At 45.6% G+C, this 56,491-nt stretch overlaps 1 protein-coding gene across 2 annotated transcripts; it reads right to left on the bottom strand.

Annotated features, from left to right (window-relative positions):
• Positions 1–6,848: 6,848 nt before the first annotated feature.
• Positions 6,849–51,550, bottom strand: gus (splA/ryanodine receptor domain and SOCS box containing gustavus). 2 transcript variants are annotated; one of them, XM_065427529.1, is made up of 6 exons: positions 51,359–51,550; positions 28,249–28,462; positions 26,022–26,291; positions 23,526–23,749; positions 12,095–12,297; positions 6,849–10,267 (listed from the first exon to the last, which is right to left on the bottom strand). In XM_065427529.1, exons 2-6 carry the CDS (start codon positions 28,276–28,278, stop codon positions 10,128–10,130), a joined length of 867 nt encoding a protein of 288 aa, XP_065283601.1. In that variant the 5' UTR covers positions 28,279–28,462; positions 51,359–51,550; the 3' UTR covers positions 6,849–10,127. The 2 variants fall into 2 exon arrangements, with proteins under 2 accessions (XP_065283601.1, XP_065283598.1); XM_065427526.2 differs by lacking the exon at positions 51,359–51,550 and adding an exon at positions 35,988–36,215.
• Positions 51,551–56,491: the final 4,941 nt, after the last annotated feature.

Raw genomic sequence — 56,491 nt, 5'->3', positions numbered from 1 at the left:
TGGCGAGTGCGCGGAGACGCGGAAAAGAAAAAAAAAAGTAGAGAAAATGGCGAGGTAAATACTACGTGACGGCGCTCAACCAATTTGGAGACGAAATGAAAACAATTAAATGAAAACAGTGAACAGACGTTGCCAATTCAGGGCCAGGAAATACCTCGGGTAAAAGAATATAAATACTTTGGTATATGGATAAACGAAGGCGATAGACGCGCTTTCCGAAGTGCCAGAATGAAGCTTTCCCGTACCATAAAAGAGCTGTGACCGTGAGACGCCTGTCGTCTTCGCATGCGAGCTCTACGGCGAGGTGAAAATATTTTGCCGCGGCTTAAGTTACTTTGGAAATACAATTAAAGTGCTTGTTAACGAACATTCCTTATTAATGCGCAAGCATTACACCCCATTACGCGAAGATCCGGCGTCATCGGTGGCGTGACCGAGCGTTGTTACCAAAAATTCCCTACGGCGCAGAGTGAAAACGAGTAAAAAATGCTCGAATTGACGTCAAATTTCTCAGGGAGGTACCTGTAAACTATCTAAATTGATGGCTTTGAAAAGAAAATATGGCAGAGTTCTGTCTGGGTGGGAATCGAATCCGGGCCTCAGGGGTGGGAGACGAGCACGCTTCCCGACGCCACGGTTTTTTTTTTCCTTTCATCGTATTTATTACCAATATTAAATGCGCTTGGGTAAGGTATTTGCATAGCGGCCAAAACAGTCATAGCTGCGTCTACAGGCACAAAACAAACACTGCATAGTACAACCGAAAGACGTTTATGATCAGGCTTCCAACCAGAATGCATGGTATCCATTGTTGGTGCACTGTATCCTTTCGCCTCCATTTTAGAGAACTGTTTACTGCAATAAGTGTACCGACGCCACGGTGGCTCCACGGTTTGGTCGACTAAAGGTGAGTCATTGCACACGTCCGGTCGCGGCCACTAAAGATGCGTCCTAGTGCGTGCGTCATTAGGCACGTGACGGCGCACTAGGTGACTTATTGCAGTAAACAGTTCTCTAAAACGGAGAGGGAGGAGGTGGCGCCACGTCATGCGTATAAAATGGTAAAAAATTAGTGGACAAAAATGGACCAAAGACCAAATGGACAAAAGTGGACCAAAGGAACTACAGTGCTTCCGCATTTCCACACTTAAGCAGTGTTGAGTGTCTCTTCCGAATTTTTAACTTGAAGGCAGCCACAATTTGCGGTATACCCATTTTTTTAAAATACAGAAATCGCACGTACATTGAGATATTAATAATTGAAATTTAAGGCCAAATCCGGGAAATATCGAGACCAAGCGCGCCAAACACCAAGGTTCCGTAAAGAAGTGTGGGGCATGCCGCTTGACAGGCAAAGCGTGCCGTATCAGTAACTGCCGCGACTGGCCGAGATGTTCGGTTTCAAACTTCCTCGCGCTTGGCGTCAGGGGTATGTCGGTCTGCTACGATAGCGGGACCGCATTTCCTGCGTTCCCGCGGCGCTCGGTTTCGATTAGAGATTTATTGCGTGTCCGCTATTCCGGCAAGCAGGGGTGGTTTGGGCGGATTACCGGATGGTTGGGGGCGTAAACGTGAGCGGCCAGATTGTTGGCGCCAGCTGGTGGGGCAAAGCTCAACCACATAAACACGGAGCCAATTACTATATTCTTCTTAGCGACAGCGGCGAAATTATGAACAGAATTACGCCACTGCCGAAAATTTCCACCAGCAGCGAAGCAGGATAAAGTAGGTTACTGCAATTTTAGCTCCGTGCTTGTCTGATTGAGCTCTACAAGACCAGGCGGCTGCACCGCTCCGGCCGCTCACATTTACGCCCCCGACCATCCGGTAATCCGCCCAAACGCCCCGGTTTGCCGGAACAGCGGACACGCTTAGTCTATTCCCGTTGAAATTCGATGACAAATATCTCGAAGTAGGTGCGATTTTAAATATCGTTAGAAAATGAGGGTGCATTCAAATATGACTGCCTTAAATTTACCATTAAACAACTGCCGTCAAGCTAATTATAGAAAGATTAACAAATTATTGTAAATTAATCTTTTCAGAATAACCTAAGCAGCAGTAAAGTATTACAGCCTCGCCGTAGAGCTCGTATGCGGAGACGATAGATGTGTCACGGTCATAGCTTTTTAATAAAATATGTATTGTCCAAAAAGACAACCTGTACTTGAGGGCGTTTGGAAAAGCTCGCGGAACTCTTGCCCCCGCTGGGAAAATGAAAAATGTAAACTCTACGCCTACGGTCGCACTAGTAACAAAATGCAAATTTTAATTGAGCCGAATGCTATCCCAAACACATGCATAGTTGGCAAGCCTGAGCGCCGCGTCCCCGCGCCCACAAATATGGCAAGCGACCCAGCGGCATAGCCATTTTTTTTTTGGGGGGGGGGGGGGGGGGGGGAGGGTGCACGACTTGATACGGGGCGGATGAGGGAAGGGGGCCTGGGCTGGCAGCATACTAATACCGAAATTTCCGGGGGGAACGGGCCCAGTCTGGCACTTCTAGCTATATGCCACTGAAACCGGGCGACGCCAGCAGAAAAGCGTAGCAGGCCTTCTGTGCTGCGCGAGTCCAGCGCAGCGCACTCGCGCGGCACCTTCATCGCAGCAGCGGAGCAAACACTCAAATCTCGGACGCCACGAGCCGCGTCGATGCATTCCTCTCGATGCGATGTTCACCGCACGCGCTGGCGCTCATGACCTCGCAATTACGACCCGACCTTGAGATTTGTTTATAAATGCTTACCGTAAAGATATTATCCACCCGGAGTGCTCGGGGAACCTGTGAAGTTTTTAATGCTGCAACTTTAAAACCTTGATTTAACGAAATTCGCGATGTAAAGAAATTTTCCGCTGCATGTACAACTTTGTCAAATCAAGGTTCGACTTATTCGCGGGGCTCCTGTGCCGAAGAGTTCAAACATCACTGCCACGAAACAATGCAGTCAGTATGAAAACTTCCATTGTCTGAAGTATAATCAAGGCTTGTAATTACATGTCGTCAGCAGCAGATGACCATCTAGCAATTGCCAGCTCAGACATGTTCAAACCACGGTGAAGCAAAACATCTTACCTGCTGGTCGGTTCCTTTGGCAAGCAGTCCGGAGTAGTTTGGTTCAGAGCTGGCATGGGGGCTTGTATTCGGCGGAGCCAATAGTTGCACATCGCGAAATTATATAGATGACTGACCGTGTACCAACCAGCGGCTCCGAGTGTTTTTGCAGCCATGGGAAAACACTATGCGGTGCAGGAGGCCGAGTCGGTGCTTTTGTGGAGAGAGACAGAGGGAAGACATTACGGCTGGCAATGATGAGTTCTGTTACCACAACTAGGGCACCCCTCACTGCACGCTCAATTCTTCCAGCGCAACAGTGCCCCCATTTCCGCCTGGATCCGCCAGTGCGCACAATGCTCTGCATCACACAGGCATCTGTGCCATGCACAGCTAATGCAGCGACGGCAGTTGCCACGGTGGTGCCGCTGGTGCCTCAGATCCTTCTAATTCCTTTGCGAATGAGCTACAGAAAAAAGTAGTGTTCGAGTCCTTACAACGGTAGGAAGAAATGTTTTCTGGCTTTTAGAAACAAAACCTTTGGTACTATGGCAATTCGCTTGATCACACCGCTGACACTGCCGTCACCGTACCGTCAAGCATTGTCTCTCCTACGGTATCAGACACGGTATCAGTCTATGGTATCAAGACACGAGGGCTCCATGTCACGATGGGAGAAGCCTCGGCATTCACCCAGTATCGTAACGCCCGTCTTACAAGCAGCTTCGCCTAAAGCCAATGGTCCTCAGCAAACGACCTAGATGCACAGCTGAGCGCGCTGCTGCCGCCCTCTAGACAAAACATGAACAATTCTGTACCAAACGGCTGCCACGATGACCATTTCCTAGGTGTGCCAAGCCATACTTCTCAAGTGGCACTCCAGGCAACGACAGTTAAGCGTCACGCAACGCCGCAATAATCCAGTCGCGCACATACAAACCTCGGCGTTTTATTCGCTAATACACGAAATCGCGAGGCATCTACACCACAACACTGACACAGACATCCAGCATTGAAGGTGACAGCTGTCCATGGCAGCCCACATGGGCAGGCGGCCTTCCATTCAGATGATCAATGCAGCATGGTCGAAAAGCGAAACTGCACTTTTTTTGCGAACACAGTACGAAGTGTTGGGCAAGACCCATGCTAGGCCTGGAAAGTCGTCAGATGGTGAAGAAACCTTTCCAGTGGTACGATATGCAACTTGGGGAGTGCTAACAGATGTTCTTGAAAGCCTCAGCTTAACAGTGACAGTCCTGCTGGTGGGCACAGTGACTAATCAGTGGTTAACTACCATGCCAGTAGACTTGCGAACAGCTCACGTTACACTAGCCTTTTACATCAAACACAAAACTTCGATTCAGACTTTAATTTGACACTTGTGAATGAACTATGAATTTGTCCTACCCGGACACCCGGACAAGAGCGAATGTAACAGCGGCTTGCACCTAATTTCATTTAGCCCATCACGTGCTACCAACCAGAAAATGGACCGACTTTTCAACTGTCTTTTTTACTGAACTCATGCAAAACAAAAAGACACTTGTGCTTTGGTACCACGGTAACTGCAGTAATGAAGAAATGAGATATTTAGGTGCCCTGTAAGGCTAGTTTATGTATGTCTGGAAGTCCTTGTAGCAAAGCACCAACTGAATAACCATATGGCATCATAAATTCGCAACAAATGTAATTTTGTTACATTTACTGGCTGCAAGCAGGGTGAAAGCGACACTAGTTGCACAACTGTTTTCTTGACATGAAGATTGTCACACTGAACAATAGAAGCTTTCACACTTGGTAATGAAAGAACTTCAAGGAGTACCGGCAAGAAAATTTTGTGTCAAGCTTTTCTTGCCCCTTTTAGGTAGCTGTCAACTCCACAATTATGGTACGAAGACTCAATTCCTTAAGAGCAACACAAATGAATAATTACAGCACCTTTCGTACAACCCATCCAAATCACACAAGTGCAGTTTCGGACGTTTAAATTGTGGCTCGTCCCACCACCGAAAGGGGCGGTGACAAGGTCTAGTGGTTGGAAGTCATGCAATGATCCCGTCACCAAAAGGTACCACACTGGCCCTTCCAATTGTGTGCTTCTCTTGGAAATGGCACTCTCTACTTTTGTCCCATCAAGTACTGAATGGACTCTAGCTTTTGGCAGCAGAGTGTGTGTGCATACATGTCAATGGTATATCGTACCATGAGGCCACCACAACAGGCTTCAGTGACGTGAAGAACCTCCTTTTCAACATTCGAAGCCATGTTGCTCTGCGTGGGCATGTAGAAATGGTCGTATTCAAAGACAACGTAAATCATTTGTTGTGCTCATGGGAAATTGAGGCTCCATACGGTAATTACAGGGTCGACAGCTATTCAATGAAGTAATAAAAACAAGACAAGAATTTGTTGTCAATACACCTTTCAAAAAAAGATTATGCGATGCATGTCCAGTGAATAGTTTCTGCGCCAGTGCACCTGAATAGTTTCCCTGTAGCCAATGAGCACAAACAGATGCTTTGCCACAGCTTTCTTTGGCCACACATCAATATCTATGCACAAAACTACCGTATACTGCTGGTTATAAGTCTATGTTCCTTTCATGAAAGGACCTTCGAAAGTTCAAGGGTTGACCTATAATCGGAGTTGCCCTATACGTGGAATCATAAAGTCGACTTATCTATGGAGTAGAACGTAGTTTCGATTGAGCTGCAGGTAATATTGCACGCCATGCACGCATAATTCCGCAATAGCTATCAGACACAGTATGAAAGTGGGCTACTTAAAAAAAAAGAGGAATTTATCTTGTGATACACCTTAAAGTTTTGTTTTCGTGTGGTAGGTAGAAATGCTTTGTTGACAAACCGTGGGTGCTGCATGGAAAAGCTGGCAGTGCCATGTGGGCTGACAACACTTCGCGAGGAACTAAACCACGTGACTGGTCACATGCACCCACAAGCATCTTTGCACGGTTTTGCACTCTTTGCATGCCTGTTCGCCATTTCTGCATATCGCTTTGCTTGCAAACAGTGGTGTGCGCAATTTGCGTCGCTGTTGTTTTTTTTTCCCCTAGAAGGGGTTGCAAGTTGGGGGTTGACTTATAATAGGAGTTGATTTATTATCGGCAATATACATTAACTCGGCACAAATTCCGTAGCGTCCACAGCCACTGAACATTCAGCTGATTCCCCCCGATTAAAAGATGCAGCCTTTGAAGCATCTTTTGCAATGTGGTGGTAGCAAAGATCTGAAACCCTACAGCAAACACTGCTCCTGCAGCAAAATGCAGGAGGCTTGCAATGGCTCTCTTCGTCTCACAGCCTCCATGAATAGTCAGCGAATTTGTAATGCTCTGATGCATGCCACTGCCTCCTTCTGGTGAGCTTTTGCCAACAAATGCAATAAGTTAAATTTATCACGCTATGCCGAAGGTTCTTCTGAAAAGCCTGTTGACAAATTTCCATGAAGTAACCTAAAGCTGCATGTACATAGTTTGTTCAGAATAAACATAGCCACAAATTCATGATTCAGCCAAAAGTAGCATGGCTTGTGCATCTGTGGCTTCTTTCGTGAAACATTCTAAATACCACTGGCATGGAAGTTATCTGGTTTGCCACGAGGCTCAGATATCGCAGCTGAAAACTTCCACATGCACAGGCCTATCACCGCCAGCTGACGCCAACATTCCAGCTCTTCTTTTTTTGTTCACTTCCCAAATAGCTGGTTCAAAAATGTAGCAGAAGATTGTAGCATCAAAGAGTGCATAGACATTCTGAAATAAATAAAAAGTCTTACGCCATATCAATGCAGAGAGATGGCCCTGAAATTTATATTACAAGAATATTTCAGCAAACACAGCAAAGTGTTTTCAATTTACAAAGCTAAATATACATTGGCAAGATGTTCCTTAGAACTATTCTTTGCTGAAGTGAGAAACGAAAAGAAAGGCCCCACAAACTCATTAGTTGCTCATCGGAACATAATATTCGTGTTAAATTCAAATTACTGCGAATGCTGTGGCATGACAACCCTAAACACTCTCTATTAACACAGGGACGACAATAAATACAAGCACCAATCAGGCGCCAATGAACAGAAGGAATTGCAATCTCTTCTGCTTTCTGGCTGCAAACGTAAGGTACTCTGTTCAGATGTGCAATATTTGTCGAATTCATTAACCTAAACAGTTGCAACCTAAACAAGGAGCAATGCCGAGCAAGTGAACAGAACTGCAGGATTTACACAATGACTGCATTAACCACTCAACCACTCCTAAACGTCCTCACCACACCGGAGTGCAGACACACATACTGCTAGCCCTGCGAGTTTCCACGGCAATAACATGAAGAGATAAAATGTCCTGCACCACACTACCACATTCAGATCATCTGATCACCTAACGGCATTCACCTGAACAAAAATGTGCTCACCATTGCGAAACGCTCATTCTGGCCAGAAAATACTGATATGAACAAAAAAAATAAAAGCTAATCTTGGTTGTTGCTTCTGATACAGAAAATGGATGCATCTGCCTAACCTTCAGTGGAATTCGCAACGGACTTTTACTGAAACGGCACTATATTGCTGGGAGGCACTATGCAGCACACTTATTGCATCCAGCTCAATGCGAACTGATGCTTGAGAGAGAAAAGCAGCAAGTGGATAAGCAAAAGCACACGTCAGCTGCTGCTTGCACTGGCAACACTGATTAAAGCAACAGCCACTGCACAGGCAAGTCTTAACTGGTTTCTCTGCATCACACTGTTCCATTGAAAAATTCCATATTGCAAGTTACCAGTAACAAAAGCCATTTCTACATGTCGCACTGCACACGTGGTAACATATTAGATCAGCAGTAATTGGACAGCTAACTTCTGCAGTCTCTCGAGAAAGCAACCTGCCCAAGCGAAAAGTTTCGCTATGGTTCACAGCAGCCTTCCCTATTCACTGCAGGACAAGTCTTAGCAGCAGCTCACTCCGCACGTGACTCCAGCCGAAGACGTTGCTGCGCGATGCCTGTAAACGTAGTGTCCAAGCACTCCTTTTGCAAACTTCGGCCAGCCCATTACAGCCAAATACTCAGCATCTATGTACACTGAACAAACCATGGTCCAGTCTGTGGTCAGAAATGTCCAGCCACACATGAAGTGTCGCAAACACAAAAATAACCCACTTGTTTTTCTCACGAAGAAAGTGGTCGCCGAAACAGATGCACTCTTCACTGGTGCGGTTGGTCTACAGGGCCTACAATTGGTGTCACTCAGAGTGTTCACAGCAGAACGGCTCAGAGCAAAGCCCATGAAAGAGGCGACGAAACTGTTCGCAAAACATTGCACCGGCAGGTGTGACTAAGCTATGCCCACGCACACGGCAAAAAGAAAAGAAAAGCAGCAATGTGACAGGTGCCAAGATTATTTGCAATGTCACAGCATGCTGCACAAATGCCTTTAAGTGCCACAGAGCCAAGTCCCAAACAATTCACGCATTCCTCAGCAACAAAAGATGCCAAAACTCTGCAATGTCCCATCCGCCAATTCCCACAATTACAGAATGTGCTCTCTACCATGACAGTTCAATACTTCACGTAATAAACTACTTTGACATACTGAACTTGTACCACAGGGTGGATTCGTAACAGGTGCAACAGCAGCAATGCATCAAACAGAATATGGCAGATAATTTGCCTATCACCTCGTTTGAAATGCTGACTTGCACCTCACTACAATGCACAATAATACTACTTGTCACTAAGTGTCGCCAGCCACTCACATGACTGCACTGAAGCACAATTATACTTTGGTGAACACACAGTGCAATATTTTATATAGAATCGTATATCATCTAATGTAACGATCAATACCATAATGATGCTTAGCGAGATCGCAATTCTAAGCAACTGCAAATAAAATACTACATGATGCACATTGCAGTGCTCTGCGAGTCTGCCAAGATGCCTCAAATGAACATCATAATCATGCAGCATTTGTGAACATTAACTGAAACAACATGCGCCAACCATCTGCAAGGTGCATTTTACATGTGCCAGTTACCATATTTATCCAAATATAAGGCAGGAATAGTCACTAAACAAGTAATTGAAGGACATTAAACAGCGGAATTTAAAAATCAAGGTAGAACAACTTGGATAAAAAAAAAGACAGTCTACATTACACTGCAGCAAATTGGCGTCTCAAAAAAATAAATATGAAAACAGTACACTAAATAAATAATGGCATACATAGATATATTTTAATTTATTTACAATTCAGCACCCCACAAGCTCTCTTTGAGATGCCTCAAATGTCATGCTTGGCACGAATTAAATCACTGCTTGCTCTTTATGAAGCACCAAGCAACTGCCTGTCCCAACTCAAACCGTTCCAAGTGATCCTCAAACTTTAAGGAATGGAATGCAAAAACAACAAGAGGAGGAATTTGTTACTAAGGGGCATGAACAGATCTACAAAGTGGAAGCACATAGGAATATTCGTGAAACTGCAAAATCGCTTAAAATGGTATGTTATCAAAATTCCTCTTTCCGTGTGTTGAAAAGAGCACTTAATTTCAGCAATTCCCACGAGGCCTAGCTACAGCTTGAACCCTCTTTAAGGAGACCAGAATGATGCTAATTCTTTGGACACTTTCTGGAATCTTCTCTAGAATGCTGATCAGAAAATCCGAGTGGCAGCTACCAGAATTTTGTCGGGCTACTAGAATGATGATTAGAGTAAACTTAAAATATACAAATAACTAAAAAGCTCTCTTTGCAGACATGCAGACACACTATTTTGAAAGCAATGAGGTCAGCCAGTAAGCACAGCAAGAGTAATGCATGATTCTTATCTCACCACTTATTGTAACGTCAGAAATGCAGACTGTCAGTTTTTTTCAAGGAAGCAACGTACTAAAAGGGGCAATGCACCTGCCTTACATCAGAGTAAATATGGCACAAATCCACCCTGTGCATTGCTCATAAGGAGGGCTCCTGAGGCAGACACGTGATGTGAGACAGGCGTGAGGCTTGGGCTCGGCAGTTGGACTCTAGGCAGCCCGTGTGGCACAGGGCTGGCGGTCATTAACTGGTCCGGTCCTGGTACAGCAAGTATGCCTTGAGGGCTGTTGGAAGGTTCAGTTCATGCACCCGCGATAAACGGGTCTTGCCGACACGCTGCCGTATCACTCGCCGGCAGATGTCCTTGAGGGGAAGCGGCTCCGCTGCAAGGACACAAATGCCTGAGTCAAGCCACCAGGGAATCCCACTGAGCCAAGGCTCAATGCATCATCTTACAAGCGCACAACATGCTTTCACCTTTATTCTATTCATAACGTGAGCCTGAGAAGACTGCACTATGTTACACAACGTATGTTCCGAATGACACCCGTACTCGACAAAAATATTAAGATGCTGAAATTTAAAGGGATGTTCAAGCTAATAACTAGGGAAGGCTTAGTAGTGAGTATCAATGGCAAATATCTCAGCAACCTTCACTCTGCAGATGACATTGTCTGTTCAGCAACACTGGAGACGAATTACAACAAGTGATTAAGGGCCTTAACAGAGAAAGTGTAAGTGCGAGACAAATATGCAGAAGACAAAGATGATGTTTAATAGCCTGGCAAGGCAGCAAGTGAACATTGTTTAACTGCACAAACAAACGAACCACAAAGACAGCATGGGACATGGACGGGCGCAGCCATGTCCATGTCCGTCCATGTCCCATGCTGTCTTTGTGGTCCGTTATTTCGCACAGTTAAACAATGTTCGCTAATATCTACCAACTCGCCCAACAACAAGTTCTTCTAAACTGCATAAAAGGCAACAAGTGTTGAGGATCGCCAGTCAGCCTCTAGAATCTGTGAAGGAGTACCTTTACGTAGGTCAATTAATTACAGGGAACCCTGATCATGAGGAGAAAATTCACAGAAGAATAAAAATGGTTTGGAGTGCGCACGGCAGGCACTGCCAGGTCCTGACTGGGAGCTTACCACTATCATTCAAAAGAAAGGTGTACGATCACTGCACTCTATTGGTGCTAGCGTATGGGGTAGAAACTATGGTTGCTATAGTCTATAGTCACTTTTATTTTCGTTTCGTGGGAAATTTAACCAGCGTAATGATCGCGCCCCTGAATTTGGGTCAATTTTTTTTACACAAGAGTGCGATCATTATGCAAGTAAATACGGCAATTCGCTCAAAACCACCACCTTGTTTTGCACAGACCACGCCCACTGCAAGCAACAGCCTAACACGTGGTGCCATATGTACTGTCCTCAGCAAAAGTATACAGACCAAGTATTCTGTGATAAAGCAGATCTTCTTCGCTTATGAAACAGAGGACTGCAGTCCAAACTGGACATAGCAAATTTTCCAGTGTGCTCGGCAGTTTCAACTTGAATTATGAAGACATTCAGTTTTTTTCTTAGCAAGCCTCCGGTTCGTACACTTTTGCTAATTGATGTACATGTGCATTGTCTTCCTCTTGTGCCCTAACCCTAGGCTGCTCGTAATCGCCGTAATGTTTTTTTCTGGAATTTCTTTGCAATAACAAACACACTGCATGATGGCATCCAGATGATGCATTCTCTTAATCAATGCTAAGCTGCTAATAAGCTCACTTCCAGGTGGCATTTTCCTATTCTGACGGGCCACTGTGGGATGTTTGATAAACTTATGCAAGGTTGTGAGCATGAGTGAGGTGCATCCAGTGCAGTTCCCATAGGATCATGAATTAGAGAAAAAACGCATTTCAGCCTCTGCTCAATGGTTCGTTTTTGCCGCCACTTTCCAGCGCATTTGCAATCTCACAGGGCACCCGAAAATTATTAATTCACGGTTGGACAATACTTTTTCTCATAGTTCGCTTGCCACAAAGGTTCCAGATGCATGAATGCTATGCACACAGACTTCGTATCAAAACTGCGGAACAATATTAATGCACCAAATTGCAGGAATACGTACTGTTCAATGGACCAAAGGTAAAAGAAGTAACAAGGTTTGCTATCATGGCTACCCATAAACCAGACATGAAAATGAGCACTCACGATCGAGTCCACCGATGTACTTCATGGTGATCTCACAGTGGCCCCAGACGGCACTGACTACAGGGTAGAGCTTTTTCCCTCGCAGGCCTCGAAATGCCACACCCAGGTATCGGCCTTCAACCACAAAGGCCAATGTGCCTTCGTCCATGTCCAGAACAACCAAGAATGCATCCGGTACCAAGAATATCTCGTCAGCTGGACGGCTGTATTCATAAAAAACATGAGCAGAAGCATCAGCTCTAGCATCAGCTCAGGCAAAGAGAATCAGATTAATTGATTTTTTACGTCTCAAAGCTACACCTTTGATTTGAGGGATGCTGTGGTGGAAGGCTCGGGATTATTCTCATACTGCACTGACTCTTTACCATGCACAACCCTTTTAGAAGATGGGCACTGTTCAATGGCCCTCACATTTTTTTTAGTCAAAGTGAAGAGTATAACGACAAAAGCTTAACTGGCAAGCCCTACACTTTAACATATGGATGCAGCAGATTGGGTCCTTTGGGGACTGTCTATTCTATTCCATTCTTTTATTTCAGCATTCACCTTTAAATTTACAAATGCTAGGACAGGAGCAAAAAGGCGCTATATTAAGCAGCTTGACAAAGGCCCCTGCCCTGACAGTATTTGGCAGCAGACAGTTTGTGAACACTTTTCACGCAACAATACACCAATACATGAAATGTATTTTGAAAAACATTTCTAAGGGCATGATAACATGTGTTTTTGAAAACATACACTATAACCAACATTTTTTTACCAGTAATACACGTCTTCTCTAAACAGAAAATTACAGATTTATGTAACATGGTGAAACAATACATTTTTCCAGGCACATAACAATATAGAAGCACTTTCACATACAAGACAAATACAAAATAATTCCATACTTAAGTTACAAGCAAGAAAACGAAATGCAAATACAACATACACTAATCACATGCAGTCGCACGGCTAATGAAATATTCCTTCAGAATTCGACGTGAAACAGTCTTAAGATCCATGTTTTCTTTTTCAAGACTGTTCAGTAATACCGATGTGCGGCACAGTAGTCTGTCCCTTCCATGATTAGTTCGTGAAAAATGCACAGCCCAAGCGTCTCGCTCCCGTATGTCGTATTTGAGGTGATGAGGTTTGCTTAGATTGCAAAGATCAGTAAATCCCATTGGCCTTGTTTTACGCTTTCTTTATATTTCATAGCAAGATTAAACTGATAATTGCATGAGAGAACATGAAACTTAGAAACGAATGTACTTGTATGACTGCCATAAGAAATACAAGCAACATGGCACAACGCTTTTTTTTCTTGTAAAAGAGATAATGTCTGAATATTTTTTTGTGACGTTGTCTCCTATACAAGATTACAATAATTTGCATGAGAAATAAATATGGTGGTATACAGCAATGGACATAGTTTTAATGGAAGAACATGTCGAAGCCTACAAAGCACACCGCATGCTTTTGCCATAGTTGTTGCCACGCGTTCTACGTGTTTGTCCCACCTTAAATGCTGATCAAAAATCGCTCCCAGTGTTTTCATGTCCGCGGTGACGTCAATTCGTTCTGATCGATAGAATATGTTTAGATTACGATTTACATGTTTTTGGGCGGGTGCAAAGGGACAGCTTTGGTTTTCTTACAGTTAATCTGTAAAGAATTTGCTTTGCTCCACAAATATAGTTTATCAATGACGGTGTCTGCTAGTTGTGATAAGCTATCAGTATTACATGATTGGAAGAAAAGACTGGTGTCATCTGCGTATAATATTACCATATTTACTCGCATAATGATCAACTCTTTTGTCAGAAAAATTGACGCAAAATCAGGAGTGCGATCATTACACCGATTAAATTTCTCGCGAAAAGAAAAAAAAAGTTTTCGTCCCGCGTTTGCTGCGGGACACCAAAACAAAAATGGCGGCCGGCAGAGCAAGCCGAACGCGCCGAACACGATTTTTTTTTCTTCTCGTGAGTATATTACGTGCATTGAAACAGTTTCTTCCGTATCAGTAATGAATAATATCGTTAAAATCGGCAAGTGTGCGGCAATAACGTAGCCATGTCCACTTTGAGGAGACAGAAACAGATGGGCGCGCTTAGCTGCCAGTGACATAGAAACACATGGCCTGCATGCTGTGCAAAGTGCGGCATCTGTCTTCACTACTATCCTAATACGGCACGTTTCCACTAAGGGTGGGTGAAGAATATCTTAGCTGTGTTACAAGTGTTGGCGTATGAATATGGTACACTTTTAACGTATCAGTGTAAATGTAGCTACTATCATTGCCGCTCGCGATTCGTTGCGTGCCCATGAGTGCAGATGAGAAGAATCGAAAATATATAGAAGGCGAAAATATACGTATCACCCGAAATTTTGTATCAGCAAAAAACAAGTGAAATCCGCCCCGAAACCATGAGACACGCACAAAAAAATATTTATTTACGTGGAAAGAAGTCCCGTACGTCCTTCTGAGTCTTCTTCTCCGCGAAGTCGGCCAGTAGAGAATTTTCGAGGCTGGAAATCTGGGCTGTAGTGTTCTCATGCACAGTCTTGGATGTCAAAGCACGCCGCAGAATATTGAGAGCGTGCAAAGTTTCGGCTGCCGACAGTGGTTGGTCATCACCATTTTGGCACTCTTCTTCTTCTTCTTCGTCACTGGTTGAAATTCCAAGTTGTGACGATACATCCTCCACGATGTCTTCCACTGTACGCAGACCACAGGTGAGATCGTTGGCATTGCAGTCAACGCCAAGCTTGTTCCAGACATCAACCGGAATTAGATAAGGCATTGCGAGGTGGTGGCCACTGTGGATTTAAAAATCCCACACTTTGCGAAACAATTCGCAATGGTTGCAGGGGAGACGCGCTCCCAGGCCACTGCAATAAATGCATATTTGCGTCCTTACAGTCAATCTTCACAAGGAGGCGGCGCACCAACAAACCTTTGAAGTGGCACTCTACGTTTCTGATAATGCCAGCATCCAGTGGCTGCAAATGACTAGTAGCGTTTGGGGGCAGGGATACAGGGAGGATGCTCTGTAGCGTCATGTGCTTTGGATGCACCGCACACTGGTCCAGCAGCAAAACAATCTTTCTGTTCTTGCATGACATCCTATGGTCCAACTATGCGACGAACTCCACGTCACCCAAACCTTTTTATTGGCTCTACATGTGCAGGGCAAACGACCGGCTGCCTTGAAGCATCGGGGCTTTTCGTATTTCCCAATGACGGTCAGTTTCATTTTTTCTGACCCGTCAGCATTGCAGCAAAACAAAACCATCACACATTGCTTACATTTTTGTCCTCCCTGGCAAGCTTCGCCATTGAAACAGAGACTCTTTTCGGGCTGAAGATTGTAAAACAGCCCTGCCTCGTCAATGTTAAAAACATCGTGAGCGTCATATCCTACGATGAAAGACTGCAGCGTGGTTGCCATCCAATCTTCAACGGAGGCGTCAACCTTTTTCCTTTCGCCGCAAACAGTTTTGTAGGAGAGGTCATGCCGTGACTTAAATCGGTGAATCCAGCCACCAGAGGCCTGAAAATTTTCAATTCCAAGCGTGACTGCGATGTCCGCAGCCTTCTCACACAGAACTTTTCCGTCAATGTTGACGATGGCCGCGGCGACCTCTCTAATCCATGTTAGAACTTCTTCTAACTTTACATGGTGAGCAGTCTTCGCTTCTTTGGAGTTAACACCAAAGTACTGCACATTCTGCATAATTTGGTCGCGCTGACCAAATTATGCTCGATGGCGCAGTACTGAAGTTCGTATCACCCGGCGCAACGCGGAAAAGTGTTCGGAACATCCGAATTTTGGCCCATTGTACACAATGCATTTTGGCGGGAGAATTTTACGAATTCGTATCACAAAGAAATTCGTATCACCGAGATTATACTGTATATAGACGTTGAACAGCAAAGGTCCTAATATGCTCCGTTGAGGAACACCAGCTTCTAAATTCAGGGGGCCTGAGTATTTTCCCAAGATGTAAACGCATTGTTTCCTATGGGCAGTATGAGTATGACTTTAGAATATCCAGGGGTAATCCACGTAAGCCTCAATGTTCGAGTATTTTAATAGAGTAATATGATTGATCCTGTCAAAGGCTTAGGAAAAATCGATAAATATGCCTAATGTTAATTTTTTTCTTCGTAGCCGATCAAGATTAAATCCTTCTGTGTTAACAGAGCTCATTCAGTCGATCGGCCCTTACGAGACCCAAATTGATACAGAAATAATAATTGATATGTTTCACAAAACGACATAACCCTTTTACAGATAACCTTCTCTAAGCTCTTTGATATGACACGGAGCACTGACACCAGCTGATAATTTGACATTTCATTTCTGTCCCCTGATTTGAACAGAGCAGTAACCTTTGCCTGTTGCATTTTTGTAGGGGAAATTCCAGTAGACAAGCAAACATTGAATACCTGGGTGAAAGCGAGCACTAACAAGTCTATTTAACTGGTTTAATCTGGAGACCATCGATGTCACATGCCTTACTGTTCTTTATGGATATAAAAGCAAAGTAAACCTCGTCAGGTGGCGTAGGCTCAAAAAATGCTGTATTTACACTAGGCGCACCCAAAAAATTGAGAGCATCTATATTGTGAGCACTAATCACTAAATTTGCAAAGTGTTCATTGAGACGATTTGCTAATTCTATACCCTTTAGCTGCATCCCATTCTCTGTAATCTCGAGCGCTTCATAATGACTTTTGTCATGATTTAGGAGCTTACTAAGTACACGCCAAACTAGGTCGCCTCTGGTATCCGCATCCCTAAATAGCTTTTCCAGATAGTACTCTTTTTTTGTATCTCGAAAAAACTTAGTAACAAAGTTTCTGTATTTCTTAAATGCAAAAAGATCATCCGGGCTTCTAGACTGCACGAATTAGCTTTAAACACTCATTTGTTAACCAAGGTTTTCATATCTTTCTAGAAGTCATTACCTTTTTTACCTTTGGTCCTGCGACCAAAGCTGAAAAATTTTCGTTGAACCTATCTATTGACGAGTGTCTCTGCGAGAGCGTTTTGATTTGCTTCGGTGATTCTGTTGACCCGCTGCCCATGTACACAGCAGTGCCTTGAAAAGCAAATGCTTCACTCAATGAAATCATCACCAGCTCATCAACCGCACATGTGCGTGTTGCTTGTGTAACAAGTGAGCTAGAGGAATGCACTCTCACTCCCCATCAAGCTGTTCTGCTTCACCTTCACCTTCCGTAATAAATGTAAGGACAATGGCAAGCCATGTCAGCCACCGTCGCATCATTCTTTAGCTGTCAGATACTAATAAGTGAAACATGTATTTTGAAGGTGACAGCATCTTCAAAAGTGATCGTCCTAGAATACGGCTCAAGTTAACAGGGAGTAAGTGGAGGGTAGGCTGGCACACGTCTCCTTTATTTAGTGTGGCCAAGGCTGTGCATAGCTATCAGCATGGCTTAGCTCATTTGCAGCCCACACGCCCTGTGTTATAGAGTTAATCCGCTGCGTGTGCAAAGACTGGGTGAGCCTAGATTGCGTGGCATTGAGCACTGTCTTCCTGCATGATCGCACAGGAAGTTGTGTAATTTCGAGTTCTGCCTTCGCACCACCGATGTGAGGATATAGACTCGGCATAAAACCATATATTTCATCGCGCACTCTTAAATTCAACAAAATTATTTTCTTTTTTTCTCATTCAAATTTGCCTTTTTCAACTGCCCAATAATTCGGAAAGTATTGCAGCCCTTTCCGTTGAAGAAAAATTTACTAGCGACTGTACTTATTTGAAGAAAAGAATTGAATTTCAATAACAAAATTTAGATATAATGAAGCAAATCGCAAATTTTACCAGCTTCATTATATTTAGGTTTAATTGTATTAACAAATACTGGACGTGGGGAACTCACAGGACAAATTGGAAATGCAGTCTTTACAACTTAGCAACTTGGCCTGTCGTATGCTTTGGCCATGGACAGTATACTGGATTGACTAGGCTTCGCTAGTTTAGGTTTCAAGAAGGCACCTGCAACATTTGATGAACATGCTGGCAACGTATGAAAACCAAAATAATGTGATTTCTGCACGACTTGGTGGCCAAATTTGCACGTGGTTGTGCAGTCAAAGCTCGAATCATCGCATGGTGCGATGTAGGGTGTTCAACATTACAGTCACTCTTACGTCTGCAGGGCCAGTGGCAGTGCAGCGAAGCTGTTAGAATATTTGAGCGTGCCTGAATTATTGGTTGGCGACTGTATTGGGCCGTTGCACCATATACAGGGATTCATCATGTACAATGGCTTTTCAATTCTGCGAAAAGCAAAATTACCCTTTCTCTAATATTAAAGCTAGTTTTCCCGCAAGACATCTTGCCAAGTTGATGATGGAACAGTCAATCTTTTACCCTTTCACTGCCGGGTTTTCTTCCTCACCGCCGCACACTCCCTGCCAGGTTTTTTTTACATGTTAGTTTCTTGAAAATCTCATGCTAGTAACACACGACAATGCTCTGAAGGTCATGTAAACATTTTTATTCAGGATTATCTTACAGATATTAGTTTTTCTGAATACAAGAAATTGGCACCTAACTAATTAGCAATAATCTGCTAATTAGGATGTCCAGGTGTTTAGAAAACTTTTTTTGGTGTGGTATTCTTCAAAACAAGGCACCACACAAAGCTGCGCCTGGCAGCTAGAACACAGATAGCGAGACTCTTTTCGTTGCTTTGGTCGATGCTGTGTGTTAGCGCAGATGCGGCAGACTCGTGTTGGGTTTTGCTTCGCGGTAGTCGGTGGTATTAGAGACAGGAAGTGGCGCGCTGTCAGCCGTGTTGGATCTTCACCCTTCGACGGGCGTCCTCCCTTTGGCTTCGAAGTTCCTTCATGGTATTTCTCGATTAGCTGGCGGACAAGTTCGAGTCGAAAGTCTGCCATGCTTCTTCTTTTACCAGAAGCTGTGAATTGCAGTAAATTGCTGTTGAGGATGGTAATGTCCAAGAGGTGAAAGAAGTACTTCTTGTACCACTTCATGCACTTCCTTGTGACTGTGCTGGTCACAGTCACAACCATGTCTACCTTATCTATAGCACCCAAGTATAAGTTGTACTTGGAGACGCACAGGGGAATTTTTGTTCTCGCCCATCTTCCTGTCCACCTTCCCGGACTCTACCATTCCACTCTTATGCTTCGTCGTGAGCATGAGCACTTCACGTTCGTCTTTCCAGCGGACGAAGAGAAGCTGGTCATTGCACATCTCGCTGGTTTCCCCTTCTTCCAGTCTTTTCTCGTCGCCTGAGATCACCCTTCCTATTTTTCCAGACTGTACCGCAAGCATTGGTCTTCTTTTCGAAAAGGTAGGTGAAGAGGGCGGGACTGGTGTACCAATTGTCAACCCAGAGGACGTGCCCTTTGCCCAGGTACTTGTCCAGTAAAGTGATAACAACTGAGGCTCCATATCCCATCTCATAATTGTTGATCTAAGTTGAGGATCCGGTGTACAACACCATGTCCAGCACAATGCCTGTCTTCACAACACAGAGTACGAATGATTTCAGGCTGAATCTGCTTCGTTTGGATGGGATATATTGCTTGAATGCCAATCGCCCTTTGAAAAGAAGCAGGCTTTCGTCAATACAAACATCCTGGTATGGAGATAGCGCACCTTTAAAGTTTTTCCGAAGCATCAAGAAAACCGAGCGCACCTTGTGCAGCCTGCCACCATGAATCTGATCATTATTGGAGAAATGAAGAAACCTCAAAATGAGGAGGAAGCGGTTGCGACTCATCAGCTTCGAGAATGCAGGTGTACTCAAGAGGGGATTCGTGGACCAATACTGCGCAATACTGCCTTTTCTTGCATGAGCCATGAGCATTACGACAGCAAGAAATAGATAAAACATGTGGAGTCACATTTTTCCACTGGTGTATACGGGATCCGGGCGTCGGTGTCAGCGCGGCACATACTTGGCACTGGAAAAAGTTTGTTTGATCCACAATTGCTTCCACAATGTCCGGCATAAACAAGCTTTCAAAAATCTCAAGCTCACTGGACGCCGCTGTGATGTCATTGCAGATTCCCGAGTGAGCTGGATCGAAAGCATGCTCCTGGGGCTTGAACTCTTTCTTCTTTCAGCAGAAATCCCGCTCGCCAGGTTTCCTCTTCTTACGCGGATTTCTCGGTGGTAGGGGCTCTTCATCGCTCTCATCACTCGACAAGGCACTGAGATGGGCTGCTTCCTCGCTGTCACTGTCGTCGGAGTCCGAATTCATAAGCAGTTCCTGAATTTCTTCATCCGTCAAAGAGCGGACGCACGTGGAACGCTGCCTCACCATGGCTGCTCTGCTGAGACGAAGACAAAGTGACGTGAACAAAGAAACATGCGCGCCACCTGTTGAAAAATCATCCTACTAGTCTTACGTTATTTATGTGGGATCTCCGTAGATGGTGCTACATGCTTGCATCATTTTGTGTTACACGAGTATTATCGGGAGCAGCAGGGAGTGAGTTAAAAAGCCAAAACGAGAATACTCGGGAGAGGCAGGGGGTGTGCATGTGTGGTCGCCTGAGTTATCTCGGGAGTGGCAGTGAAAGGGTTAATCAGCCTATACTGACCTAGTCTGTCCATTTTATGAAATGGAAAAAAAATGTTGATGAGGCTCCAATGAGGAAACCATGCGCAACAGGCAAATGTCAGCATGAACAGTTCCCACGTAATCCTAATCTGAACAATCAACAGTGTAGCTCTTAGCTGTACAAATGTGCAATGTGGCAAAGTGCACTTGCATACTAGAAAAAGTTTATTAAAATGACTAAAGGAGCAGCACCTCACCGATAGAATTGTCTGACACAATGTGCAAGTGTAAAGTCACAAGTACACATCAATGCCACATTTTATGACCAAACTGGGCACAATACATGGCCAGGTTAAAGACTAGGCTCAATGTCATTAGATTTCTTTATTGTACAGCTGGGCATTGTAAATATTAGGCAACACCATTTCCAGGCCATTTAATGCATGTCACATCTTCTACCTGGTAGAGAGCTATATTTTTTTGTTTGCAATAGGTACCCTTTGATAGATTCCCGGTACATTTACAAGATCATGCATACATTTACATGGTCCTAGCCCAAAGCCTGGGGCTGAAAAGCTTTCTTGCTCTCCTCTCCACAGTAGCTCAGTGGTAAAGCATCATGCACGTATATATGCAGATGATTTGGCTCCCACCTGCAGCTAGTTCGTCTTTCCATGCACTTCCATTTCCTTTTTCTTATTTATTTCTACAATAGAATAAAAAACAAGAATTAATTCTCCCTGTAATTTCTTTGACTTCTTTGTGTGTTTGCTTAATGTAGCTGTGGTAAACAAATAATTGAACCCCTTGGCTCCCCTTAGTGCTCTTGCACCTTGCCCTAACGTGATTCCACAGACCAATGACAAATGCATCAACTGTGTTATACTGCATTTGAGCAGATTTGCGATGTTTAGAGCTGTGCTTGAGGGAGCAGCAAAACAAGCAGTTCTGTCTGGTGAGTGAACCCTGCAAGGCTGGCGGTGGTGACGTTTAGTGGTGAAGTCGATGCTCCCATGACACCGAAGACCTCCGAGCTCTATTACGAATATATTGTGTATTGTTCTCTACCACTGACATCTGACCCTCATGCTGTCCATGAAGAATTCATGAAGAGAGTAGCTGTCATTTTTGTTGGATCACCCTTCACATTGCTAAGTAGTCATGATGCCCTGCAACTGCAGTGGAAATGAAGGCCTATACCAAGTGATAGTTCCTAAAGGCTTTGCTGCAGCATGCAGCAATGTATTATAGGACATGCCCCAAGAGTGCATGGACTTTTCACTTGTTCTATTGCATTCACTATGAGCTACAACACGTAAGCCATGACTGGAGCACTTACCTGGTCAAGCTGGTGGTGCTAACATGTGACACTTCGGATAAAAAAGTGGAAAGAGTGTTTCCAGTCAAGCAATGCATGCTTACCACAATGCTTTCCATCATCTGCTTCCCTAACTAAGCAATACACTGGCCTGCAGAGCAGTGTGGTGTCACTAATTAGCCTTCAGCACAATGTGCTTCATCATGGCGCACTGTTACCTTAGCTTCATAAATATTCTAAATGTTTTGCACTGAATTGACAGCTTTGTTTAGAAAGCTAACAGGTAGTGATCACAATGGCCAGATGTGATAGAATGTGCTTCTGGCAGTTTATTACCCCTCTGCGACGAAAGCAGAAAGCAGAAAGCACAGGGGTATGTGCATTGCAGGAATGCCGAAACCTTCTTCACTTTTTTTTATCAAGAGCATTGACTGCTAGTGCCACCAGTCTGGCTGGAGTGCACTCCAACCACAGCTTGCACGTGGCATCTCACAGTAAATACAATAGTACATGACTTGTCATAAAGTTCACACAGCCAGCAGAAGTCTGATGACTCTGAGACAGCCTTTAGTGCTGCAGAATCCAAAGGCAATCTTGTACGAGTTGCTTGTTGCCAAAGCGTCTCTGAGATTTCAACAGTGTGCTTGCACTGCTTCTTTGTGGCATGAAGTCCTCAAATGACTGACACAGCTGTCCTGGTGACAAAAACGCTTCAAACAGGTCAACTTTTTGGTTATCGGTTAGCCTTGTGGTTTGCGAATGGCTGCCTAGAGCTGTAGCTAAACCTCCTGCCTTGAGCAGCAATTCTATCAAGCTTCACAAGTTCCAGTCACAACAGCCGGATATCACTGTAGGTCACCATGCATTTACTGATTGGTCGTATTGTAGAAGGAGAGCAGAATTCCTGTGGCATGCAGGTAGTAAGTGTAAAATGGTATTCTGGACAGTTGCTGCACAGAATTAAATTTTGCTAATATACCTGTTGGCCCCTACAATATAGTACTATTAACAAATATTTGAAAACTGCACTATGCAAAATTAATACACGCAGCTGTGTATCACTACAAAAACTGCAAACCTGCTCAAACATCTGCTGTGCTACAGAGTGCTTCTATGGTGCTTCTGTCTAGAATGTATCCTGCTTTGAAGCTAAAAGCACTCCCAAAAGAACAATGACTAGTGAACCCATTTTCATTATTCCCTCCAGAACTACACTTGCAATTGCATCAGTAATGAACAATAATGAATCCTTAAGCTTGTGTTAAATGCTAAATCCATTTACTCACATTCACTAGTCAAAACATGTGCAAGGAGTTAGACCTGCACAAGTTGGCTCAAGGCTTCAAAAATGTTTGACAGCATGAAGAGCAGAACAGGATTGAAGCAAAGAGAAAACAAACACTGCCACACCAGAGGCACTGTGGCAGCCTCAGTGCCTGTGCTACATTTCTTTTCCATTGTAATCTGCCCTCTGTGCCATTATATTCTAATCGATTTGCCCGTTTGAATTCCAGTGACATCAATGAAGCAAACAAGGTACACTCACCAATCACCAGGGTAGGTGACAGCAGGGTTGTTCTTAACATCATGGTAGAGCTTGTTACGACCCAGGTCCCATCCCCAGGACTCACGGTTGCTACCCACCAAGGACTGGTAACCAACCGAGTGAAGTGGGGCGTCCCGTGTGGCTACGCCCACCACAGCATGTGTTCCCCGCTGCCGCGTGCTCCAACGAACTTCCCACACATGCAGCCCTCGTGTGTAGCCCACCTGCACAACAAAGCACAACAATCCTCAAGGCAATGAGCAAGTACTGAGGCACCAGGTTTCAATTCTTCCTCGCACAATAAGCTGAAAGCACTGCTGTGTAAAAAAAAGGCAGCTAAACAAGTGCTGGAAGGAAGACAGCAGAACTAATTATAGAAAATCCACCACCAGTTTTGCTTCTACATCATTATGGAATTCCTCACTCACAGACCTTAAGGAATATTCTACCACTAGTTCATTAAAATTTGAGTTGCATGCCTTCTTACAATATGGAAAAGTTTGACTCAGAATTCTTAAGTAGCTTTCGTGCTTGCATAATTGTGTTCTAATATGTATGTTAGCTATCTTCACTCTTTTATGTGTATCTAACAGTTTGTTTGCTGTTGAATAATTTATTATATTCCTCTTAGTATTAAGAGGGGGTTTCACCCTAGCAGTCCTTGACATTGAGACTTCATTCTGTATACACTGCACACCAAATCTTCTTTTAGTGTTTTTAAGAACTTGCGTGCTAAAGCATACATGTCAAACCAAAAGCACTACTACAGTGAACACTGGAACAAAGTAACAATGTTCATGATGTTCAAAATGGCATTAAAAAGGAAGCATGCTGTTAAGAATTGCCTGCTGAGGTGCAAGTTTTGCCAGTCAGTTGCGACAGCAGCGTCAACTTTTCTTGGCAAGTCACCGTTACGCTCCAGCCAAACGGTGTCACTAAATCTACTGTGTGCGGAGAGAACAATGCCGCGTCCTCGCCTCTCCATCGCAGGAGCCGAGATGAGTTCGACGAACCAGGCTTTATGACTGAACACGCCATCGCCGACCTGATCTGCCGCGAGCGGGGGAGTGCCCGAGGGAACGTAGTTGGAGCCCCCTTCCCACGCGCCGTTCAAGACGCAAGACAATGGACAACCGGTGGCCGCGCTGCGAGGGTCAGCTTGGGGAATAAAAGGCGCTTTTCCTGAGGTAAGCCCCGAGTTCTGTGAAGACCGTCTGACATCGGTGGGGGCCGTGAACCTGTGCGGAAGTGTGTGTGTGTGTGAGTGTGTGTGTGTTCCGCCCGCAGAGAGGCGACTCGTTTACGATGACTGGTCGAACGTTTCCCTCACCTTGGGATCGAGGGAGGACCGAGTGTTTGTAAACCACTGTTGTGCGGCTGCTCAGTGTACTCTCTCTCGCAGTCATGCTAGACTGATGAACTGCAACGTCCTTATGTAGATACTGTAAGTAAACCCATATTCCTCGTTCTCTATGAGAAGCAGTCCTTCCCTTCAACAACATCCTCAGCTTGGATAAGTTGGACGACGGCATGGGCCAGCTACCATCTAATTCATGCCTGACTCCAATCTTGACAACTGATATTGAGCGATGGGATTGACCCCCCAATCCTCACAATGCTCATTCACAGGACAGCCTATTACAGCACATGAACAGTTTATCTGGAAGAAGGTTGTTCGCCAAATGAATCGCCAATGAGAAAGGAATAGTGGCTGCAGATATAGCTCGGGCTTGTTACAGAAGACCAGAAAACCCATGTAGCACCACACTAGGCAGCTGTGCAAAGAACTGTTCCATTTTTCTTCCCATTCCTGTTACTTTACTGCCATACATCCTGTGCAGTTATGGCATGGCCTAAATACACCATCACAGTGATGGAACAAGAAGCCACAGTTTGTTAACATAATTGAAACTTTTTTGATATCAGGTGGAAAAAAAAAAAGACAGAATATGGCTCCTTTGCAGCTCTGCCCAAAGGTATACCTAATAAGCAGGCAGGTTTGAATAATTATTAGCCAGAAGCTCAGCTGTTGAGCGTAGGCAAAGTAAAAAAAAAGAAATTAGGGCAACCAATGGAATTCATGCAACAGTAAGTCGTTAGCATTGTTTTTACCCCGTAGATGACACAACCGTCTGTTGTTACTTTTAACTATAGAGCACACGGAACAGAAACAGAGCCACTGATGGGACCATCGGATCGCACAACACGTGTCCGAACTTGCCCGAGAGCGAGGTGCACCTGCTGAAAGCCAAGCACCAACTGTGCTGGACTGCACTGCAGTGCATTGCGCTTGCCCACTCTATCAGGTGCCTCCTCCACTTCCACCTGCATTCGCATCCTCTCAACTCCTCTCCCCTTTTTTCCTGTACACAAGACGACAGACAGGTTTTTGTTCGCATGACCATTCTAATGCTGACGCATCAAGAGAAGCGTGTCACACAACACCACGCACATGTGTTGGCATGCCCTGTGCAATGAACAAAGGCATGTGCACACCTTGCCACGAATGCAGTCTGTGCTCTGGGCAACAGGATGCCGATGGAAGGTGAGTCGATCATCTTCCTTGACGAAAATGTTTAGTGACCGATCCTCAGGGTTCCAGGCGTGCCGGCACTGTAGCTCTGGACTAGCTGGTGGCATGTCCAGTAGCAGTTCGAGTCGCAATGGCCTTTGAGGCTCCCGCACCTCATGGATCCAGCCAGGCCGGCTTGGGTGGGCAACTGATGGCTGACCCACCAGGCTCTCTTCCTCCATTGGCTGAACCACCTGCATGACACAGAACTCGGTTGGAGAACCCCATCTGTGCATACTTTAAAATCATGTCCAAACCAAAAAAAACAGAAGAATCAAACCAAAATAAAAAATTCAAGCACGCTGTTCAACATTGTATGGGTATGCTGCAGCTTTGCACTTCACATAAACATTATTTTCAGAGTTGAAGGCTAATTTAGAGACAAGAATGAATTTCTTACGTAGACTTCAGCAACAGCTGCACATACATGTGCACTGCAATGTTACTTACCTAGATTTTACAACACTGTGTTCATGAACTGACTTTCACATAAGCAGATGTTCAAGATAAATGAAGCTACAAAGCTAAAAAGTCACCTTTCATTAAAAATAGGTGGCAGAGACAGTATTACCAAGTTATCTAAACAGAGACGTCTGCTTGGTGGAAGACTTATAGTATTTAGACAAGAACCCTACTTCATGTTTCGTACATTAGCACAGTAATCATCTGTTTTTGCACTGTCACCTAGACTAATTTATTGGTAGGCCTATTTGTTTTCCTTGCAGTCTACTGATCTAGCAATATTGAGGAGGGCCCATCAATCTTTGTACTAACTACCATAATATAATTTTGGCAGAACAATGTCCTATCTGAACAATGTACAGGGACAATGGGGGGTGAACAATGTACTAGGGGTGTGTGAATAGTGATTTTAGAGACCGAATTGAATATGAATCGAATAGTGCCATAAGCAAATCAAATTGAATATTTTCAAATGGTTTTCAAATAATCAACAAGCGTTATCAAAATTAACATAAAAGAATGTTCACATCCTAGTATTGTTAAAGTTAGTAAGTCCATGTCATTATAAAATGTTATGAAGATGCTTATCAAAAGCACCAATGGAGCATTAGAAAAACAAGTAGCTTCTTTGCATGCACATGGCTCTTCAGAGAATGCGAATAATCACTGTACAGCCTGTAAAGTATGTCTATCTAAGTGACATAGCCTTGGCCACTGCACAAGTTATGTTTCACGTCTATACTATGCCTGTAGGGTGAAAAATTACTGTACTTTTGTTCCAAATCTACGTTTATTTCACCACAGTTGACATTTCCAAATATTCTAGAAGTATTAAAAAAATGTTCCCATTTACAAATAGTGACTATTCGATTCAGTCTTCAAATTGAATAGGATAATATTCCGTTCGTCATTCGAAAGTTTCGAATATTCATTGATTTGACACATGAAAAAGATGCCCTGTGGGGGTTGAGCTTCACAGTCTGGATTACCCACCTCCTTAACATGATCTGCACTTTGAATTCATCGCCTTCTTTGTACCTACATGGCTCGGCATATTTCTGTATGAAAGCAGAACTGCTCATAACTCAATATACAATAAAGCTTTACTAAAGTTTTCACTTGAACAATCTAAGCTCGCCCCAGGAATGTTACACTGAGCTCTATGCACAACAGCTTCAGTTTAACTCCTTCAGTAAAAGGCAACTTTCAGTTCTATGAACTTTCTTGCAAAACAGTATTGCCTGAATTCATCATGCAGCCCATCTTCACGAAGCTTCCTGGTGCCAATACAGTTCAATGACATCAACTCTCACAGTGGCACTCTGCTTCAAAATGGTTATGGCATTTCTTAACCTAGAAACACCAAGCTGAACAATTATGCTGCCTCATTTTTCCGTTTTGAGATGCAACCTAATTGAGCCTGTAGTGGTAGCTGTTTGGTAAGATGTGCAAAGTATTTTCTTGCCCTGGTAACACACCGAAATTCCCAGCAAGTGTAGAAAGACAGTCCACAAATGCTTGAGATCTCATTTGAGTGTTGTACACATGCTTTCGTTCTTGATGAAAGGCTGTTGTACACATACCTCAGTAAAAACTATTGTATTGCCAGGAAGTTTCTTAAATTTAAGTTTTACTGCACCAGTTAAGCCCTTTTCAAGAAGCACCACCCGTGGGTGTGCAAAGCCTGACCTTGAGGCCGGTAGTGACCTTCTGCCCCATGGTGGCACTCCTGTGGTGGTGTCGGTGCCTGCGCTGCTGTCTCCTCCAGAGCGCACTGGGAGTGAGCCTCAGGGACTTGGCTGGGCAGGCAGGGCCATGCTGCTGTGGCCACGGCACCACTCGGCCTAGCCGGCCCTCACAGCACAGCAGCAGGCGCGGCGGGGGCACTGCCGCAGCTAGGCACCTGAAACATGAACCAGAACTCTTCACTCTCCACCTAGTCATCAGCACGACAGTTTAAGGCTGAACTAGTTGATTTATATTCAACGAGGCTAACGGCACAAACAGATAACAAGGTAAGTGCAAGCACACCTGTCTTATTCATATTTCAATTCAATGTGTCCGTTTCTGGCTTCAGCCAAAGAACATAACGGCAACATATTCAGTGTTATTACTGACATCTAATCACAATGAAAAGAAACATTAACCACTTTTGATAAGCAGTTAAGTGCAGAAATGGCAAGTATGGTATGCTGTAAGTGAGCGTGGCTACCTTGCTCACTCTTATAGTTGCTTTCATCACATTTTTTAGTAATGATAATTCATATATAGAGTGTCAGTGGAATGTACTGCCATGGAAGAATGTTACGACTCTAGAAGCTACGCCTATCTGCAAAGGGAACATTTGGCTTAGTTTGTGAAAATGGACCACACAAAGAATTACCATTGTGTCCCAGTCCAAGAACACTAAATAAAAGCAAAACAACAAATAGCACTGCCGAAAAATTCGGGGATACTTTAGCACAATGTGGGCCTCCCAAAGCATTACTGCCTCTCACAAACATATATATATATATGCGCCAAGCTTAATACCTTTGGCTTTTGAAAGTAAGGAGATATATCTTGAAAACCATAAACCAGGAGAGCATTTGCAGCCAGTCTAGTAGTGTTCTGACAGTGAATGTACTGCATGTGATTACAGTCAGTTAAGGATGGAAAGTCAGGAATACAAGTGACACTATCTATGTTTATGCACAAGAACAAAGTATGGATTCCCTGAAAAGAAAAAGGAGTGCACGTAAGGATTAGCGGGCATGTAATAATAATAATAATAATAATAATAATAATAATTCGTGGGGCCGCAACATTCATATGGGGACGGATTACCAGCGAAGCTGTTTAGGCTACATACACTATGAAATCATACACTTTTAAAATACAGCACCATACTATGCCGACCCAAGCGCCGCCACGGTCAGTGCACTTCCCATGCAATGCCGCAACCACTGCTGAAGCCGCGCCGGCACCTCCGACGCGGGTGACGCTAAAACCACAGAAGCCCACGTAACGTATTTGTCAAACAGGATTCAAAACAAATAAAACGCACGAAGGCGAACTTGCTACAATAAATGCACTTTCTGATATATATATATATATATATATATATATATATATATATATATATATATATATATATATATATATATATATATATATATATATATATATATATATATATATATATATATATATATATATATATATATAATGCGCGCGCGCGCGTAGCGTTTCACTTTACAACGCCGAATTTATGTAGTTCTATTTGAATTGGACCCAAAATATTAAACTTATTTTGCGAAGTTGGAGGAGTGGTCGAAGCCTGCTTCACCTCCACCGCGGGGCGGCCCGGTATCGTACAATCTCCGGGATTGGTCCACGCATTCCTGTCCACGCACGGTAATACGGACATAAGCAGGCCAGGGTACACCCACTGGGGACGCATGCCCGGTACTGCACAATCTCCGGGATCGGCGCACACATTAGTGTCACCGATACAGACGTAAGTCAGCCAGGGTAGCCCCCTGGGAACGTATGCGGGGGATGCATACATGAGCTATAGAGGTAAACAGCTTCGTTGAAATAATAATAATAATAATAATAATAATAATAATAATAATAATAATACGGAATACATGCTTCGCGGCAACGTCTTGGGCCTGCCACTTGACCGAAATAATAGCGTTGATAGCGCCAGGGCCACCAATCGCTTGAAAGGCTGCTACGTAACTCACAGCGGCAATGTCATCTGGGAAGCCTCCACAAAACCACGGCGGGAACTGCTTGAGCTGCACGCAAGATGGGGCTCGGCGAAAGCCGCGAGCTCCGATGGGAGAACGCTCCCGTGTTGACCGCTCGCCACAGGAACACCGAAGTCGCGCACTAAGGTGCTAGAGGACGCGCCGCCGCTGTAGTCCGACACGGCACAGCCGCCACAGATGCACGACGCGTCGTAACAGCGGCGCTCTAAACGATGGCCGCGTGTACTTTTCAACGCTTTGCGCCTCCCGGCCGTTAGCTGAAGACCTTATGTGGCCGGAGGCCTGGGCCCCCCCGTGCTCGGAGCAGCGGCGGTGAGTAGCGGCGGCGGGCTACACGGCAGGCAGGCAGCGCGCGCACTCTTCCGGTCGGCCGAGCGGCCAGCTGTCGGCGGCACGGAAACAGCTGCTGTCCGCCCCGACGCGCGTTCTCCAGACGTGAGGGGTGCACCAGGCCCCCCTTCCTACAAACTCCCCACTCGCTATTCACCAGAGCTCAAATCGACGCAGAGAGTGAGGGTACGTTACGCGAAACATCGAACGCCAACAGCGGAACGCACGGCCTCTCCCACCCACCCCTCACCCCCTACCTTTGCTGTGGTTCCCTAGAGTGCCATTGACCTCGTTCGCGGGGGCCCCGCCTAAAGAAGTGTTCCCACAGCGGTCGCCGCGCAAACTTTCACGGCCTCTCCAGAAGGCAATACCGAACCGAATTTGTAACCGCTACCTTACCCAGTTTTTCAATTCTCACCGAGATTTCCGCGGCATATCGCCACAAATGTTTCTAATGCCGAGTGTGGAGAGTATCCCCAGCAAAGAATGAGGCGGCGGTCAGCGCGGAGTGTGGTAACAGCCGGGTTACGTGGTCATGGTACTATCTGCGACGTCGCACGCGGGCACGAAAGACTTTCATCTGATCTACTAGTAAGAAAGTTACGCGATCGGTCACCTGCTAAGTGCCCGAATTAACAAGAGAAAGAAAAAAAGAAAGCAAAGGTGCAAGCAAACAGCGGCTTCGCGCTGGTGCTGCAAACTGCCATCCGCCAGCGCGATAAGAGATGATGCGCTTTGGCTGGACCTCGACGGCGAGCCATTGGCATCCGGTCGTCTCTTGATTTGATACACGCTGTCTCTGAAAAGCGGTCGTTACGTCCGTCACAATCGTACTGGGCGTTGGCAGTGCATATCAAGTTTCACTAGTAATCTACCGTGGAACGCCACAGAGATTTCAGCGAAATGGGGCGAGGATCGGCTGCTTCAGAGCACGGCAGGTATAAATGATCGGAGTTTCCAACGTCTTAGAGCTACGCCTACAGTGTAATAATGTGGCCACGCCTGGGCTTTGAACTGCACCGTAGTGTAAGTCTAGCTAGTCTATGCTGAATTTTCAACTACGAAGGTAGCAGGTTTAGAACATCGACGAACTTGCCAGAATGGTCATCTTGCTGCCATGCAGTCCTAGTACTTAGGTCACTTCTATTTATCAGGCCTTACAACCGCATGTGTGCGCAAATCAAGGGTTGCCTCTTTGCATATTTATTTATTTATTTATTTATTTATTTATTTATTTATTTATTACAGTGAACCTGCAACGGCATGCAAGTATTATTATTGCAAATGGGGAAATCGGTAAGAAATACAAAGAGAAAGAGGTCCACGAGTTCTGGAACTTCTGCCTCAAAATAAAGTGTGCAATGCTACAAGGACAGTATTAGAATTCATATGAACACATAAACACAGTAACAAATTAAAAAAAAAAGACGTCCTACAAGGGTCCTTGGAACTATATTTTGCTTCCATAAAAATGCGGCCACCGCGGCCGTGATTTGATCCCACGAACTCAACAGCTGGATGTCGCGAACCGTTGGTCATTTCGGAAGAATGCGCCGAATCATATAATCAGAAATTGGCAGGCAAGTGCGTAGTAGTAGTAATAGTAGTAGTTGTAAATAATAATAATACATAAACATCCGTCTTGCTTTAGTGTCATGCTCTATAGCATGTCCAACTTGGTTCTATAAACGCTGATTATACCTTCGTAGGTGCCAGTGGCGTAGCCAGAAATTTCGTTCGTGGGGGGCTCACTTTGCCGCTCGGCCTCCTCCTTACAGAATTAGTCGAGGGATCTACATGTATATATATATATATATATATATATATATATATATATATATATATATATATATATATATATATATATATATCATTCAACAACCTTGTTTACATTTTCGTACATATGCAACGACCTAGGGAAAATCTCAATGACGCTGTCCTTTGTTAGACTGTATGTTAATGTATTGCGCAGGAGCAGCTGTCACCGCTCGTGTATTGCGAGCAATTGCTCCGAAATTATAGTCGCAACAGAGAGCACATGTAAAAAAGCAGGAGTTCTGCAAAATATACGAGGGCGAGTCAGATGACAGTGAGCCAATGCGAATATATGATAAACGGGGTACTTTATTTAAAAGTAGTCACCATGAGTATTTAGACAATTGTCCTACTAACGAGTCGCGTAATTCCCGTCTCATAAAACTCCTTGGGTTGCTGCCTCAAAAATCTGTAAATGACTACACGTCATCTTCCGACACGAACCCTGTTCCCTTGAGCAGTTCTTTCAAGTTTTACCAAATGTGGAAGACGCAAGGAAACAGGTCTGGGCTGCATGAGGAATGTTGCAACGTTTCCCGCTTGAACTTTGCCAGTTTCGTATTAACCACATCAGCGACGTAGGAACGGGCAATGTTGTGAAGCAACATGTTCTCAATGCTCAATTTTCCACGTCGTTTGTTCTTGATTGCGACACGCAGCCGATCCGACCTTTCACAATATCTGAAACAATTTAGAGGCTCTCCAGGTTTAGGAAATTCTATCAATAATGGCCCCTAACGATCTAAAAAGAAGTCAACACTTTTCCAGCAGAAATGACGGCCTTTGTTTTCCTTGGGAGTGGTGAATCCAAATGCTTCCACTGTAAGCTTTGCCGTAGTGTTTCAGGCTAGTAGTAGCGGCACCATGAGTTATCCTCGGTCACAATTGCAGACAAAATGTCGTCACCCTCATCCGGGGTTCTTTGACGTGCACTTAAATCTAAGTACGCGGGTGTTTTCGCATTTCGCCTCCATCGAAATGCAGCCGCCGTGACCGGGATTCGATCCCACGACCTCGTGCTCAGCAGCCCAACACCATAGCCACTGAGCAACCACGGCCTTTTCAATTGAGTTGAGGATGATTGCACGGTGGCTTTGGCCCGGCCATGGATCGTCTTTGTAACTTTCATGTCCTTCTTTGAACAGTTTGCTACAATGCTTCACAGTGGCCAATGAAACGCAATGTTCAACGCATACGGCAGCCATATGGCGAATAATTTCTTTTTGGGAAACATCTTCATTTGTCAAAAACCTCACGACACCAAGCTGTTCAACTTTTGGAGTGTCCATTATGTCATGTAACCCTGTTCAACCCAGTGTATGAGAACATTAAAGAACATTTAACCTCACCTCTGCATGTCACTTGTAAATGAGATGCGTATGTGCTACGCGCATGCCTCGAAAATAATGAACCGAACCATTATTGCGCGGGGCGGGTTGTCTCACTTTCATTTGACTCGCCTTCGTACATTAGAAATGCGAAGATACAATGGAATATACATATGTGAAGATACAGCGTGATACAGGGCAAAAATTGGCACTGGAAACGAAGTTCACTGCGCATATACAGAAAACCTCGCAACAAGATGTTTAAATATACGTATGTCTCCAATAAATATACGTACTTTACAAAAAGTCACTATATATAATGCGTCAAACAAGGCAAATAAACAGGTTGCGCAACCACAGATTCACAGATCACAGCACCCCCCCCCCTTCCCTCCACTCCCAAAATGTATCGCGTGCGACAGAAGGCGGCGCGCTTCCTCCCCGCTTTTCTCCCTTGCGCACACAAGCGAACGCGTTGCAATCCGTCGAGTCCCCGCAATGCTGGCGGCGAGCGACTATGCATTGTTTCTTTTTCTCGTCTGCTAGCCAGAAAGCGTCCAAAACTCTGCCAGGTGAAAAGGCAGTCGGCCAGAGAAAAACGAACGCGCATCCAAGTGCGCCGCGCGGTTGTCGATGCAGCACGAGAAAAACGCATGCGCTCTGGCTGGATTGGCAGCCCGCGGGTTGCGAGAACAAAAAAAAAGATGAGAAAGAGGCTTAATGTATCCTCACGAATAAAAGTCTAGGTAGAAAAATAAATAAGAACTTAGTTACAATGCTGGCTTTAGTGTCTTGACATGGATGCTTTGACGCAGGTGAAAAAAATTCGTATTCTTTTCTGCGACCTGATGGCACAAATGAACCACCACAACGCTTTGTCTCATCTGACCTCGCTGCGCGCTTTGTCAACTTGTCTGATAGTATGTTGATTTGGCTTGTCTCGTTGTATGGCCCGATGTACGACTTCAGAAAGGTCGATGCACCTTTGGCGTCAAATGTTTACAACAGCATTAAACCCACAAAATTCCGGAATCGAAAATCTAAAGCACGACTTTGGAAATGTCAATGCACCTTTCGTATCAAAATGTTATGACAACTTTATACCCACAAAGTTTCAGAATTGAAATCCAAGCGCTCGGTAGATTCCGCGGCCTCCACGAGATGCCGAGACGAGCCCGCTCGCCATCAAAACGCCCTTGAAATTTTGTGCTCGGTGGGGCTCCTTGCGTTACTGTATGTGACTCCCGATGCATGGGCGTTTCCGCGAAATCCAGCCCGATTTCGCTATGTTCGCGCAAAAATGTCTTTTCGAGCATGAATTCAGGACATTCTAGACGAAATCGAGCATGATTTCCGGCGCCGGGAGTTGTTTTGGTCGGTGGCGCATGACAGCGCGAAAAAATTTCGGGGGGGGGCTCAAGCCCCATAAGCCCCCCCCCCCCCTGGCTACGCCCCTGGTAGGTGAGCTTCAAAAAGCTTTTGCAGACGAGCGGTTTTACATACCGCTCCCATCTTACATGCTTTGGGAGTCAGACCCACAAGTATATTGTAGTCTTGAGCCATCGCTACGGTATAAACACCTATGCTGTTGCAAGAACATTGCAGCTGTCACGACAACATCGACCCCTTACTCCGAGACGCGCCGACCGACATGTGCGCGTTAGATTATGAACGAGAACACATAACATATGGGCAAATCGAGCTAGAGCGCATCGTGAAATAGAATGTTGAGCGCGGCAGGGGACAGGAGGAGGAAAGGGGGGGGGGGGCGGAGACAGCGCACGCGGTTCCGCCCCCTTCCTCACTATATTTACGGTAACGCCGGCCGCCTGCAGAGAGAAACCAGAGAAAACGCCGGGGGCTTAGGCGCGATTAAGAACGGGAGCGCGCGATCAGCAGTATCCACAGCGTCACCACTGGTTAGTAATTGTCAAATGCGCACAAAAGCAGGACCGTTTCGACGATAATTCCCAATTAAGTCTATGCACAGCAGCGAACCACAACGATTGCGGTGTCGGTCCACGCAACGAAGTTTCAGCTCCGCGTGACGGCGTTCGGGGCACTCGTGCGCATGCGCGAATACGACGCAATCTGGCCCGATTGGCCGGCCAGTTATCGGCAGCGATTGAGCGCCAGATAGCGCCAACCGCGCACGCTTCAATCGGAGGCGGGCGCAAGGCAGCAGCAGAGTTCTCACCGGAAGTGCGGTTCTCGCCTGAGCGGCACGTAGCCCAGGCCCGCATGCAGTAGCCACGGCCCAAGAGGCGAAACCAGGGCCAGGGGCGGCGGCAGCGGTGGCGGCGGCCTCCCAGAACATGGAGGCATCATCGCGCACCACGTAAAGCCTATCTCTAGCTGCTGCGCCGACCACGATTCGGCAAGCTACGCGACCACGGCGAGCAGCGCACTAACGCCGGCAGCATAGGCGCACTACGCGACCACCAGAGCCAACGCGACTGCTAGCGGCACGACGACGCTGCTGCTCGCTCGGCAGCTGCTCACGGGGCGCGAGTAGCGAGCGCGGGGGACCGTCTCCTCGACTGCAAGCGGCGCCGCGATCGATGCCGCACACGCACTGCCAAAACGGGCCCGCGTTCCTCCCCGCGCTGCTGCCGGGTTCCGGCGCCAGTTTTTCGACGGAGACTTCCAGACCCCCGGAGGCTTCTTTCGCGCACCGGCTTCGTGACGATCCCATGTGTACCACACGTTTCCACAACGTAGCCGCAAATCTCTGAGTAGCCCTGCCGACGCGCGTTCGTTGCGCTGGTTCGGTTTCATGTTACACCGGCCGGGCATGCACTTGAGCAAACTCGGGAGACAGTAAAGTAAGGCAATCCGACGAAGAATAAAAAAAAAAGAGAGGGGAAGGGGGGGGGGGGTGAGAAAAGCAAGTTAGAGCAATTTAGTACGAGGACTTCCGCCGCGCGGAGTGATGAACCTTCGTAAGCCGGAGTAGCGTTTTCGTAAGCCCTACCCCTTCCCCGCCTTCAAGTTTCGCGTGCTCTTGTAAGCAGCTCTAAACGGCCAGTTTCGCAACTCCGTATACCCGGCATGAGCCGTCGGTAATTTGACAGAGTTGGTAGAGGACACTTTATGCACGAAGACAATTAAAGGACGTGGCACACATCGTGCGACTCACGTAACGGCACCGCAACTACGAATTCTTGCCTGCGGTACGCAGTGAGCGTCGCACTTCTTTCAGTTCAGAGACATTAATGACGTCGCAAAACGGTCGCCCCAGCGTAACATTATATAACGTTGCAAGCGCTGCGCTCAATTCCCTCTTGTCCGTGGGTAATGGTGGCCATTTCCAGCGAACTACAAGCTCCGCCCCAAAGAAGAAGCGGTTAGAGCGGAACCCGAAGTGTCCGTTCACACCAAGCTCGGTCGCCGCAAGTTCGTGCAAGCGCTATCGACCAGTGCTACAGATATTAAAGAAGTAATAATTGCTCTCAAATTTCTATGGCGTTTATGGGGTCTCAAGTGTTCAATGGTAGAACGCAGTAGAAGCGAAACTAAAGAGGGAGGATCCCGCCAGACAGATCGAGAAAAGCACATATAACATCGCACGCGGCCGGGGTAAACTATGATGAGGTGATAGACGCTACAAGAAAAGTATACAGGTCGATGCTCCTGCATTCAGCGGGTCGAAAAAAAAGAAACATGACGAGGACTCATTTGAGATTTCGCGCCCTGATACGCTATTCGTTCGCTTTGACATTGATTTTACCCAACGCCGGTGAGTAGCAGGCCCATAGTGTTGTAAAACGTCGACCCCAGTAGCATAGCCCTGGCCATCCCCTGTATACCTAGGTGCCTCATAACCGTGGGACATTTCACACACAAATTACACACGAGGACCTAGTGTTGCTGGTGGAGTGATGCGACTATACAACTCCGTTGCTACGCGACGAAGTTGGACGTATTTTTCCAAGACAAAAATGCTAGGGCAAAGCTTTGCTTATCCGTCGTAGCAACAACGAAACGTATTCACTACTACATGAATGAATCATGCATAAAGGATACTACTCTTCATGTTTCACCCGTTTACACGCTTCAACATAAAGATGCACGCCGAGCCGGCATTCTCTGAATACACCGTTCCATAAAACGTCTTCCAGACAGAACGAAACCAGACACGCGCAGATCTGTGTAAACTCCGACTGGCGCTGCAGTCTTTGTGTCATCGAAGCAGGTCGAGCACAGTCGAATCGCGAAATTCAACCACAGCGAGTCAGCAGAAGTGAACTATTCGAAAGTTATAATAAAAAGCATCTATACTTTTTCGGACCTTTGAACCGTGCCAAGTTAAAAGCCGGGCCGAATCGATCGACGTCGATTTACATCGTTCAAACGAACTGCTTCTAAACATGTCAACTGCCCCTCACTATTTTCCTGCTTGAAACCACTGAAATGTCACAGCTAATTGCAAATAAAAATTTTCCTAAGCGCTTTCTGTTCCGAGGCGCCCAATGTAACACGAGGTGATAGAGGTGGCAAGTATGACGTTGACAGTAGTAGTGTTAAAGTCAACGGCATAATTTCGGGCTACATTGTCTGACTACTTATGCCGAATACCAAATAAGCGATACTTAGCCTAAATTTGAGTCAGAGCAAGCACAAGTAACAGAACGGTGGCGACGAAGCCGTAGAAATACACCTCTCCCGGGGCACGTCACACAGTACCGGCGACGTCAGAGAATGATGTCACCGGAGCACGTGTACGCAGCCAGGCTAGGTGGTTCTGACTGAGCCCAGGTGGCAACACACCCGCCGCCGGCTACTCCGTACGGATGGACAACACGCGGACGCGTGCATTGTTTTTTTTTTGTCGTGAATCTCCATAATTACATTGTCAGCAAGATTAGTAGTATTTACGCTCGTCGATGGCGTGTCCTGTGATATGGCGTCGGTGCGAGCTTGGAGACAACATCGCTGCGCTCTCAGCCGGCCTGTTTCAAAGTCTTACTTTGCTTTTATGACCGCTACTACTCGCCCAAGCGCCAACGTACGCGGCTCAACAAATATATTTCCACCATTTTTCTTCTCTGCACACGATGAATCATGTAGACGCATTACGAGTGCGAGCAATGCGAAGACGCTTGCGGCAAGTTGTTTTTCTCCCACTTTCATTTCCATTATTTCTTTTTCATTTCCTTAATTCAATTAGCAAGTACAAGTAACTTCCCGTATGTTTTTCTTGGAGTCTGTTTGTTGGCTTCTCATGATACGATTAATAAAAATCGAGCACCTCGATTAACCCCTTTTCTTCCAGAATCAAGATTGTGGGATAAAATCGAACGACGCTTGTAAAGACACGTTTGTATCTACTAAGAAAAAAAAAATGTAAGAACGATGACATATACAAAACGTATTGCCGTCTAATAGACACTATCTCCGAAAAAAAAAAAAACTTTTTTTTATTGAACAGGCCTTCCCCTACAAAAATTTAACGGCAAGCCCTGTAGTTGGGCGTGTCATACGGCGAAGCAGCTCCTCGGTGTAAAACATCGCGGAACGTTGCATGTCTTGTAGTAAACTCTTTCCTGCTCGGTCTTCCTGTCGTAGCGTTTCTAGAAGTTTCAATGTCTCCATCTTGGCAGACACTCCAAGCAACAACAATGGCAGGCCAAAGCCAGAGGCGGAACTAACGGGACTGCGGCCGCCGATCTTCGGTGCTGGTTTGCTTCGTCATCGCTGCTGCTCGATCCATCGACAAAATCACTTGCAGCGGAACCACGAGATCTGTGATCTTTCGAAGCGCACGCGCGCACCTTCCGGAGGCGCACATTTCTGCATTCTACTTTGACGATCGCGAATCTTCAGAGCACGTTCAAAAATCACCGCCAAGCGGTTAGAAAATTACAGGGTCTCTCAAAATCTCTTTTAAGACGTGAACGGCGACAGCCTACTCTTCCTCCTCCTATCATTCGCCTCTTTCTCTTTGCCTCTTCTCTTCGTCTTCTCTCTTTTAGTCGTTAGTGTTCTCTACTAAGCATTTTTAGTCATTTGTAATCAATTGTGGTCCTTACAAGCAGTCATTACACATGTTCGCCATATCATAGTCATTAGTAGTCATTACAAGTCATTTCAGTCATTATTAGTCAGTACTGTTCATTACTAAACATGTTTAGTCATTTCTCATGAATTGTAGTCGTTACAAGTTGTCGTTAGGCATATTGGTCATTTCGGAGTCATTATTAGTAATTACTAGTCATTATTACCCTCTACCAATCTCTATTATAGCGTTACCATTCGTTAACTGTCACTATCAATTATTTCTCATTCTTTAATCTGCCTTCATATGGCGTGATGACGCTTCAGCGGACACTCCGTCGGTCAGGTCTGCTGAGACAAACTTCACCATGGGCCTAGAAAGGCTTTCGCCTTAAAAACGATCTGCTTAACAGAGTTCTATTCCTTCAAGCCCGATGCCACAGTGCGTCCGTGAGCGTGGCTAAGATCTCGAAAGCGGCGTTTCAAACCATCGATAGCGGGCTTACGAAGCCCAATAGCCGCGCTAGGGAAAGAGCCAAGTAGCTTCTACGATGTCTCGAGAAGTGGGCTGTAACCTGCGCAGCTTGCCTTATAATTACCGCGCGGTACACCAAGTTAACACTGTCACTCTATTAATAAATCGGCGATAATTAGTGAATAATGGTTGGTTCCGTGTTTGCGTCATGGTGTTGATACACGCGCGGTCGCAAAAAAGTTTTTCGTTGACTTCGTTTATTTAGCAAAAAGTCAGTCACAGATTAGTGGTGTTCGTTACAATAGGTGAAGGGATTTTATTCCTGTATGAAGGGCCTAATTTTGTAGTTACATTCAGAGGTGTACGACTTTGCCAAGGGTGTAATGTGAAATGAATCCCAAATGTTTCTCCACGCAAAACATTGATACCTTCACTAAATATGATTTACACTCTTAAAGCCTGCACTCTTTGGGGCTTACCTTGTCGCACAATAATAATCTGCCTTGCTTGCGTTTCCTTTCTTGAATACTCAGCGCTCGCTACTTTTTTGTCGAGAATGCTCTGTCATGCTGATAATGCGCATGCCATTCGTGATCTGGAAGTACCGGGTGCACAGCGTTAAACAAAGGAAATGCGGCCAAGGCAGATAACGGTTATTGGTGTGGGACAAGATAAGTCTCAAAGGGTTAATTTTTTTAAAGAGTGTTAAAGAGAGGAACACTAAAAACAGTTGCACCCTTTGGGGTGTATATTTGCCACACAACAATAATCGTCATCTGTCTTGCCCGCATATCCTTTAACGCGGCGAGCCCGGTACTTTCAAGTCACGAACGGCATGCCCGTTATCAGCATGACAGAGCATTCTCGACAGGAAAGTAGCGAGCACAGCGTTCTCAAGGAAAGAAACGCAAGCAAGACACATGATGATTATTGTTAAACCAGTGAACTTGCCAGTGTCCACCATCAACAAGTTCATAGACCAAACCGTCGTGACATTGGCCGGGCAGGGAGCGCGGGCGAATCAGTGCGCATTTTCTGCTACTCACCGAATATCGCAGTCCCGGCGCCGTAGCAGAAATATTCCGCGCGTCTGTGCTTGCTGCATACCCGAGTTGTAGCCAATGGCTGTTTGCCGGTTCTAAGTTTCGCGAGCCAAGCTTCACGCAGCTCCTGGTCCTGCGGCTACGTGTGAATAAGGCTGACAGCGGGCTCCGTTTTGTACGTCCGGCCCTGCGGCACCGAGCAGTAGCCTACCATGCTGCACACCTCCAAAGGCAGCCACTACCTATTATAGTGATTTCAAATGTCAAGCAGACACCCAGGGCGGGAAAGCATCGCCACTTTATCAGAACCGCAGCGCAGGTGAAACTTTAAACTTTCGTTTTCAGCTCTCTTCGGCGCTTCCGAAGCAGCCGACGCGGCCGCTGTGTCCACGTGATCCCTCATGCCACGTCACGCCGACGGTGGCGCCAGCTTTTCCAATGGTGGAGCGCGCCCCCAATGCAGCTTTCTGTTGCGCAATATCTGCTACATAAAAGCGTTCTTTCGAGCGTGAAAGAAGCCCGCGAATACACACAAAGTGCCTCGAGCGGCCAGTCGCGCGGTGGTTCTACGTGGATTTGCCGGCTTCTTTCACGCTCGGAAAAACACTTTTACGTAGCACGTATTGAGAAATAGAAAGCTGTATCGGGAGCTTTTCATGTTGCTCTACAATTTGCTAATTGCCACTTATTTTCATCTACTTATATTTGAGAAGTTGATTAATTATTTGAGGCTAATTATCTAATTAAGCGGAATGAACAACAAATAATTTGAGCATCTTAAAGCGACGGCAAACATTACATTTATTACATTACATGAACTACAGGCTGCAGTGTATATATATATATATATATATATATATATATATATATATATATATATATATATATATATATATATATACACCCACTGCAGCCTGTAGTTCATGTGACGAGGGCGTCACGCACCATGTTAATTATGGGGTTTTACGTGCTAAAACCACGATCTGATTATGAGGCACGCCGTTGTGCGGGACTTCGGACTAATTTTGACCACCTGGGTTTCTTTAAAGGGCCCCTCACCACACCTGGCCATTTTGAGCTAAGCGCAGATCGCACACTGAGCGATAACGCTCGTGTCAGCAAAGTATTACATCGGTACGCGCCGCGGAAAGACCTGCAGTTTCAACCGAACACCGCTTTTCATTCTCCTCGCGGCCGCCGCGCTCCAATCCCGACGGTGACGTAGTCGTGCCCTTGCGCCTACGTAGTCGTGTCTGCAGTGAGACGTCACTCATGGCGACACGTAACTTCGAGAATTATTCAGGATATCTGTGCGATCTGTTGCTTGAATTACCGAATTTAAGTTTAGAGAAGTAATAAAACACACAAACGGAATGTCTGAGTGTTTTTTGTTTTACTTCGAACCGAAGGAACTGAGATGTACTTCCGCTTCGTCTGCTTGTTCCCACGGTCGTGCGGTCACGTGCGCAGGTACCGAAACTATGCCATTTTCTACCGTGCTCCAGCGCGTGATCATGCTCTTCGATCCGCTTGTTCTGCCTCAGTATTCGTGTAGCGCTGAATGATACCGCTAGTTATGCTTCCTTGTGCACAGCGCTCAAAATCGTGCACCGCGCGAAGTCAGCGAAAATGCGTAGTGCCGAAAAAAAAAAAAAAGACGAGAAAAGAAATGAAGGCGGGGCCTGTGACGTATGCGTCACGCGCTCCTCGAGGTGTCGTATGGGAGAACGCAGGGAAGGGATTTCGCTTGCGAAGGCTTCCATCTCAGCTATTAATGAGCCGATTTGAAAAATTTTTGTGGCAGAACATTCCCGAGAGGACACGTAACAACTTCCAACGTATAACCAAATTTGCTATGGTGCCTGGTGAAGGGCCCTTTAACGTGCACCAAAATCGAACTACATGGGTGATTTTGCATTTCGTCCCCACCCAATGCGGCCGCCTCGGGCGGGGTTTGATCCGCGACTTCGTGCTTAGCAGCGCAACACGTGACGCACAATGCGACCACCGCAGTAGAGAGTTTTAGCCCAGCGGGTTTACGGCCAGCGGGTTTACGGCCAGCGGAGCGGAGCGGGCGAGCGGAGACGCGACTGCGCATGCGCACCACGCTGAGGCGGCCAGCGGTTTTACGGAGCAGCGTTTACGCCCGCTGGAAAGCACTCCCCAGCGGAGGGTATACGCAGCGCGCGGGCGTGCATGGGAAATGCAAGACGGCAGCCGCGAACATGAACGCCGGCAGTTCTGCATCGAAGACGGCGACTGCCGCGCTGACCCGTACATTAGTACTCAGTACATTATTAACAAATAATGCACTGAGAACATGTAATATATCTTTATTCAACATTTCTTGCATAATAAAAGCAAGCGTAATTCAATTTCATTTCTCAGTAACTCCTATTCGAACCACTAGGTGGGGCAGCAGAGCGCCCCGCTCTTTACCCCGCTCGAGCGGGTGATCCGCTGGGCTAAAATTCTTTTTTCGCGAGCCGCTCCGCTGGCGCAACGGTGGAGACCGCTCCGCTCCGCTGGCCGTAAACCCGCTGGGCTAAAACTCTCTAGTGTCACAACCGCTGGAGCAAGGAAAGAGTTCAAAGGTGAACGCACACGCTGTCTGAACGTACTACAGCGCACGTATACGTGCGGCGCCAGTGACACGGACAACTTGCTTCCCCACGCAGATATATCCGATAGTAAATTTCGGCTAGCAACTCTCACTCTGCTGCTCTATAACGTAACCTGTCGCAAATTATAAGTATATGGGCTTACGTCGTACTATACATCTACATGCGCTAATAAAACACTAAGCACCGACTAACACCGGCCCGTTCAGTCAAACTGCGGTAAAACTAGCCACATTTTAGTGAAATGTGGAATTACGGCCGCTGAACAAGTCAACTAAGACGCTTGGGCATCGCCACGGGTCATCACATGGGGCCGTTGCCCCATGTGATGGCCCGTGGTGATGAGGGGAGCGGCATGTTTCTTTCGCTAATGTTACGGTTATCAGGCATTGACACACCGTGCGCGTTAAGTGTGCGCTTGCGAACAATGTCATTTTGCTGTCCCTGCCCAGTCATCTATATAATTTCTACGTTGGCGGTGTAAAAATACGTGACCATAGCCTTATGTGACCTTGATTTTTTTAAATATCTATAACCGCATATAACAGCCGCAATATCCCAACGGTGTGGATTAATCCGGCACAAAAGAGTCGTTTCTCATAAACAACGAAGAACATAGCGCACTTTCTCGAGCCCAAGTCGTGCACTGGCACCGCTTTGTTTTTCATGGCAGCTTCATTGCGCGGTGCTATGTACACACTTTGCGTTTCAAAACCCTTGTGGGTGTATGAAGTGTGCTTAATTCGTTCGTAATATTAGCGCCCTCCCCTTTAAAGGATAAGATGGGAACAAATCGTTTCTTTTCCTGGGAGGGGGGGGGGGGGGGGGAGTGGTAGATTTCCTGTGCCAAATACACAGCCGCGACAGACGACACGAGAAAAGCATGAAATAACCTTTAATAGATATCGCTGTCAAACCATTGTGGTGTGAAATATTTCTGTGCGCAGAACAGGTGGTCAGAATTAATAAACAGTTTTCAGCTACGACTTCTCTCAGGCGTGTACAAAAAAAAAATTTTTAAGCCTAAAGGGTAGAATGCTAGCCATGGCACAAACCAGCCCCCAGGCAATTTCCTCTTTGTTTTTCTCTTCCGAGTGCATTCGGTAGAGGCAGCAAATACTTACCAGCCTTTTATCGGGCGAGCTGTCTCCGCCACTCAAGAGGCGCGCCTTGGGCTCGTAAGGTCAGGCCAGCACTCGTGATTTCAATGGCTCTTTGCGGAGGTATTCGCGTCGCCATGCAGATAACGGACAATATAGCGCCGCCTTTTTCACTTGCAAATGCAACGCGCCTTCTATATAACGTACATAAAATGTTACCGAGCATCGTGCACCAAACGGGTACACCGCGTGAACATGAATTTTGAGCGACTAGGCTGAGAACACAAAACAGAGCACAAGAACTCAATCAAGGAAAGGAAAAGCATGTGCAGCCCAACACGCTGACATGCAACAGAAACAATGAGACAAGCCGTTGTGAATTCGTTGCTTTCACGTCAGCATACTTGCCAACTCTTTTTCGTAAAGTTTACTCATTTAAGCTCGTTCTACGATTTTACGAACGCTGCGTCATGTTCTACGAAAAAATAAATGTTTGCGAAAAAGTTTTAACTGTGCTGAAAGATGCCGTGAAGCGAGATTGGAAAAAAAATGCATGGGAAAAAATTGTAACGGTCCTTCCGTTGCCTTCTTGGGGCAGCGCACGACACCGTATACCACCAGTACGTGAAGTGCTTGTTTCGAGCATGTTTAATTAACATAGCTAATATGCACGGTAAAGCCCGTGCATCTAAAGAGAATGCATGTGTTGTTTTTCAACCTAAGCTGTTCCAAGTTTTGCTGCTGCTTGTGTGCTGCTTCTAATGTGCGTACGTATGACAAAAAGTGTGCGCTCAGGGCAAAGTTCTTAAGAATGTTCTGTGTTGCTTCAGCAGTCATGGAGGCACTGCGTAACGAAGGGGTGCGAGAAGTATGCGTGAATATCGTAGCAAATATCTATCTATAGGGAATTCACCGCTACCTTCATTCTCCACAAGTGGAAAAATACCTATCGAGAAAGGGGTCAGGCAAGGAGACACAACCTCTCCAATGCAGGCTTAGAAGTAGTCAAGCTATTAGACTGGGAAAAATTACTAGTGAGCTTCAACAGCGAATATCTCAGCGATCTATAGTTTGTAGATGACACTGTTCTATTGAGCAACACTGGGGATGAAGTGCAAGAAATGGGTGAGGACGTTAGCCGAGAGAGTGTAGGACTAGCTTGAAGATTAATATGACAGAAAAAGTCAATGTTATATAGCCTGGTAAAAGAACAAGAATTTGTGATTGGCACTCAGCCTCTAGAGTCTGTGCAGTTGTACGTTTATCTAGGTCAATTACTCGCAGAAGACCCTGATCACGAGACGGAAATTTACAAAAGAATAAAAATGGGTTGCGGCACAATGGCAGGCATCACCAAATCGTGACCGGGAGCTTCCCACTATCCTTTAGAAGTGTACAATCACTGATTAAATTTAAATTGTGGGGTTTTACGTGCCAAAACCACGATCTGATTATGAGGCACCCCGTAGTGAGCGACGTCGGAAATCTGGACCTCCTGGGGTTATTTAACGTGTACCCAAATCTAAAAGTACACGGGTGTTTTCGCATTTCGCCCCACTGAAATGGGCCGCCGTAGCCGGGATCAATGACTGATCATTGCATTCTACCGGCACTAACATATGAGGCAGAAAATTGGAGGTTAACGAAGTTTCAGGAGTTAAGGACGGCGCGACGAGCGATGGAACGAAAAATGTTAGGAGTACACACTTAAAAAAAAAAAGGTAGTAATATTCACTAAATATATACTAACACGCTACTTGTCGCATAAAACACTGCCTTCTTATTAAGTGCAGGTAGTAAAACGATGATTATTACTTTTCACTACCTGCTGAAGCTAGTAAAAAGCACTAACATACTAACTAAATAGCACCTCGGTAGTGCAGTTACTATCGCAAATGAAACATAATTACCAACAATACAATGGCGCCTATTCGATTTATACGTGCCGCTTGCATTGTCATATGAAGCTGATGGTATTGTAAAAGCATAAGTAAAATAACAAATATATATAACAAAAGAGAACCACGTCCTTTCGCTACATATTAAGGCATCAATTAAGGGTTATATATATAGGTAATTTATATACAAGGAACATTAACGCGCACTGACGCCGGGTAAGCGCGTACTACATATCGCCAACAAGCAACGATACGCAAGAACACACCAGGGTGTCTAAGTTAAGTGTCTAGGTTTTCCCCGAGTCCCTTCGCAAAATTTCCTGAGAGACGCGGAATACGAGCTGATGTCAGTGCTGATGAGTGATGTCAAGACGGGCTGACACCAAGTCGCCCGATGCTGTCACTCTCTAGTAAGCACGTTAAAAAAAAAACGACTTAATCTTGTTTGAATAGTAAATAGTAGTGTTTAATTTATTCAAAATAGAAAACTGAAGGGATGGGTTAGTAAAATGCACAGAGAATTTCTTCAAAAAAAAAAAGAAAATGATAACGCCCATTGCAAATCAAGGGGAACATTTTCAAATACGAATAAAGAGAGATGCATACAGAAGCAAATATTTTCGAAAATGAGCTATTTCTATCAACTGATAGCAAGCACATTGCTATTAGGCCCAAACTTTGTCGCAAATGAGATTCTCTCAGCAGCTGGTAAGTAAACCTCAACTGTCCTGCCATAATCTCAGCCTGCGCACAATACCTCAGTGTAGCGTTTCACTGCTTGAGAGGGTTTATTCTGGTTTGGATGAGGGTCACCTGCATCTCGGCGTCAGTTAACACTTTGCTTTTTGAGCTCATGCTCCTTCAAAGAAGAGGCGGCACAGTTTCCTTTCTGATCATTCTTCAATGCGTCGGTCCTTTCTGTTCTAGACCTCGTAACGCCGCGCGTTCGCCTCACAGACCATTTGATGCATCCTCTTGGTCAGTTGTACAGTCAACGTCCGAAAAAGCTCTGAAGGTCTGCCAGTACACTTATTAGCCATACCGGTGCTCGTACTGTCACCGAAGACGGCGGGTGCACGCGTGTATAAATAGGGAATACTTACTGTGTCCCGTGACTATTGTCCCTTTCCACGCTTGTTAAGCTTTCACCGCAATAATTCACGTACGCTTCGCCGCGTAACATTGCTGTGCTGAGACGAAGCTGCCTTTCGGAAACCGGCACTATGCAACGCGCCGTATCCTAATCTTCGAAGCCAATCGCGACAATTACACAGGAGGAGTCGGTACCATTGCTGACAACGGCGAATTCTTTAAATCAAAATCACGGCACCGGTCGGCAAGAACCTTAATAGCGAACGTCGATGCGGCTAGGCCTCGCGTTGCCGCGGTGGTGGCCAACGTTACCAGACTGTCTAGTAACGTTGGTGGTGGCTACGGCTGCCAGCGGATCTGCGTGCCACAGCACCGGTTCGAGGCGGCGAGATCATCAAAACGGCGGTGTTGGCTTTGACAAATGCCGTTCCGGACATGCGGTCACGGCAAAAAAAATCAGGAAAATCAGACGGCGAAAGGTTCTGGCGTCCGAAATTTCAGGCGTTCTAACACATTGACTCCATAAAGTACGTGGTGGTGCCACGAAGCCGCCCGCACTAACGGGCATGTCCCGAAAATCGGGAGTCCGGAAAATCGGTCGCTGACTATGCACTAGCAACTTCTCCAGCCGACGAAACGGCATCAAAGACAATTCGTTACGATTCCTCTCTTTTACTCGAGCCAGCATTAGGGCGACTTTCATTCCCTTTCAATAAAACGACAGCGAATTTTCCCTCATAGAAGCACAAATTCCCCGAGTTTTCTCTGAATATTTCGCCACTATTCAAAATCCCAGAGAACTGCCAGTTTTCCCGGTTGGTAGACACCCTGTGTGACACATACAGAACGACAAAGGTGCTACGCGACACTTGCTCAAGAGCAGCTTCAAGAGTATTTGTAGCCCTAGTTTGAGGGAGTATGTGTTACACCGGTCAGTACCTATGTATCTATAAATAATCAAAGCTTTGTGTCCAAATTCCTAAAGCCTACTGTCTGCATATATGTGTGCTACGACGTCGTACATAACCGTTAGTACAACATAATGAACAGCACTACAGTTTACCTCAATTTTGCATAAGACTGTCACAATCGGAGCATAATAGGCCACGGCTAGACGAGGTAGTAGCGGCTAACTAGTTACTTCGTAAAAACTACTAAGAAACCTTTCTGCCTAGCAAAGGCAACCCTTATTAGATTTACTAGCCGCTTGATAGTACTAGATAGTATCTAGTCAACGCGTGAATTTACTTATTTACTAACTTTATTTTTAAGGGTGTAACGCTAAGAGATAAAAAGACAGCGGTGTGGATTAGAGAGCAAACGGGGGTAGCTGATATACAAGTCAACATTAAGAGGGAAAAAATGGAGCTAGGCAGGCGATGTAATGCGTAGCGCAGATAACAGGTGGTCCATTAAAGTTGCAGAATGGGTGTCAAGGGAACGTAAGCGTAGTCGAGGGCGCCAGAGAATTAGGTGGTGTGATGAAATTATTAAACTTGCAGGTATAAATTAGAATCGCACATATATACACAGTGAAGTAGACGCGCGTATGAAGCGATTTATTTACGTTTCGGTCGGAGCCCAGGCGAAACGCCAATAAATCGCTTCATACGTGCGTCTACTTCAGTGTGTATATTTGCCAGGACCCATAAGCGCTTGTGCGTGTGTGTCTGTTTGCGTGCGTGCGTCGGTACACACATAGAAACTGTTGGGCAACTAAAGATAATGGCGAAGTTCTGCTCCTCACCTTTCTAAATACGCTTGACGATGAGCAAACCGAGAACAAGGTGAAAGCAGGAGCCAACGTTTCGACAAGCGGACTTGTCTTCTTCAAGGCCTTCAAGACCCGTTAAAAAATTCAGTCACCATACATAGCAGCAGTCCGGCAACATTGACCACGGTTTCGCTTTTCCGTGTGCGCAGCGGTGGACGTGTATCTTCTCGGTAGGCATGTGGTTTTGGAATGTTTCGAAGCAATGACAACGGTGGCCCCGCATTTTTTGACGTCGCCACAAGCCATGCCAAGATTGCCTCCCTATAGGTGGGAGAGGCAATGATTTGAAGGTGAAATTTCGAATTAGGTCATGTGTTGAGCGCCTTCTTCCTCTATTTACACTATATATATATATATATATATATATATATATATATATATATATATATATATATATATATACGTGTTTGTGTGTGTGTAATTATGAGGCACGGCGTAGTGGGGGACCGCCAATATTGACCACCTGGGGTTCTTTAACATGCCTCCAATGCACGGGACAGAGGCGTTTTTGGCATCTCGCCTCCATCGAACTACGGCCGCCGCAGCCGGGATTTCATCCCGCGACCTCGTACTTAGCAGCGCAACACCGTCCCCGCTAAGCAACCGCGGCGGGTATCGATAAGCAATATTACATTTCATTACAAAGGAGCCAAAAGCTTCAAACGGCGAGCCTTCAGGTTTAAAAACACTGCCAGAACACGCGAAAATACTTCAGTATTGGCGACATCGTGCTATCGGTCCGGCGTTGCGGTTTCGGCGTGAAATTAACAAAGAGAAACTTGGCCCTTCATTTTTCGCTCTAATAAACAACCTTCATGCGCCTAGCTGCACCCTCAGTCAAATCATTAGCTTATTTTACTCTAGTGCGTCCAAAACTACAGTACGCATGCTCAATATGGGATACCTACCAATATGGCCTATCTAAAACCCTTGAAAGCGTTCATACCCGCGCAGCTAGGCTCAGTTCTTGCTCTTATTTTTCTTATCATTCCAGTGTTACCCAACTCAAAGCACGTGCCAACTTTTCGACCTACGTAAAATATCCCGCCTTTGCATTTCTCAAATTCCATCATTCACAGCTCGGTAATTCTGCCATCACTCCTGTAGCCACCGATCATCTTGCAGTGCAAGCCACAGCGCTTGAAGTTGTTCATCCTCCTGGCCAAGCTCGCAACCATCTTCGGTTCTTCATGCAAACTGCTGCAACGGCCCTCTCTCCAGACATGGCGCTGCGCCGCCGCCTTCAAGGAGCGCAATGAAACATGTTTCCTTTCACAAAAGTCCCACCCCTCACGTAATACCCCTTGAGGGGCCATTTGAGGCACAAATAAATACATGAATGTTTTTATTTTCGCGAAGTAAATGCAAATGACATTTTGAAGAAAGAAAATTCACCAGGCGAAACTCGTTCATATTTATGTGTATCTTTAAAGGGACACTAAAACAACATATTAAGCCGAGCTAGCTAGAAAGGTTAGGCTTCTGTAATAACGAATTCGTTATTCGTGGCGAGAAGAGACTTTTCGCACGCGAGAAATGGCTGAAATGGAAAACAGGAGTAACGCCACCTGTTGTGTTGTTGTTGGAGGCTTCCCGCAGATCTCCGATCGTGCCCCCTGGCAGAGAGCCTGGCGCTGACTGGTCTCACCGGGGACGACCGAACTGCACGCGCCGAGACTATGGAGAGCCGGCTAGAACAGTGGGAACGACTGGGCAGGCGAGCCGAAAATCCGGAGCAAAACCGCAGACAGACATGGCCCGGCTAGAGGCACCCCATCACAGTAACAGCGAACTCCGACAGCGAGCGGCCGCCGACCACCTCAGCCACACGAGCTACTACGACAGATCACGGCCGACCAGACGAGCTGACTTGAACCAGCATGGCTGGCGGATTGGATCGTCGTGGCTTTGGTGAAATCCGAGGCGACTGAAGCTATAGAGTACAACGAACCAGACCAACCACAGCCTGACAGACTGTGCCTGTGACAAAACAGTGCTTTTTGTCCTTTCTCTACTTACTATCTTTCCTTTTCGTGCTTTCAACATCTGATGTGGCGTTGACAAACGCCTGCCTTGAGTCAAAAAGGATCAGGACCACTTACACTCTTAAAACGGTTGCACCCTTTGGGGTGTATATTTGTCCCACAACAATAATCGTCATCTGCCCTGCTTGCGTTTCCTTTCCTGAAAACTCGGCGCTCGCTACTTTCCTGTCGAGAATGCTGCGTCACACTGATAACGCGCATGCCGTTCGTGACTGGGCAGTACCAGGCACGCAGCGTTAAAGGAAACACGGGCAAGACAGATGATTATTGTTGTGGGACAAGATAAGCCCCAAAGGGTGTAAATTTTTTCTACGAGTGCACTTGCTTACTTTGTGACATTAGCACTGGCTGATTCACAAAGAACGGCACGAGGGAGGTCACGTGGAGACTACATCAATTCGTGACCGTGGCGCGAGTGGTTCGAATTGATGAGCAGCAGCAGAACTTTCGGGGGCCATTTTCTACCCGACAAAGTGATATATTGGCACACATAAAAAGGTTAGAGACTTCTAGAGGAATAATCTACCGATCTAGATCGACTTAAAGGGGCCCTGAGCCACCCTTCGGGCTTGGTGAAATAACATAGTGCGCGGGTAGCATACGCTGTTGTGAACATCTCAGCCAAGTTCTGCTGTCGTACGCGGTCCGTGGACCTCGCAAGCGGGGCGCGAAGTCATCTTTTTCTCAAACGCTCTCGTTTCAAAAACCCCATGCTCCTCGCTCTTTTCCGTGTGCTTTATTTCGTCATAAGGAACACTCGAATACGCGACTGCTATTGGTCGCTGCGCTCGGCTACACCGCGGCCGCCGCGAGGTGCCGCCACGAGTCCAGTGGCTAAGCGCACTGCGGCTATCTAGGACAGCCGCGTTTGGCTTACGTTTAGCGCGGCATAGGCACCAAATCGGAAATTTGAACTGCGCGCCACGGTGACGTCTCCGCCGCAGTGGCGTAGCAACAGGGGGGGCCGGGGGGCCGTGGGCCTCGGGTGCAAGGGGCCAGTGAGGGGGGGGGGGGGGGGGAGTGTCATATACGTCTAACACACCCCTCTTTCCGCCAGCTACACCCAGCGGGGGGGTGACAGAAGACCTAAGGGCCCCGGGTGCCACGCGACCTAGCTACGCCACTGCTCCGCCGTATTCTTCGCCGTGCAAGGCGTTGGAGGAGGAAGGGGAGCACAGCTGTGACCGTGTTTGATTGCCGATAACTCCGCTTCTGCTGAACGCATTGAAGTACTTTTTGCGGCAAAGTGGTTATGAAATAGGCTATCTTCACTTCAAATGTCTTTCTCCACTTAGATAAAAAGTGGTTCAGGACCCCTTTAATATTTTTATTCCCTCGAGGAGAACGCTGACACTATTCTTCGTAGTAGTACAGAAACTCTGCCTCACGATTATCTCGCACAAAAGGATTAGCACGCATGAAGGTTGGAAAACACTGATAAGATTAATTGCCGGAATTGTGGCGCAACAAAAGGAGAGGCACGACAGAAGCAACCTAGACAGGCGCACTAGCCGTCTATGTTGTCAACTAGCCCAGCAACGTGTTTTATTGCACTGATAAGATCTTTGAACCGATAGTAGAGTTAGGCTCAAGATGCCAAACTCGACATTATCGCGAGATTTACGTGCGTCAACCGTACATTCGCGAAGATAAAGAAGTAGACAGGTAGTTAGGACATGGGTTAAAGCAACATGACACGCAAGGTGTCAGTCGATGACATAATCATCAAATTGGACCACGTTTAAGTCCAACAGCCACAAAATTTCACTTTGGCTATATTGGTAATAAATATATGTATATACAACTAAAGAAATCCTGACAATTGGCACACGTACAATCCTGATTGTACATGTGCGCTTACATAGAGAACACCAAGAAACCAGCTAGAAAGTCTGCTTCTCCCTGCCCTGCTTAGAAATATATAGCATAGATGTGCGAATAAAAGCTTTTGCACAATTAATAAACTACTTGCAGATTCAGCCTGCAACTTTACAAATGCCACTTGAAGTTTCGGACTGGTGGTAAAATTTCAGAAAAATAAATTGCAAATGATTTCGAAACAAATCTCGAGCGATTATCAACAACGACGAAGAGCCTAAAAAGCGAAATCAATTAACCCGCCACCGATATGAATAAACCAAAATGCGGGTCATCTACATGTGTTTTGCTAAAACTTAGTTTACGGACAAAAGCACCGCTGCGCATAGCCCTCTTAGAGCTCTTCTTTATTGTGGACTAAAATACTACTGCTACAACCTGAGCGCACGTGAGAGAGGAAGAACTGTGGCGTGTCGATGCCCTAAAAACTTCACGACATGCAAAGATCTTTCCAGCATAAAGTTCAGCACCCAGAGTCACTCATCAGTGTTCCAAGGCACGCTGCTGCCAGAGCAAACTAAGACGCAGGAATTCACTGATGCAGAAGATAACATTTGCTCTCCAGTAGTTCCATTTTAGTGGCAGCAAACAAGTTGACTTCAGCCCAGCCAACTGGCCATTGTTGTGCCTTTTCACACTGCCCCCATAACTGTTTGCATTTCATACCTCTACACCTCTACTTATCAGATATGTTTGCACAGTAGTGGGTTTCCTTGCATTTGTTTGCTTTCATACACCCCATACATTTATTTTATCCAGCTCCACAGGTAACAGCAGATCATTCATTACATCATTGTAACATGTAATTGTTGACTTGATTTTCAAGAACTGCTTCTGGCACAGAACTTTAGGTTAGATGTGTTCTCCAACAGTGTACGTCATCCCAAGCAGCAACATCTGTCTTTTTTTAATACCGGTAATGGTTCATGCTTTATGTCCAACTTTAGCTAAGTGACAAATAGCCGAGTTGTGCCCAGAAAGCTTGTATAGTAAGACAGAGACAAAATTCTACTAAATGCATATATCCACAGTCAAGAAGTAGATGCTGACAGATGGGTAAGATGCCTCGCAATTTGACAATGTGGCGACAGGTGCACGTTATCGCTGTCGAAGTTGGCTTCGTCATACATTGAAAAGACATGTTTCTGGGCGAGTTGGTGTTATATGCTAAACATTGTTTCCGTACAAAAAGGAACACATGTGGGAGAGGATAGTGTGTTTTCTTTGTGTGCTCCCTTTTGCGCTGAAATGATAACATTGCCGTCCACGGTGAGTTTTAGTGATGTGAATCGGCGGTGTGAATACGCCCGTACTTATTTTCAGCAGCTTCCGTAGGTTGATGACGTCGCTCCACTAATCACGTAAAAGTAGGCCAAGGATGACAACGCTGCCTGTCACAAAGATCAACCAGCCTCTTTCAGGCACATTAAAATGACATTCACATAAACTGTACATCATTTTAGACTAAGATTTTTTTTTAAACCTCTTTTTTCGTTAATTTCGTGATACACTCTCAAAAAAGTTTGGACCCTTTGTGGCTTACCTTGTCCCACAACAATAACCGTCATCTACCTAGCTTGCATTTCCTTTCTTGAAAACTCTGCCCTCGCTACTTTACCATCTAGAATGCTATGTTACGCTCATAACGCACATGCCATTTGTGACCTAGAACTACCGGGTGCCCAGTGTTAAAGAAAGGAAAGGCACGCAAGATAAATGACAATTATCGCTATGTGACAAGGTAAGCCCCAAAGCGTGCAAGCTTCTTTTAAGAATGTAAGACACTGATTACTGGAGGAGAAACTGAAGGTTAAAGATCCTTTTTTATTTATTTATTTACTACGCCACTATTTGTGGCACAACAAAAGTTTTTAAATCATTCCAAGTTGAATGTTTGGCTCATTTACAATACAATTCAGTCCAACTTTACCAATAAAAAAAATTAACTAGGCCCGAGCAGACACTCAAACATGTGACACCACGGCGAGTTGGCACGGGAACGTCACGACAGCGTTGCCACCTGTGTTTGGCTTTTGCGCCTTTTCTGACCTAACTATTCTACTATTCTCAAGGTAAGAGATACTTTTGCGGCATTGTAGAAAAGTAATCTACTGATACAGCTAAAGCAATCTTCCTCTTTAATGCCCCTGGATTACCTCCTTATTATTTCACATATATCTACATAATTACTTAGGCGATGTAGGCATATGTAAACTTGTTGTACAACATTTAAAAACAAATGCTTAAGATTTTACAGTTGAGCTAGCATGACCAGCCATTTATTCGACAGGTATCTGATTCCTGCTCAATCTCGGAGCACAACCACCATGCCTGGTCCACACTCTCATTAAACTCTCTAGACCTGCAATAAGCAGTAACCTTGTTTTGCTTTCGTTTTCCTTTCGCGATGGCTAAAGTTCATCGAGTAACACCTATCACAACAAGCAACGCCGTAAGAGACGGCACTATCACAACTGCGCCACGGGCATCACAACCCGTGTCTATGACACAGCCAATTTTACGGCCGTTATCAGTGGCGCTCTCCCACGCAGCTGCAGTCCATGCAAAGTGCACACAAGCATTAGTAGCGACGTCTTCTTGCTTTCATAAATTGTTTAGCGATAGTTTCTCGCCACCACCATTTATCTAAAGCGCGCCTCTGTCCCTAATCCTGCCAATTTCCTACTTTCGAGATTGACAACTTGTGCAAGAAACGAACGGAGAGTGGCTGACTATAACGAGTGATAATTTCATGAACAAAATGTAAGTAAAAAAAAA

This window comes from Dermacentor albipictus, chromosome 2 (genome assembly GCF_038994185.2).
Source record: "Dermacentor albipictus isolate Rhodes 1998 colony chromosome 2, USDA_Dalb.pri_finalv2, whole genome shotgun sequence".
NCBI classification, from domain to species: Eukaryota; Metazoa; Arthropoda; class Arachnida; order Ixodida; family Ixodidae; genus Dermacentor; species Dermacentor albipictus.
This window is presented reverse-complemented; position numbering and strand designations above follow the sequence as displayed.

Excerpts from the sequence above, each read along its gene's own strand:
- gus (XM_065427526.2), bottom strand. The coding sequence starts at position 36,118 with ATGATGCCTCCATGTTCTGGGAGGCCGCCGCCACCGCTGCCGCCGCCC. Across the intron at positions 28,463-35,987 it reads AGGCGAGAACCGCACTTCCG|GTGCCTAGCTGCGGCAGTGC; the intron begins GTGAGAACTCTG and ends TTCATGTTTCAG. Across the intron at positions 12,298-23,525 it reads GTCACCTACCCTGGTGATTG|CCGTCCAGCTGACGAGATAT; the intron begins GTGAGTGTACCT and ends TTATGAATACAG.